The sequence below is a fragment of the Canis lupus genome, chromosome 23 (assembly GCF_011100685.1).
Source record: "Canis lupus familiaris isolate Mischka breed German Shepherd chromosome 23, alternate assembly UU_Cfam_GSD_1.0, whole genome shotgun sequence".
Classification (NCBI taxonomy): domain Eukaryota; kingdom Metazoa; phylum Chordata; class Mammalia; order Carnivora; family Canidae; genus Canis; species Canis lupus.
Window position 1 is genome coordinate 42,219,997 of NC_049244.1, and position 72,089 is coordinate 42,292,085.

A 72,089-nucleotide genomic window follows, 5' to 3' on the forward strand; every position below is an offset into this window, starting at 1 on the left:
TTACAGCAATATTAGAAATCATATGCTTATGCAGTTAATTAAAATTATTTGAATGCTGTTTTTTGGATGCCCGAAAGTATATTGGGCTGCAGTGCTCAATGAGCATAGGGAAAAGGGATAGGTTAGAAGTGAAGCGAGCATTAGACACTTAGGAGAAAGAAGAGGTAAGTTCTCATTTTTAGTTGTTTTGAACTGAGAGAGACATTTAGAGACACTTATTATGAAAAAATCAATGTATCCATTATATAGAGAAGGAATGGTAGGAAGGAAAGGCTGACATAAGGGACATAAGTAAGTAGGTTCAGATAAAAGATAGTGACAGTAGAAATGGAGATGAAAAGAAGTAAAAGGTAAAAAGAAGATAGAATTTGTAGCATTTCATGACTAATTAGCTTGTGACTGGTTGTTGTGAATACATACAAAGAAATAACTTCTTCCTTTTGCATGACCAGTAGACATAATTTTCATATAAAAATAATATGTAGAACTCCAGGCAACATGTCTCTCCAGAATTATTTTCTAACTGTATCAAAATTAGATTCTAAGTAATTAAAATCTGATCTACTGACTTTAATTGATATATTATATTTTCTGTAATCTAATATGAAGCTATGATATTTGGATTTACATGTAAAAAGTATGGAGGCAATTCATTCAAAAGCAGGAAGCCATCATCTAATTTTTCACTGTTCCTCATCTTTATTTTCTATAATTTCATAAAATAATATCTGGGGCTCAACTTTTTAACTCATATTACTCAAGCATTTATGGTTTGATTCTGGAAGAACTACCTCACTCTTATGAGAATAAGAAGTTTATCTACCTGTTTCTGGTGTATTATTTCTGGTGTATTATTCTATGGGCTTTGCTTATATTGTTACTTTCCATAATGCTTCTGTATCATAATAAAATATTCTCTGTCTCAAAGACCTGACATTGCCACCCTCTTCCAGATCCTCATGGTTGCTGATATTTGCTCTCTATGTTACTTCCAAGTTACTTTCGTTACATTAAAAAATAATGTTCATTCATTTTCTCTGCTTCCTTTATTTTCATTATGCCCAAATGCACTAAATTAGGATCCTTAACAGAATTCATTTAATACTACCTTCTCTAAGGCCTGATAATACTTGAAGAATTAGATATAAAGAAACTATCTAAACCATGTCTTTTGTTTTTGTAACTCACTGTAGCACTGAGCATGCTCATAGGAATATTTCTTCTCTTTGATTTTCTATAGCATCATCCTCTTTTGTTTTCCTCCTGGTCTCTAGGCAGTTCCACTCTGTCCACTGTGGTCTCTTCTTTTCTTTACAGTTTTAAAGTATTGTGTCCCAAGGCTTTCCTCTACTTTTAACACTCTTCTCTTTTCATGCAATATAGTTTCCATGGGTTAAGTCATGCACTCATGGCTTCAGTTCCCAAATTTATTTATTTATTTATTTATTTATTTATTTATTTATTTATTTATTTATTTAAGAGTTAAACGTTGGGGGTTTAATCTTAGACTGCACATATTATATAATGTTTCTATTTTATTTTAATTCCAGTATAGTTAACAGACAGTATTATATTAGTTTCAGGTGTACAATATAGTGATTGAATACTTCCCTGCAACACTCTGTGCTCATCAGAAGCACACTCCTTAATCCCCATATTAAGGAGGATTCACCCATCCCCTACCCTCTCCTCTGCCAACCACCAGTTTGTTCTCTGTCATTAAGAGTCTGCTTGTTTTTTTTCCCCTTTGCCTGTTTTGTTTCTTAATTCCACGTGAGTGAAATCATATGGTATTTGTCTTTCTCTGACTGACTTATTTTACTTAGCATAATACGCTAGCTTCATCCATGGCATTGCAAATGGCAAGATTTCATTCTTTTTAATGGCTGAATAATATTCCATTACATATACATACCGCCTTGTTTTATCCATTTTTCTATCAATGGATACTTGAACTGCTTCCATAATTTGGCTATTGTATTTTTTTTCTAAGTTTTGATTTAAATTGTGTCAACATATGGTATAATATTAGTTTTGGGTATAGAATTTAGCGATTTATCACTTACATACAATACCCAGTGCTCATCATATTAAGTGCTCTCCTTAATATCTATCACTCATTTTACCCACCCCCCTTCCCACCTCCCCTCTAGCAACCATCAGTGTGTTCTGTAAATCTACAAGTGTACTTCTTTGTTTGCCTCTTCCCCCACCCCATTCGTTTTGTTTCTTAAATTCCATATATAAGTGAAATCATATAGTAGTTGTCTTTCTGTGACTTATTTCACTTAGCATAATACTCTATAGCTTGCCTGTGTTGTTGCAAATGGCAAGACTTCATTCTTTTTATGGCTGAGTAATATATCTTCTGAAGCAAATATCTTCTCCCATTCTGTAGGTTCTCTTTTAATTTTATTGTTTCCATCACTATGCAGAAGCTTTTTATTTTGATATAGTCCCAATAGTTTATTTTTGCTTTTATTTCCCTTATTTCAGGAGACATATGTAGAATAATGTTGCTATAGCTGATGTCAGAGAGATTGCTTCCTGTTCTCTCTTCTAGGAATTTTATGCCTTCAGGTCTCACATTTAGGTCTGAAATCCATTTTGAGTTTATTTTTTGCATAGTATAAGAAAGTGGTCCATCTTTCTTTTGCACGTAGCTTGTCAGTTTTCCCAGCACCATTTGTTAAGGAGACTATCTTTTCCCATTTAATATTCTTTCCTGTTTTGTCAAAAATCAATTGGCCACATACTTGGGTTTATTTCTAGGTTTTCTATTCTGTTCCATTGATCTACGTGTCTAGTTTTGTGCCAGTACCATACTGTTTTGATCATTACAGCTTTGTAATATAAATTGAAGTCTGGAATTATGATACCTCCAGTTTTGCTTTTCTTTTACAAGATTACTTTGGCTATTTGGGGTCTTTTTTGGTTCCATGTAAATTATAGGATTTTTTTTTTTGTTCTAGCTCTGTGAAAAATGCTGTTAGTATTTTGATAGGTATTGCATTAAATGTGTAGATTGAATTGGGTAGTATTGACATTTTAATGATATTTGTTCTCCTAATCTATGATCATAGAATGTCTTTCCATTTCTTTCTGTTGTCTTCAATTTATTTCATTGGTGTTTTATAGCTTTCAGGGTACAGGTCTTTCACCTCTTTGGTTAGGTTTATTCCTAGGTATCTTATGGGTTTTGGTGCAGTTGTAAATGGGATTGATTCCTTAATTTCAGTTTCTACTGCTTCATTATTGGTGTACAGAAATGCAGCAGATTTTTGCAAGTTGATTTTATATACTATGACTTTATCAAGTTCATTCATCAGTTCCAGCAGTATTTTGGTGGAGTCTTTTGGGTTTTCTATATATGGTATCATGTCATCTGCAAATAGTGCCAGTATTACTTCTTCCTTACCAATTTGAATGCCTTTTATTTCTTTTTCTTATCTAATTGCTGTGGCTAGGACTTCCAGTATGATGTTGAATAAAAGTGGTAAGAATGAATATCCTTTTCTTATGCCTGACCTTACGGGGAAAGCTCTCAGTTTTTTCCCATGAGTATGATGTTCGCTGTGTTTTATTCATATATGGCCTTTATTAATTTGAGGTTTCTTCCCTCTAAATCTACTTTGATGAGAGCTTTTATCTTGAATGCTGTGATTCATCAAAAGCTTTATCTGTATCTAATGAAATGATTATATAGTTTCTATCTTTTTTCCTATTGATGTGATGTATCATGTTGATCAAGTTACATATATCGAACCATTCTTGCATCCCAGGAATATATCCCACCTGATCATGATGAATGATTTTTTAAGTGTATTGTTGGGTTCTGCTTGCTAGTGTTTTGCCAAAAATTTTTACACGTATGTTCATCAGAGATATTGGCCTGTACTTCTCTTTTTTTGTGATGTCTTTATTTGGTTTGGTATCAGGGTGATACTGATCTCATAGAATGAATTTGGAAGTTTTCCTTCTTCTATTTTTGGAATGGTTTGAGTAAACAGGTATGAATTTCGAAACGTTTGGTAGAATTTGCCTGTGAAGCTATCTGGTCCTGGACTTGTGTTTTTTGGTAGTTTTTTTTTTTTTATTACTGATACAAGCTTCTTGCCAGTCTTCAATCTGTTCACATTTTCTATTTCTTCAGTTTTGGAGTTTCTATGTCATTTATTTCTGTTCTAATCCTTATTGCTTCCTTCCTTATGGTGGTTTTAAGTTTTGTTATTCTTTCTCTAGCATATTTAGCTGCAAGATTGAGATTTTTCTTGCTTCTTAAAATATGTCTATATTGTTATAAACTTTCCTCTTTGAACCACTTTTGCTGCATCCAAAGGTTTTAATATATTGTGTTTTCATTTTGTTTGTTTCCATGTACTTTTTGATTTATTTTTTGATTTCTTGGTTGACCCATTAGTTTAACCTCCATGTATTAGTAATCTTTCCAGATTTTTTCTTGTGATTGATTTCTAGTTTCACAGTGTTGTGGTCAGAAAAGATGCATAGCATGACTTTGCCCTTTTTGAATTTGTTGAGGCTTGTTTTGTGGCTTAATATGTGATCTATTCTGCAAAATGTTTCCTGTGCACTTAAAATTAATGTGTATTCTGTTTTACGATGGAATATTCTGAATATATCTGTTAAATATATCTGTTCCAGTGTGTCATTCAAAGTCACTGTTTCCTTGATGATTTTGCTTGGATGATCTGTCCATCAATGTAAAGTCCCCTACTATTATTGCATTACTATCAATTAGTTCCTTTATGTTTATTATTAACTGTTTTATGTATTTTGGTGCTCCCACACACAATAGTTGTATCTTCTTGTTGGATTGCTCCCTTTCTTATTATACAGTGTTCTTCTTTGTCTCTTTTTGCAGATTTTGTTTTAAATTTCATTTTGTCCAGTATCAGTATTGCTACTCTGGCTTTCTTTTGACATACATTTGCATGATAAATGTTTCTCCAACCCTTCACTTTCACTGCATTTATGTTTACATATGAAATGAGTCTCTTTAAGGCAGCATACAAACAGATCTTTTCTTTTTCAAAAGATTTTATTTATTTATCTGAGACAGAGAGAGAGCAAGCATGAGCCTGAATGGGGGAAAGGGCAGAGGGAAGGGAGAGGAAGAATCAGATACCCTGCTGAGCGCAGAGCCTGATGTGGGGCTTAATCCCCAGGGCCCCAAGATCATGACCTGAGCCCAAGTCAGAGGCTTAACCTACTTAGCCACCCAGGTGCCCCAGGTCTTATTTTTTTAACCACTCTGTCACCCTGTGTCTTTTGATTGCATCATTTAGTCCATTTAAATTCAAAGTTATTATTGATGGGCATGTATTTATTGCCATTTTTTTTACTTGTTTTGTAGGTTTTCTCTGATCTTTTTTTTCTTTCATGGTTTGCTGATTTTCATTAGTGATATACTTGGATCCTTACTCTTTATCTTTTGCATATCTATTACTGGTTTTTTGATTTGTGGTTACCATTCAGTTTATATATAACATCTTATGAATATAGCACTCTATATTAAGTTAATGGTCACTTAATTTTGAACTCATTCTTTACTCCTCTCCCACCATGTTTCAGATATTTGGTTATCATATTTTCCATCCTTTTATTTTGTGCTCCTTTGACTGATTTTTATAGATATACTTAATTTTATTTTGCTTTTGTGCTTCCTGTTTTTCTTACTCTTATTTATGTTTTTTGTTTTCTACTCACAGAATCCCCCTAACATTTCTTATAGATCTGGACCTAGTGGTCATGAATTCTTTTAACATCTGCTTGCCTGGGGACTCTTATTCTCCTTCTATTCTGAATGATAGCCTTGCTGGATAGTATATTCTTGACTCCAGATTTTTCCCTTTCAGAACTTTGAATATACTGTGACACTTTATTCTGGCCTACAAAGTTTCTGCTGAAAAATCAGCTGATAGCCTTTTGGGGTTTCCTTTATGTATCTGTCTTCTCTTCTTCTGTAACCTTTAAAAAATTTTTTATCACTAGTTTTTGCCTTTCTTTCTTTCTTTCTTTCTTTCTTTCTTTCTTTCTTTCTTTCTTTCTTTCATTTCTTTCCTCCTTTCTCCTTCCTTCCTTCCTTCCTTCCTTCCTTCCTTCCTTCCTTCCTTCCTTCCTTCCTTCCTTCCTTCCCTTATCTTTGCTGTTTTAATTATGCGTCTTGGTGTGGACTTTGTTGGGTTGAATTTGTTGTATCTTATAAGTCTGGATTTCTGTTTCCCTCCCCAGATTCAAGAAGTTTTCCGCTCTTATTTTTTGAAATATATTTTCTGCCCTTCTTTCTCTCTTTTCTCTTTCTGGGATCCCTATAATGCAAATGTTATTATGCTTGATGGAATCGCTGAGTTCTCCATGTCTTTCTCCTTATACAGTATTTGTTTGTCTCTCATCCTTTAAGTTTGATTCTGTTACTCTATCCTTCAGGTCACTGATAGGTTCCTCTGCTACCTATAGCCTACAATTTATTCCATCTATTGTGTCTTTAATTTCATTTATCATGGTCTTCATCTCTGATACGTTAGTTTTTTTTATCTCTTTGTCAAGGGTCTCACTGGTGTCTTCCAACCTTTTCTGAACTCCAGTGAGTATCTTTATCATCATTACTTTAAATTCTCTATCAGGGATATTACTCATTTCTGTTTCACTTACATCTCCTGCTGTGAGTTTGTCTTGTTCTTTCATTTGGGACATATTTCTCTGTCTCATTTTTTCTAGCTCTCTGTGTCTATTTCTGTGTGTTAGGGAAACCAGTTACATCTTCTGCTTTTGAACATAATGGCTTCATGAAGAAGATGTTCTGAGGTGCCCTGCAGTGCAGTGTCGCCTGTTCTCAGAACCCAGCACTTTAGGGGAGTCCCCTATGTGCATTGTTTTCATTCAGCTATGATATCTGAGTCACTTTTCCTTTCGGTCTAGATACCTGCACAGATTCTCTGCCTGTTGTGGGCTATGCTCACTCTCTGTCATGTTAGTGAGACTCAGGCCAGCTGGCTCTGAGAGGGCACAGGATTGCAGGGGAGGTCATCAGCAGGATGATGGTGTTTGCAAAATTTGCACTGTGCCACTATTCCTAAGCTGGATCTCCTCAAGTGTGGTGGATGCAGGGTGTGTGTATATGTAGGGTTAATAATATGTGTGCTGAGCCCAGGGCCAGTGGGAGAACTCCTGGTTGGGTGTCGTGCACCGCTAGTAGGTCAGGAAGCAAGTGCTACCTGGCAAAAGTGCCCCTTTTGTTTTTGCTTGGGGTGTGGAGAGGAAATGGTGCCTGCCAGCTCCTTTGTTCCTGGAGAATTCCCCAGTGTGCTCTGAAGTCAGTGTAAACAGATATCCCTTCTGTTGTGCAAGCTGTAGCTTCTGTGCTGCCTCTTCTTGGGCTGCTGTCTCTTTAAGGGTGGGGACCCAGCTATCAACTGTCTTCCAGGCTCACCTAAGGCTGAGTCAGCTGATTTTTAAAGCCCCGAGGTTCCAAGTCCAGCATGTTATATGAACTCACAGAATTCAGCTACTCTGGTTTTCAAGGCCAGACATTATGGGGATTCATTTTTCCCATGCAGGGCTCCCTGATGCTTTCCCCTCTTGATGACTATAGTTCCTCCCCCATTTAGGCAGCTCCCACCCACCATTTCTCCTCCTCCTAAACTCTCTGAGGCAGCTTCTTCTCTACATTTAGTTGTGGAGTTTGTCCTGCCAGTCTTGGAATCACTCTTTAATTTGTTTACTCAGATATGAGTGATATCTAGCTATAAATGTAGGACAAGGTGAGCTCAGAGTCCTTCTACTTAGCCATCTTCACAAGCATCTTCTGGTCCCAGACAGAAACCTTTGAATTAGAGCTTTCTCCTGACAGATACCTGTCAATATTTTTCACTTTGATGTTCCATAATCACCTCCAAACTAATCCAGTAAGAGATGAACTTCCTGTTTTAACTTCTTACTGCATTCTTATGTGGATGGAAAATAAACTAGTAACAAAAAAGATATAGTGTATACTAATGATAAATTAGATACAAAGTTATTTCAGAGTGTAAGTTTTGTCCTATTTAATATTTTGACCCAAGGATATTTATTTTTTTTCCTATACTGAGTGCTCACATCATTAATGTCATCACAAGTCAGACTATTATTGAATTATGTGAAGGGGAATATTGATAGGCTGGAATTTAAATATGTTGGGTAGTGTCATAGATATCTGATATATATTTATAGGTTGGACATTATGACAAATAAATCATTGCAAAAACCAAATAGATATGCATAGAAGGTGGACTCATTTTGAACACAATTGAAAAGATTAGGAGTAGTCATAAAGGAAAAAAAAGCAAGACATTATTTCTCTTAATTTTAATCTTTAATTTTTTTGTTGCATAAATTCAAAAATGTCACTAATTTTCTTTTATGAGGCAAATCTGAATAATTTATTTTTTAATTTTGCATTCTTATTTATTTTTAAAGATTTTATATATTTATTCATGAGAGACACAGAGCAAGACAGAGAGAGGGAGAGAGGCAGAGACACACGCAGACGGAGAAGCAGGCTCCATGCAGGGAGCCTAGACGTGGGACTCGATCCCTGGTCTCCAGGATCACAACCTGGGCTGAAGGCGGCACTAAACCGCTGAGCCACCTGGACTGCCCTGAATAATTTCTTTTAAAGGGAGTTGCACTTTAACCATTGTGTGTATAGGGGGGTAAGTGTGTGTATGATGCATATAATGAGTTTTGTTCAAACATTTCAGAAGTATCTAAGGAAATAATTAATTCCCTCATTATGCCACTCCCAACTCTGAAATAATCACTATTAAAAATTAGTTCTTAAATAGACATAGTTCTATATGATAGAACTCCATTCTAGCTGTCATGCTTTTTAAACAAATGGCTAAAAACATTTTATATGACTTTTATGACTGCACACCTATGCTTCTGCTATAGCAAATAAACTAAACGTTTGCACTTCTCCCTCTTTTGTCTTTTCACACACACCCCACATATAATTATTTTTGATTTTACAAAAAATGATCATAATTCTGCATACTTTTGCAAAGTAACTTGCTTTTTGTCACCTACTATAATATAGAGATTTTCTATCCTATCTGTCCATTTATCTATATATTCTATCATTCATCAGACTTACAACTTAATTTTAAGAAAAGAGAATTCCATTTTATGTGCAAACCAGAATATATTAATTCATCACTGTTGAGCATTTTACATATTTATTAATAGTCAAGGTAAAATCTGGTATGATAAAAAGACTTGTGGACATGAAATGAAGAAAGTCATTTAATTTGTTTTACTTTTCATTTTCTATAATTTTGATATAGAGAAGTTGTACTGGTCATCTCTAAAGTTGTGCAAAACTAAAGCCCTCTGTTTTCCTGTGAGACTCAGTTCAGGTCATTTATATGGGTGGCATTGCTTTAAAATACTCTAAAGAATTTTACCAATATATAGGTAGTACTACTACTGTTACTGTGATTTCGCAATCACTCAGTGAATTGGAAACTTGAATTTAAGACAATAGACCAGGGATCTGTTCAGGCATCCCAGAGAAACACAGCTGTACTCTAAGGGACTCAGACTAGCAGTAGGTTCATATAATAAGTAAAGCACAGACAGATTACTGAAGATTTTGAATATCACATTTGGGATTTGGACATAAAAATAAAGCAAATACTATTTTGTTAGCTTTGAGTAGGAAGTTGTTTGCAACACTGGTTGCGTATTTGTACTACTGGGCAGATTTTTAATAAAGAGTACATTACCCAGAAGACACACCTAGGGATTTTGATCTAATTGGTCTGAAATGAGGCCTGGACATTGGTACTTAAATATTCTTATGGATTTTGTGCTCCTGTCATTTTATTTTCTGAAAAGCATATTTAAATGTGGTGGGACATCCCTGATCAGACCTACTCACCCTTGCTTGATGATCTGGAATCACCAAAGCTTGAAGAAATTTGACTCCATGTATGTGCCACCGCTTTGCCTATACATTTCCTGTGAGGATGATCAATACGCATCATAGAAGTGACCAAAGTGAAGAGTTTCCTGCATGATTCTAAATAATTTTAGATTATTATGTAATGATTGTTTAGCTTTTAAGCCAGAAATAACAAATAAGATTTGGGAATCTACTTTCAATTATATGCTTAATCTTAATAGTTACCTTTATTTAACCACTTAACAAGAGAATGTTATTCAGTTTCCTTGGAAATATAAGAATATATACATTCACTGAATTGATTGGAAATGTATTCAGTCTGTTCATGAAAAACAGTAACTAGGGGAGCCCTGGGGAGCCCCGGTGGCTTAGTGGTTTAGCGCCGCCTTCAGCCTAGGGTGTGATCCTCGAGACCTGGGATGGAGTCCCACGTGGGGCTCCTGCATGGAGCCTGCTTCTCCCTCTGCCTGTGTCTCTGCCTCTCTCTCTCTCTCTGTGTCTCTCATGAATAAATAAATAAATGAAAAATCTTTAAAAAAAAATTGAAAAACAGTAACTAAACTTTAGTGTTGCACAAAATGCATATATGAAAACAGTGTATTTCTTGTTTGATAAGAAAAATAACATCAAGTTTCACCCTTCCATATACAAAATCAGTGCATTTTTTCTAAGATTACAGAAAGAAGAAAGTGAGCACTCAATAGAAATTGGTCTTTCCATGCATCTGGTGATAGAGCTAAACAGAACTGATAATGTGAAGTGCTGCTGCCATCTGCAGCATGAAACACTTATTAAAGGCATGTTCCATATATGTGTGTCAACTTGCTTATATAAAAAAGTAAGAACTGTTTAATTTCTCTATTAGTCTTCCTATGTATTTTCTGCTAGCTTTAAACATATTTAAAAATGTAATATATTTTAAAACATTTGAAGGGTGTATGAACATGATATAGGTACCAAAATTAATTATATTTGATTGTTTGATTATTCTGAAATTAATTTTGAACAAGCAATTAAATGATAGATTAGTGGGATGCCTGGGGGGCTTAGCAGTTTAGCGCCTGCCTTTGGCCCAGAGCGTGATCCCAGGGTCCTGGAATCGAGTCCTACATCGGGCTCCCTGCATGGAGCCTGCTTCTTCCTCTGCCTGTGTCTCCGCCTCTCTCTCTCTGTGCCTCTCATGAATAAATAAATAAAATCTTTTAAAAATAAATGATAGATTAAAATAGTCTTTATGATTCATTGATACCAGGAAATATTTTCTAAATCTTTTATGTTTAGCAAAGTTTTATAGAAATCACTCCAATAAAATTTAAACTTTTTTTCAAATATTTTTTTTCTTTCAGGTTTACTCATTACTTTCTTATTTGTTATATATATATATTAGTAATACAGGTATCCACAAAGAGGATACCAAGATATATTGTCAGTGGATGAAAGATTTTGAGTTGTTGGGTATATGTTACTTTCCCAGTGATAGCACCAAGTGTTGATGAAAACATTACTTATTGAGGCCTTAGGGGGATGAGAATATTTCTCTCCTAGGTTTCTAAATTCTTTTTCTATGTATTTTAAAAATTTGTCCTTTTGCCATTTCTTATCCACTCATATTCTCATCTTAGAAGCTAGACAAAAGTTAACAGCACTGTGATACTTTCTTATAAGAATGTAAGTTATTTAACATTTCCGAACATTGATCTCCCCACCTGTGCCTTTGTGCTTATAATAATCATTTTGTTGTGTTGTTGCATTGCAGTTAACTGGAAATTGCATGTGAGAATCTAGCATAATATTTACAACATGCTCATTAATGTTAGCTTTTATATATTCATGAAACAAATAATTTCATCATGTTTAGTTTTGTTTGAGCAAAATACCAAATTTTCATATTTTAAATCTCTTATATTTATATTGTAATTGACCATTAAAAACTTGATATTTATAATTAAGTGGAAAATGCCCAGAAAATGTATTTTCAATTATTTTGATAATAGTATTTGGCAGATAGTCAAGAAATACTGACTCAGTCAACAAAAGCTAGATTATCCTTTTTTCCTTAACAAGATTATAGTTTATTTTTTCTCTTTAAAATGAATGATAGATTCCTTAAATTACATAACTTAAATTATTTAAACCTCAAACACCTGAACAGTTCACAATACATGTCATTAAGTACAGTGCTTACTTGTTTTTATGACAAAGAAAAGTCATAGCATAAGAAATTTTAAAAATCCATTTGCGTTCAGAGAATTTTTATCTAAAAAGCCTTTTAGGATAATGCACAGATTCTAAAACAAAATGTTAGAAGAAAGAAAAATTGCTAAACTTGAGAACTCAAAATATTATAAACGATAGGTTCTTTTCCCCCTAATTTTAACAATTAAAGAAACTACGACAAAATGTTAAGATAAGAGTATGTTGTGAAGTGTTACTATTTTATATTATTTCCTATGTTTTATCCTCATTTTGATAACAAACAAATGTATGTAAACCTCAATGAATTAGAATTTCAGTGAACTGCTATATATACTGCTGGGCTATACTCTGATTCTTCAGATGACCTAACAAAATCTCTCTTTTGTAGGGAAATATGGGTAACTTATTTAATGAGTTTAATTTCTTTCCTCCAGGATGTTATGAATAGGGAAGGATATTCATGGTTTTTGTTTCGTTTTATTTTTTTTGTTGTTGTTTATCTCTAGTACCTGTTGGTTCACTTGGACTCAGTTTTTTGTTCAATCTAGTTTCTAAACAATTTTCAAAGCCATTAGAGGATGCTTTGGTCAAGTACAAACAAAACACATCCAGGAGAAGCTATTCTTTGAATCATGATAGCAATACCAGTGAAGGACAGCTGCAAGCACAGCTGAGTGGGAAGGGTGGCCTCATTTCTCTGGAAGGGCCTCGATTCATTAGGTGAACGTCAACTTGTGGGACCTCTTCATTCTTTTTTTTCTTTTCAAGATTTTATTTATTTATTTGTTTGTTTATTTATTTATTCATTTATTTACTTTTAAAAGATTTTATTTATTTATTCATGAGAGACACACACAGAGAGAGAGAGAGGCAGAGACACAGGCAGAGGGAGAAGCAGGCTCCATGCTGATGTGGGACCCAATCCCGGTACTCCAGGATCACACCCTGAGCCAAAGGCAAAAGCTTAACCACTGAGCCACCCAGGCATCCCTTTATTTATTTATTTTAGAGCTAGGGAGTTTGAAAGAGTGGAGAGAGGAACAGAGGGAGAGGGACAAGGAGTGGAGCCCAGTGTGGGGCTCAATCCCATGAGCCTGAGACCATGGCCTGAGCCAAAATCAAGAGTCAGAGGCTTAACTGACTGAGCCACTCAGGTGCTCCAGGGTGTCCTCATTCTTGATGATAATTACAGTGTTTCTGACTTCTATGTCTTTGTGCTGTACTCTCGGCATAGCTTTTTTGTTTTAGAAGTAAACTCCATATACAACAGGGCTTCAAACTCACAACCCCAAGAACAAGAATCACATGCTCCTCTGACTGAGCCAGCCAGGCACTGTGCTTTTGGTTTGGGATGTTCTCCTAGGGGCACACTTCCTGGATTTGACCCCACCTGGCCAGGGGTGGGGAACACATTCATCTCATGCGTCATTACTCTCTAAGGGTTCTAATCTCTCACTCTAAATGTACTGAATGCTTCCCTTTTTTTGTGCCTTGATGTATGTTCTTTTGTCATGAAACCTGTAACACTGTATTGTACCAGTTATGGTGAATGGTATGGCCATTCCTTCAGCTTCCCACAACACAGACTGGGGCTTCATCCTTGAGTTATTAATATTCCTTACATCTCATATCCAATCATGTGCCAGGTTTGGTTAATTTTCTCTTCCATACTTTGCCTTGCAAGACTTTATATTATCAAGCCCCTGGCCACTGACACCTCAGTTGCACAGGCTACCTGTATTTCTCAAAGTTGCTCTGCAGGCTCTTGGCTCAGAGCCTTTGAACTCACTTTTCCATCTGCCTGGAACTCCATTTTTCCACACGTTCTAGTGAATTGCTGCCTTTTTCCCCTTCCTCTGCTCAAATGCAACAGTAGTTCCATTTTTTCTCTATTTCTTTATTCTGAATTATTTTTCTTCATGAAACAACTGATTGTTCATCATAGCAACGAGTCACAGTCAAAACCAGTATTAAACTTGTTTAATCAGTGATTGATTACAAAAGTACACACATGTATGAAAAAAAATTCAGTAACATTCCCTGCAGTCCAATTTTGTAAAATCAAGTAATCAGCCACAGCTTTAGTCCAGTGAACATTTCTGAGAGTCTGCCAGTCAGAAACAGTCTTACTCTGATAAACACATTTTTATAGTTAAAGTTAACACTCCAGCTTCTACACTTCACACTTTTCCAAAACCCTATGTAGACTTTCTTTTGCTTATAAACTGTCTTCCAAACTCAGCCCTCCCTTGCCTAAGCAAGCAATAAATTAAACATTGTTTTAGACATTGAGTGATAGACTCTTTATCAGGATTTATGATCACCTATGATTACATGATATTTTTGTTATCTGTTGGTTTATTGTCCATCTGTGTTAGAACATAAGCTCCAAGATGACAGGCACCTTGTTGCATTATTCCTTGCTGAAAATTCATGCTGACATAGATGCCCAGTACATAATAACAACGTCATAAATATTTGTTGAATGCATCCATCTTTAGAGTAGGAATATCTGCCACTTAGCATAATATCCCCACTGCCTAATATATTGCCTAGTATATAGAAACAATTCTGTAAAATATTAGTTATATAAGTAAATGAATACATTCGTTGACCATGCATATTCTAAAGTATTTTTTAGGGATATCCTTGAAGTAAACCCATGATTATTCAGAAATCTGTGCATCCATATACATAGGTCTTTTTTTAAAAAAATATTTTATTTGTTTATTCATGAGAGACACAGAAAGAGAGGCAGAGACACAGGCAGAGGAAGAAGCAGTCTCCTTGCAAGGAGCCCGATGCATGACTTGATCCTGGACCCCAGGATCATGCCCTGAGCCAAAGGCAGACTCTCAACTGCTGAGCCACCCAGGCGTCCTCACATACATAGGTCTTATATATTCATCTCTTTCTTCAGAAATACACTAGCTGAAAAGATGCCCACCTGCCTATTCAACATATCCTTTTGGAAAACTTAAAGGAATGACAAAATCACTGTTTAAAACTGAATCCAGGATCTTTATCCCCAAACCGGATCCTCTTCTAAATTTCTCTCTGTCAGTAAATGGCAAAAGCCAGAAATCCCCTTTCTTCCTCTAATCTTCAATTTCAACCCAGTATCAAGTAATGGTCATTTTACTCCCTAAATATATTTCTGCTCACTTCTCTCCCTTTACACGAGTGCCACATGTCCAAGCTACCAATAGCTGTCACCTAAACTATTTTTAGTAACCTACTAATTGGTCCATGAGCATCCTTTCCTGCACTCTTCCCAATCTAATCTTTAACCAATTAACTCTTAAGAATGTTCATCAGATACTGATGAGACAGAGTCTAGAATCTTTAACATGGCGTACTGGCCCTTTTCATCCTCCTCTTGTACCATATTCCCCTTCACTATCTAAACTTTAGTCACTGGCTTTCTTCAAGTCATATGAGATTGTCATGTCCTTCTCCTGCCCCATCACAGAACTTTTTCAAATGTTAACACCTCAGCCAAACACATTCTTCCTTCTGCTCCACTTATTCTTCACATGTTAATGGTACCATCACTCCCTCACAACCTGACCAAGCCAAATACCTCTGCTGTACTTAGTACCTTGTCTATCTCCTATAAATACTTACGTTTGACGTCTAACCTTTGTGTGTGCCATTATTGGATTAATGTCTTTTTGAACCATAAGCTCCACCAAAAGCAGGGGTACCATATTTTTGGCATATAGGAGGGAGTCAGCATATATTTATTAACTGAATGAATGAATGGGAGGTATTTGAAGCTGGTCACATCTTTCCCAGTACATCTCAGAATAAATGGGGTTGGAGCCTGTGTTCTGAGAGTGTAGTGGGGCCAAGGAGAGGTAGGTAGTAAAACAGAAAACTGTGATGTACAGAGGACCCTCATTCTAGAGCTGCATGCTTTTTCCTGAAAATTTTACTGAAGAGCCAAGTCTTATTAGTCTCTCATGGACTCTCATGTTTGTGGGAAAGGAAAAGGGAAAAAACAGAGCACAGAAGATATGGAAAGATCAGTTTTATCTTTAATGAGGGAGAGGAGACAAGATGGATCTTAATTTGTTGTAGTGTGCAATTCAGGAGCAAAGTGTTACGGTAGGTTTTTTTGTTTTTTGTTTTTTTTTAATATAGCCAACTTTGATATAAGTGCTATAACCTAAGAAGCCTTTTATCTTTAGGGAGTCTCTTTTTAGAAGTAGGGGTTTAAAACTTTTCACTAGTTTTAGGAATCATTTAAATATTTTTTAAAATCCAAACATTTGTCATGTTGAAATATAATATTTATAAGTAGCATTTTTCTCCCATTTTGCCGCACAGTAAGAGTGTCAAATGCTGTTGTTGTGACCTCAATTACAAAAATCTTTCACTTTAGAAATCAAAAGTACAAGAAGAATAGATAAAAGCAGATTCATCTTTAGGAAGAAAATTTGGGGGAAAAAACAGGGCGCCAGGCAGTCTTCCACATACTGTCTAATTTTCCTTTGTTTTTACTGCATTTTGTTACCCCACCAGGAATTCATATGAAGCATGGTGCCTGACGTGTAATAAGCCCTCAGAAAATGCCAGCTAATTTTCTCCATTTTATTAGTTAATAAACATCAGCCATAAAAATGCCACTTCCTTTAGCTGGTTATGAATAAGTCACACATACATTAGTTAAAATGATGAGAGGGGAAGAGAGGAAACACTGCAGTCCCCTCAACTGTCACCAAGCTCTGCAAAGTAACACATAGGAGACCTGAGAAGTTTGAGACTCTAGGACCGATCTCCTGATGCATGGCTAGCACACAGCAGGGCTAGGCTCAAGACAATGTCTGTCACACGCAGGACTGCCATTTGCTTCTGTGACTGCATTGTTCCAATACTCAGGTCATACTAGTGACACTGAAAGAATGGATGGGACCACCAGAAGAAAGATTGGGTGGGATTTTGAAGCATGGTTATTTTTTGGTGGTCAATGCTTGAACGATTCTGTTCCACCAGTTGATCTTTTATGGTTTGCTGAAGCATGCCAATGGAGGGGGCTCTCAGAAAACGTGCTTCTTTCCCCCTTTCCATCTTATACAACCTAAAGCCCTGACCCCAGAACCCCTGGACTAAATTGCTATTTGTGGGCTATCTTGGGAACTTAACTGACATATATAGAGTTATTTCTAGATGAGAGGTTCCCAATTCCAAATGATTAACTTAGGCTTGGAACACATTTCCATCACTAAGCAGGGGATTGCCTGGAGTTTCTCTGAACACCTTTATAAGTGGATAGAAATTTGGGTAGTATTTGTATCATTCTAAATTAGAGTCCAAATGGTTACATGGTGCTTTGTTTAAAACAAATCTGTTTCCTCATTTTGAAAAGGGAAGAACTATCATCATTCCTAACAAAGAATTCTGAAAATTTCTTCTTATGTGGGTGGGCTTTGGACATGAGTGGATAACTAGGTGTAGTTACCTAGGGGACTCTGAAAACGTTAAAGCATAAGGCATTAATTAATTGAATTGACCGTATGCCCTGACTTCTATATTTGCCTCATGTGTTAAGTTTTTATTTGTTTTTGTTTGCTTATTTTTAAGTCCTGGAATAAGTACACTTTTCAGAGCCCCAGATCCCTTTCTTAACTGAACTTTCACTATAAATAGATAAAGTTCCTGCTCTATACCACTGCTTTTACTAACTTAGAAGTCTATTTATATACTTACTTAAATCTCTGGTGTGCCTTTGTGTTTACAGCATACTTTGGTTTGTAAATATTAGCTTCTTTATGGAAATATTAGTTCCTTACCACTAGAACAAATTGATTTCATCTATCTTCCTCCTCATCTTTAAGTATATTATTTATCCAGGTTTTCTGATATAAAGTGAAAATCTCACTACAATAAGATTAATAAACAATGTCAAAAGATTAGTCATGAAATAATATTTTAGAAATCCAGTCCTTTTGATTAGTAACCAGCCTTAGTGCCAGAAAAACTTCAAAGTGCTCTCTAAACATTGAATTTTCATCAGTGATGCTGCAAGCCTTAGTTCTCATCTTTCATGCTTACCCATGCAATAACTTCAAAAGGATTAAAAAGAAAGAATGACAATCTCTCAAAGCAGCCCTGTACTCGGGCCAGTAATCTTGTCTTTAGCTATCACGCATTTACAACCAGATAATTGCTTCATTACATTATGCTTTAATAAATATAATAATTAAACTTGTTAGCAAAAAAGCAAATATTCAAGCCATTTAGAAATGAAATCCAGAGCCCAAGGGATTTCTAGAAGAAAATGAAAAAGAGTTAGACAGCGTCAAATATAGACATCTTCAAAGGGAAAGAGATCACTTAAAGTTTCCTTTACTTACTGAAATAGTTTCTTGCATACTTTATTGTTTTTGTCATCTTGCTTATTATAATCCAGCCAGTGAATGTTCAAAGAACATAAAATCCTACAAATAAATAAACTGAATATGAGTGAATTTACAAAAATGTGACAATTAAGATCAGGAGTCTCACAGGGAAGCTTTGATTGTATAAAGCAATCATGTTGCCCAGTGGTTGTTCCAACAACATGCAATTTATCAGTAGGAGGAAAATCAAAAAGGTTTAAGTTTGATGACACTTACACGTCTAGTTTTCAGAATACAAGTTACTTGAAAATCTTATCTGAATCAACAGAGTATCATCTGTCAAAACTTTGGGTGATCAAGACAGTGCACACTTCGATTGCAGGGCATTCTGTGTCAGTGCAGGACATTGTAATAAACACTGATTTTTGAACAAGTATTACATAGATCATCATGGACTCTGTAGTTAGTAACAAGGTAGTCATCTCAGGAAGTACTGAAAGCTATATCACAGGAGTCTGACAAGGGGTAGTTAGAGATGTAGGCTGTGGAATGGTAGGGTCAAACTAGAGGAAAACCAAAATTAGGTAGTGTTTGTGAATTTTGCTGTTTGGATCAGGGAGCAGCTTTCTGACGGTCTCTTTCTCAGTACAAGGTAACAAAATAGAGACAGCATTTAAAACATAAAAACATAATTCTTCCTATCAAATTATATTTAGAAGTAAGTGACTTATCTTGGTAATGCATGTTGAAATTGTTTTAAAAGCTATATTGGCCAAAAGAAAAAAAAAAGGAAAAAAAATAGATGGGAGCGTTAGATATTCTCAGTGAGTATATTTCTCCCTCAGACAATGGAGTTAAAAAGTTATCTATTCAGATGATTGGGGTATTATCTGGATCAGTGCTTCTCCAATTTATAGTACACAGTGAATTGTTTACAGTAAATTTTTACTGATTATAAGTGGGTAGGCTGGATTAAAGATGATCTGTTTTTTAATATAAACACTAAATGTGGAGCTTAATCAGAAAGGCTAAATTAAAATTTTGGGGAAAGGTTTGTGTGTGTGTGTGTGTGTGTGTGTGTGTGTGTGTCTATGTGTGTTTGTACATGTGCATGTTTGGAGGGATTGGTGTTGAAATGCTGAACGATCAAAAATGGGAAAGGCGAGCAGGAAGTGGGAAATTAAAAGCTTTATCAAGTGGATAGAGAATAATAAGCAATGGAAGAAATATTAGGTCATAGGCAAGATTGACCGGAATTGGTTAGATTTATAGATGCAAATGGGAATTAAAGGTGACTGCTTAGTAAGTGTAAAAACTTAGTGCTGTACATATATGAATTCTACCTCTTACCAATGATAGGGAACCAATAACTTAAATTCCTGGAAAAAAATATATTCTGTATTAGACCCTAAGTACCTATCAGTAATGTCACTAGGGAATTATTTTTAGTTCATCTACTTCCCAAGTGTCTTTAGAAAAAACCAAATACAGAGAGCAGCACACATTGATAGAACCGTAAGATTTAGGATCCTAAAACTCCGAAGGACAATAAAATATGAGAGGAAGAATGCAGGGTTATTTTATAATTCCATGAATTTTTGTGAAAGCACTGACAATGCTAAACAATGGGGTAGAGATTAGAGGAAAAATAAGGAACAGGAGACGGCCAAGCATTTGGCACAGGTGTTACTTGACTTCTGTTCTATCACCAATCTCCACACCAAGAAGAAAATATTTCTAATGAAATTATAAGTTGGGAAAAAAAGGACAAAGACTTAATATCTTTGTAATAATGGATACCTGTTAACTCATCCCTGTGAATCCATGTATCCATGTTCATACTGGAAGGGCAAGACTGTACTTTCCACATTCTGAATGTTACTTTAGTTCATTGTTAAATGATGAAACAATTCTAACTTTATCCAGGATAAAGTGACATTTACAGATTTTTTAATGAAAGAAAAAATAAGCCAAAAATCGAAATTGAAATTGAAAGGGAAGGGTAACTAAGGTTTCAAAGAAGTGATGAGTAGGATGTTGACAGGGCACCCATTCTTGAGGAAGAAGGTATGAGAGCCAGTGGAGAGCGTTGCCGGCTCCTAAATTCTGGCTTCTGAAGAGTTGGTGGTCCCAAAGTAGCCTTCTCTGCATAAACCTCCTTGGGGTAAATGCAGTGCTGTGTAGATGTAGTGAAATGCCGGGACACCTGCACCCCAATGTTCATAGCAGCAATGTCCACAATAGCCAAACTGTGGAAGGAGCCATGATGTCCTTCGACAGATGAATCGATAAAGAAGATGCGGTACATATATATAACGGAGTATTACTCAGCCATCAGAAGGATGGATACCTACCATTTGCCTCAACATGGATGGAACTGAGGGTATTATGCTGAGTGAAATAAGTCAGTTGGAGAAGGACAATCATCATATGGGTTCACTTGTACGTGGAGTATAAGAAATAGTGAAAGGGACTCTAAGGGAAGTAGGGGAAACTGAGTGGGGAAAATTAGAGAGGGAGACAAACCATGAGAGACTCCTAACTCTGGGAAACAAACAAAATGTTGCAGAAGGGGAGGTGGGCGGGGGAGTTGGGGTAACTGGGTGACTGGCACTGAGGAGGGCACCTGATGGGATGGCACTGGGTGTTAGACTATATGTTGGCAAAGCGAACCTCAATAAAAACAAATGAAGAAAAAAACAAAAAGAAAATGCAGTGCTGTGTAAAATGAGATTGGCACCACAGTAGTTAACAAGAAAAGGGAAACAAATCACTCATATTCTTTAAGACCAGACTTACAAAGAGAAAACAAGCACCAATCATCGCTGCTTTGACCGTCACATCTAGATCTGCGGGAACATGAATTCCAAAGTTGTCAGCATTGGTAAAGACATCATTTACAAATCCTGACCAGTACTTCGAAATCTTCCCAATTGTAAGCTTTTCGTTAATGGTCTTCACCTGTGAAAAGAAAATAAGCGATGTTAAATCTGAAGGTGAAACAAATGGTCTTATGTATCTTAGTATATTTGCTTCAAGAGAGACACAAATCATTTTATTCATCATCTGTGACAATTCCGTGTCATTCATTCCTTTATACATAAGCATAAGTTTGTAGATTTAACTTTAGAGTCCAGAAATGTTGCTTTGCTGACAGTTATCTAATCCATGTTAATTTTTTTTTGCTTTTGGTATGCAGATTGAGAATATAATAGCAATAAATAATTAGGGTCTGGCTACCACAAGATGGCAGCAGGTACATAGTCTCAATTACATGGTCTAACCTTGAAGGTAATTTCATTACCTGAGGTCCAGATTTTAAACCTTAATTCTTCAGTAGGAAAAAAAAAAGAAAGAAAGGAATAGAAAAATAAAATCTTTTTGATAAAGATTTTAGAAAATATTTTTGGAAGAAATTAATTTCTAGGTACATTGTAAGCTTTTTCATTGTTATTGCTAACATTTTATAATTACTAATATATTTAAATATTATCAGTCATTTCTTAATCTCATTTTTATATTATGCTTAAATATTTATTCGGTCATTCCCCTGTAACTAACCCTAAGTCCTATTTTTCAGTAAAAAAAAAAAAAAAAAAAAAAATCCTCTGGGCAAATGTGCCACCCAGGAAATTCAAACTAATTTGACATCAAAAATCTGTAGTCCTTCTCAGCTAGTAGGAGTCTACAAGTCAATGTTATCAACTATTTTGCTTGCCCTGTTTCTCATTCAAAGGCTGACAGTGATTCAATATAAACTTTCACTTTCTGTATGGCAGGAGAAGATAGAAAATGGAGAAAGTTACTTAGGACATTCATTCCCACAAATACTAAAACTTCTTTTTTCTAAAGATTTATTTATTCAAGAGAAAGAGGGTGACAGTGAGACAGAGCAGGAGCAGGGGGAGGGGCAGAGGAAGAGGAAGAGAGTGAAGCCGACTACTGAGCAGGGAGCCTGATGCAGGCCTGGATCCCAACATCCTGGGGTCAGGGCCTGAGCTGAAGGCAGACACTTACTCAACTAAGCCACCCAGACACCCCAATACTGAAACTTTTAAGTGTCAATCATAAGGCATATTTGTATCCTTTAGGTTCTTTTTTTCTTTCTTTCTTTCTTTCTTTCTTTCTTTCTTTCTTTCTTTCTTTCTTTCTTTCTTTCTTTCTTTTATTTGAGAGAGAGAGTGAGAGTGCACCCATGCACACATAAATAGGAGAAGGGGCAGAGGGAATGAGGGAGAGACAAGCAGACTCTCCACCCAGCAGGAACTTATCCTATAGTCTTAGGAAAGCCATGCTGAGTTATTTTGGAGTAGAGCAAAGTTAGAACAGCTTCCTTTGCAAAATTTACATTGTAGTCTGGGTGAATAGTCTTCCCTGAAGTCCCTCAAACCGAATGTCCTGGGTGGGATATACATGAATGTATAGAGAATGAAGGAATGAATAACAAATTTACACTTTAGATTGGATCTCCTTTGCCTAAAATATATTTCTAGGAAAGGCTGTTAAGATAATTTATATTCTTACAATTGAATTTGCAACTACATATTGCTTTTTAACATTGAATTTACACAAATATGTTCATGTAGGTATAGCTTATTTTACAAAATGAAATTAGCAAGTCTTCTGGCCATTGCTTCTAAATTAGTGATATTTTAATGGACTGTGCTTCTTAGATGAGCTCTGAACTGAGATATGTAACCACCAGAGCTATAGGAAAGAAGATATAATTTAGGGTGATTCTAAACTATATTTCCTTTGTACCATGGGTGCTGTAATTCCATATAAACCAAAAATTTTAGGGGCGCCTGGGTGGCTCAGTGGTTCAGTGTCTGCCTTCGCCTCAGGGTGTGATCCCAGGGTCCTGCGAATGGTCAATCTGATAGATGGAGTCCCACATCAGGCTCCTAGCAGGGAGCCTACTTCTCCCTCTGCCTCTCTCTCTCTCTGTGTCTCATGAATAAATAAATAAAATCTTAAAAAAAATTTCAGTATGTCTTTTAAAAAGAATTCTTGAACTTGATATCTCTGAAATTATGAGTTGTTATTGGCATGTACAATATGGGTTTATTACGTTATTTCATAAATATATTATCTTCTAAGTTTATTTCAGAGTTATTTCATGATTTGAATATTTTAAAACTGAAAAATCAGGACCTAAGTGAAAACCCTTCATTCTGTCATCCATACCTCAAAATCCACATCACCAAAACAGCCACATGTTGCACAAGGACCAACAATTTTCAAAATATCTTCTTTGTTTGCATTTTGGATCGTGAATTTAGGCAGAAAGGGGTGCCACTTCTGTGCAACATAACCAACTATTGTACCAGGAGGGGCTTGGATTTCTAACTGTAAGAAGAGATAATAATAAAATAAGATTTTTCTCAGGTCACTGGGTTTTCATTTTACAGCAATGTCAACTTGCTTCTAAACAGCAACTTTCATGAAATTCTTCTGTATTCTACAAAATATTCTAAATATCTGCTTCCAAGGAAACACAGCAGGGGCTTTTTTTTCTCATATTTTATACAAAGAAATTCACTATTTTGATATATATTTGGCATGACTCACTCAAAGTCCACGTCTTTAATCTTCTTTCCCTAAAGAGAACCTATCCTAGAATTGTTCTCTGAGCCTGGGACACTGGCTTCTTTGCCAGTTTGTTTTGTGTGGCAGTTGGTCGAGGACTGAAGCTGTTTCCCAGGAGGTACTTCAAATCTCCTCCCTCTTTTGTGTTGCCACAACACACATCTATTTTTATCCCTCCCTTACCAATGATTAGTTATTCAGGATTTTTTTCCCTTCAGGCTGTCAACTTCTAGCTTCTCTGTTCAATTAAAAACAAATGCTTCTTGTGCAGGTTCTGTTTTGCATACCAATTTCACTTCCTCCAAAGTATTATAGACTAGCAATTGCATTTTCAGGCTTCACTTTAGGATTTTACTCCATTCCCTTCATTCTCTCCATGTGTTTATTTCCCATCATATTGTATTTCAACATACTTATGCGGTCAAATCCCTTGTGAAATAAGCTAGAGGTGGGCAAGCATAATGAAAATTGTTTGCTTTTAAATCAAACCAACTCCTTATAATCGGTTGACCTTTTATCTTTTTTTAATTTATTATGTTCATAGTCTCATGTGTATCTCTCTAGCATTCTTGGGTCAACAAAGGTGGTTTCAACAAGAGTGCTTAGAATTATATAGATCTGACTTGTCAAATCACTAAGTTGTAGACCTGAAACTAATGTAAAATAGTGTGTCAATTATACTTAAATTAATTTTAAAAAACCCTAAATAGAAAGAATTATATAGATTTATTCTGGGATCACTTTTCAAATAATTGGTTTGATTTTGACAAAAATTGGTAATGGGTATCAGGATACATCTTACTTTTCACTGGGCTACTCTGAAATAAAACATCAATTATCAGAAACCTTCAAATGGATGTTTTATCTTATACTGACTACACCATCTTAGAGCATATTAAATCTCATATCCTCAGTAGGAGGATGAAGTTTCTGGGACTCCGTATATGAGTACTTTCACCATTTTATCACTTAGCTAGGAAATTGCTTACAGATGTTTGGAGAATTAGCTTTAGTATATAATGCTAGAAACTTCTTCAATTAACCCCATCCATATTAATATTTTTTCCCATTGTGCTAAGTAGAGTACTTACACGTATGTCCTCAATAAAGAAACTTTTTTTTCTTTTTAAAAAAATGGGGTTTGAATAAAGACAGAGGGTCAAGCCCCATTCATGATAGTTCATGGATGTTTAAGTTACCTCCAACCCCTAAGCCCCAGTTTCCTCAATTGCTAAATGTGGAGAGTAAAACCTATTCTTTCTAACTCATAGAGATGTTATGATATCAAAGACATTAAAGTAAGTAAATGTTCCATGTCGACTTAACTGCATTATGCCAATAGAAAGTTATTATTGTAGAGCTATTAGATAATGATGAAAATCTATCATACATTAAAACAATTAAATGACTCCCTTCAGAACAATAACATAGTCTTTGTCAAAGTTTGAAGTTCGTCATAAAAAGATGAATGGGTTGTGAAATTCTATACTAAAAATAATACCTCACCAACAGAACACCTCGGAAGAGTTTAGTATTAGCACTTTCTGATCTTTGCTACTATTAGAAAACACAAAGGGTAGATGTGCTTGATGGTGGAACTCATAGATATTACAATTATATGATTAATACAGAGATTCAGGGAGATGTGTCCTATTTACACAACCCTTTAGCTGTCTACCAATTCATGGAAGCCACTGTAGCTTTTGGTCAGAAAGGAAAACAACAACAACAACAACAACCGGTGAATTACCAAATCCTTAAGCTTTTCTGATTCTAAAGGAGCAATCTAATAATTCAAACAATTGAAAAGTGAATGGCCTTATGGCTTCAGATCAATGCCATTAATTAAACAAATTATTGCTAATCTTTTCAAACATAGAAAAATAAAAGTACACCCAATGACTAACCTCTTGCAGGTAGCAAGGGCACCAGCAGCTGTTACATCTCAAGGGTCTGTTTACCGTAATCACCTCCCGACCTGAGTTATCTGTGATCTTCAGAGTGCAGGATCGCAGCGTGGAACAGAAAGTACGATTGAAGCAGATGCTTTCCTCCACTGCAAAGTAAATTCTTTGTCCCAAGCTGTTTTTAATTTCATATTTGTTGGAGGTCTCTGTGCCAAGTATCACTAAGGGAAGAAAAAAATTCATCAAAACAATGCTCTTGCCTAGTATCAAATCTTTAAGAAGTAGTGTTATTAAAAGAAAATAGTCATTAATTATTAAGTATATGGCATGTTTTTCACCCAAATCTTCTTGCATGCTCTAAAATTTGAAGACTAAGCTATGGAAATCAAAGTCAACCAAGAACAAGGCTGTACAATGAGTACATTTTGATTCCAGATATATGACCTACTTGATAGATGTAGTTCCACTCTCCAAGTGAAGAAACAAGTCTGTAAAGAATCAAATCCTCAAATAATACTTCTATCATTGCTGTGGAATTTACTGGGACAACTCACAGCATAGTAATGATCTTTAAGATTTGTATAGCAGTATACCTACAGCTGCATGCTATCCTGCTATTACAATTTCAACTTATTTTAGATATAATATAGAATATTAAGGACAAAATACTCAAGCGAAATGAATTCAGTTAGTCATCATTGTAAATCTTTGTCAAATAACATACCATCTGATTATTCATTAGTGCAATGATAAAACATCACATTTTGTTCAATGGATTTTTGTTATTTATTTATTTATTTATTTATTTATTTATTTATTTATTTATTGTTTTTGTTTCAAGTTTTGTTTAAATTCCAGATAGTTAACATGAAGTGTAATATTAATTTCAGGAGTAGAATGAGTTTTTGTTATTTAGTTTCAACCTTGATTTCCATTTCTGAAATTATTAAGAAAATAAATTATTAACAACCATGGAAGTGATAAAATATCTTGTATTATTTTAAGAGAAAAATAATGTTAGATTCCTGATAACAAATTACCAAAGACTTGGAGAGTTTTATGCTCTCAGGTTTATCTACATCAGACTAACAATTTACTTTCAACGTTTATTTTAAACAGTAGACCTACTGATCTTTTAAATTTTATCCTCAACACTTAATTTTTTATGAGATATTTAAATATAACACAATTACTGAAGCCTAAAATATTTGTAACAGTTCTAGTTAAGTGTAGAATATAATATACTTACTTCCAAGTAGCTCCACCTGCTGGTGTATAATTATCAGGTCTAACTGTTAAAGAATGACAAAGGAAATAAAAAGTGTTATATCATGGTTTGAAAACCTTCGGAGATACTACTGTTAACCTGTTTGCCACATGAAATTTGGTGATTTCCATGTTCTCTACCAGGAAAATGGTTGAAAACAACTCACATTTTATTTTTTATTTTTTAAAATATTTTATTTATTTATTTGACAGAGAGAGAGAGAGAGAGCACAAGCAGGCCGAGTGTCAGGCAGGAGAGGGAAAAGTGGGCTCCCTGCGGAACAGGAAGCCCAACGTGGGGCTCGTTTCCAGGACCCTGGGATCATGACTGAAGCCTAAGGTAGACGCTTAACTGAATGAGCCACTGAGGCACCCATTTTCTCATGAAAAAGATATATTTTTTATTCAAGTAAATTTTTAAAAAAATTACAAGAACCCTGAAAATCCCAAGGCCGAATTGCCCAGAATAAGAATAGGAATTGTTGGTTAACTTTGTGTTCTTTCTGTGATAAAGGGAAAAATGAGGTACTCTTAGAAACAATACTTGGAGAAGATTTTTTAAAGTCTTTGAATAATAATGCCTAAAAAGTTTTAAAACTCACTTTTTAAAGCAATGATTTGAATGCCTGGCCTCTCCTTTCCAACCTTCCTAACTTCTCTTTCACTCTCAACTCAATCCTCACAGTGATAAAATGTCTTTGTTAAAGCTGAGAGAGGTTATTCTACAAATTGTTCTCTCACGGCTTCCTTTGGACTAGACAAAAAAAAAACCAGCCAGAAATCCTACTGATGCCAACAAAATACCATTTAAGCAGAATAAGTTTTGCCACTAACAGCTGACATGATAAAATTTGCTTTATGTCATTAGAAATGAAGTTAATTTATAAAGTACCCATAGATGAGAAATGACTATATTAAAAAAGTGTACAATGCAAATTTTTAAAGGAAATAGTAAAATACATTCTTAGAATGAATTTTTTTTCACTAAGGTAAATTCATGAACCTTGAAGACCACTGTCTTTTCCAACACTTCATTTTCTATTTTGCCTCTTAATTTCTTAACTGTAGTCCTCCTTCATTAATAAACTTACTGGTAACAAACTGAAATATTAGTAATATTAGGTATTGATTGGGCATCACAAACCTGGAAAATTTGAAGTTACATTATTTCCTACATTCTCCTTGCTTATCCTGAGATGCCAGTAAAACTAATGTCACGTCCTCTATTTAAATCTTATTATTGGTAAGAGAGTGCATGTGGCTTCTTTTTTTTTTAAGGTCACAGAAAGTATTTTCCATAAATAATTAGTGATTTAAGATATTCTAAAACCTATTCCAACAATAATGGAAATTTTTAAAATATTAAAATCAGTCTTTTGTCGTGTCCTATTGTTAGTTCTGTTCTCTTTTGAGGAAAATGGAGGATGAAGAGAAGCGAGAAGTCACAAAGGTTATCTGCCATTATCTAGCTGTGGTTCCCTTCGTGGTAACTAGGGGCAGAGAAGAACTATGAGGGCAAGACTGAGGTTGGAGTCTGGGAACTTCATGTTAGTGCTACAGATCAAGTTTTAGTCTTGACATTTAGAGACTGTCAATTGAAATCCACTCCATGTTGGAAAGGGAAGTTGTAACCCTCTGCTTTCTAACAATAGCAGGTGTTTATTAGTGGCTAACATGAGGTAGTCACTGGGGTAGATATTTTGACATAGTGTTTGATTTAATCCTCCCCAAAAACTCAGAGGGTAGACATCGTTACATTGTGAAGAAACAATCCCAGAGAGATAAAGTAGTTTGCCTGGGATTGCAGAGTTTGTCAATGGGCAGGCTGGGATTTTAAACCCAGATCGGACTACCTGCAACCAATTCTGACATGGGTTCTACTCTCTTGTATTGGCATCGCTAAACTAATCTTACGAACTGGGATAAACAATTCTTAAAGTGATACTGTGGAACTTCTGAGTAGCTTTTCTTCCTATTTTCTCTCCCCCTTATACACACCCCAACCTCTGTGATAATATTTGATTTGATCTATCTCTGTGGGCAATCCCCTTGGATTTGAGGGTCTTGTTTTGTTCTTGCAGTTTCCATTAAGTAGTCCTGGGCCACTTATAAACTATGGTTCAAAGGAGCCCCTTCCACCCTTTGCTATTAATTGAGGGGCTAGGAATTGTTGGAAACTTTAAACATACCAGATCATATAATCAGGTGTTAGGGCAAGTAAAGAACTCAAGTATGAAAACCATAGAATGGAAATCTAATGACAGCTTTGCATATATAGCTTAAGAATAAATTCTCATGTATAACTTATCAGGTTTACAGATATCAGTGATTCCATTTAATATATGTACTTCAAAATATATTTGATCTATGCATATATCTTTGTAGACTTGAACTCACTACTCTTACCTCTGGGTGACTAAATTATAATTATCCTTTGACACTAATAGGATAAAATGATATTGATTATAATGAACATGTTAATCCAGAGAGAAAAACCTAGTTTATTCTTAGGTTTAGCTCTACATGAACAACCTAAATGTGTACGCACACACATCCATATATGTATATTGCACAGGCAAATATATGCACATATCCACATATGTATACATATGCATATGTGCATTTACATGTTACATAACTGAACATTTTCAAATTGTTAATGGGAACAAGATTTTCATTAGTCATTGGATGGACTTCATTAAAGGAGAATAGATGAATTTTTAAATTTTTACTTTGACTTTTTTAATTTAGAAGGATTTTGTGTATTTTGTATATTTTCCTGTTTATTGAAGAATGTACTGTTTTCAGATGTTCATGATTTTATTTAATTCTTATGGTTTTTAGGAAAAAATTAACACCTAAAAATGCACTTTATGTGTATCTCCTACAGACTTGTGGTATAAGACATTTTAAAATGCTCGTTTATCCTGCTATAAGTACACTGCTTTAGAGCAAGCAAGTGTTCTTTTAGTCTATGGTGAATAAATTACCTTTCCCTTTGAAGTAAAAGAGTCACAAATTTGTGGCATATTTTTATTTTTCTGAAAGAGATTACCAAAGGTATATGTCTGGAAAATTGGCTTCATTTTAGAACTGAAGCCAGTCGGTTCATATCTCTATTTATGGAATGCAAAACAAAAAATGTATTCACGTCAAGCATCTGGCTCCGGGTGTGTCATCATTCATGGATGGAAGAAGAATATGTGATGACCATATGTGATCATCAAACCTCAGCCCTCTGGCACTGGTATATCACTTTTATACTTGGCAAAACCTTGTCTGACAACATTCCCAAACAGCTTGCAGCAGTTAATCAACTCTAGTCAGCTATTACAGCTGATCCTTTCTGCAGATGGAAGATGGTAGGTTAGCTTTTCCAGCTCTTTTACATATCTCCCTGAGCTCGCCAGTCTCTGAAGTATATTTGTCTGCCAGTGGGTTTCTGGAGAAGGCATCTGCCATTATAAACATTTTCCCAGGAACATATGCTGCATGCAGCTTAAACCCTATCAGGCATAACAGAAAATCTCTTGTACCTTAAGGGAATTAACACAGAGATTTGATTTTGATAAAGGAGATAGACTTTATAGTTTGAAAGAATGCCAAACAAGCTGCAAATTGCAGCAGATGTGCTGACATCTCAATATTAGTGTATTTCTAATCTTTTGCAGGATAAAATACAAAAGCAACAACTATGTTATATATATGTATTATACATATAATACATATATATGTATATATATTTGCTCTTTATGTGCCACATGGTTCAGATGATAATATTTCTTGATTGATTTGTTATAAGGCTTGAATCACTGCTCACCCTCCAATGACTATATCTAATACCAATATGATCTTTTAAGCAAATCAGCTTGGAGATGCAACAGTATCAAAGACAATGAGGTTGACTTGGTACCTTGCTTTCCCTTGGATTTATAGCTACCTTTTGAGATTCAGTTGAAGACGCTGAATTCTCAGATCATTACGGAAGTCTCTCCTGAGTACTTAGATCCTTAACAACCTCTCTCTCCTCTACGCACCTGCACACATTACAATTGTGTGTTTATCTGGCTTTGGTACATAGCCTTGCACTGTTTGTCAACATTTTTTGCATGCCAATTAAGTTGCAGAATGTTTGGGTTAGAGGGACTAGGTTTTATGCTTGTTATATGTCTTAATGATAGTGAGTACTCAATAAATATCCTTTAATTAAATAGCTGTAGGTGACTAGACATGTTAGACAATTCCTTGAGGATGCATTTGCTTATATCTTGAGCAATGAGCAGAAGGAGGATAAATGTGCTAAACAGCTCCATCAAAAATGTTTAGTGTCATACTCTGCCAAATAAATAAGGAAAATAGAAGTGGGAATAAAAGAGAACAAGTTTCTTTCCAAATAATAGAGACTTTTTTATCATAATTTCATGATTTACAGTGCTTTTCTCACTTCAATAAGTGGTTTGCTGAAGTCCTTCAACCTTGGTTGAAAAGCAAGAAACCAAATCTGTATTCATTTTAAGGGGCGAGCGTGTGTAGAAATAGAGAGATAAAAACACCTGACTTAAATATTCTAGACCAGGAGGGAGACTGCCTGGCAGAGGGAGAGCTGGCTGCCACACTTGGTTCCCTGGGTTGGGAAGTGAGATGTGAAAGCTGCGGTCAGGGTCTGGAGCTCCAGGAAGAAAGCCAGGCAAGTCTCTACTTCTTTGGTTCTGTGCATCTGAAAGAGAATGAAAATCTCAGCCCATATTTAAATTTAGGCCGTTTCATTGAGTTTTTCTCACGGTATTTGTTACGCCTGAATTCAGAGAGTCAATGATCTCCTGCATTTTCCCTATTGCCATCCCTTAACCCTAAGCCAGAGAATAAGGAAGGCAAAAGATGGCTACTAGTAGTTGTGAGAAGATGGATAATTGGGCAAGAAAAATGATTCCATAAATATATTTTCTGAAGGCAAGTTAAACTCCTGTTCAAGAGCTAAAAAATGATAAACTCCAAAAGGAAAAGAAATAGTAAAAGGAACTAGATATTCTCTACTCATAAAAGGATAAACTTAGACATCAGTTTTGAGTCATAATTATGCGTTTCAAGGCATATTCTCCCTTTCTCAAATATTATGAAGGTACCTTGTATTTGCTGAGGATATTTTGTCTCTTTTTATTTTTTTAATTTTTATTTATTTATGATAGTCACAGAGAGAGAGAGAGAGAGGCAGAGACACAGGCAGAGGGAGAAGCAGGCTCCATGCACCGGGAGCCTGACGTGGGATTCGATCCCGGGTCTCCAGAATCGCGCCCTGGGCCAAAGGCAGGCGCTAAACCACTGCGCCACCCAGGGATCCCTATTTTGTCTCTTTTTATCAGTCCTACTGCTATGACTAGTTTTAATTCAGTGGTCCTTACTCTTCAGGCCATACCAGAAGCACCTGGAGGGCTTGTTAAAACACAGATTCCTGGGTTTCTGCTTCAGGAGTTGGGGTAGGGGTGAGACTTGAGAATTTGCATATCCATTAAGTTCCCAGATGACCTAATGCTGCTGCTCTGACCATGTACTTTGGGAACTCATGGCTTAATTCTATATACTGTGAAAATATTCAAACTAATCTATGAGCATAAGGGCAGTATAATATCTAATGAAGCTTTGATTTCTCAGTATTTTGTATAAAAGCATCCAAACATTTTTGACAGCATGAATCCCTTTGTAGTTTACCCAATATTACAAAAGATAAAGTGATTACAGAAGTCTATAATGTCTAGCATTGATTTTTTTAAAGAGAATCACCTGTTTTCTATAGTATTGCCAGGTAAAAATGTTACTGTTTCAGTGATTGGTTAGGTTAAAATTTAGAGATTCGCTATTTATCCTGCATTAGTCTGGACCGTGTGTAGTATCATGCATAAGATGTAATTATGCATGAAAAAAATCTTCTTTTTAAAAAATATAAATTACTGCCTTTCTACTGTTATTTTTCCTTTTTCTTTTCACATGATTGCCATTTAGATTTCTCCCTCTCCCTTCCTTAGATACCATTTTTTTTCAAAGACTATCAGAGTTTTTATGCCTCATCCTTATTAATCCATAATTATTTGAGTCCTCACATTTGCATTCATTTAGTTTGAAAACACTATGCTGTCTTAGATTGAGCGTAGGTATGGATCAAGTTTCGTGATAGGTATTTTCAAATATTAGAGGGGGCATTATGAAAACATAATTCATACTATTCTGAAGACATATGAATGGGGAGGGCAAGGAAAACAGTTGCCAATAGGAAGTTTATAACAGATTGAAATCTGCACACAGATTTAAATAAGTATTCTCACTGTATATAAACTAAAGTTGGAGTGATATCCATATAATTCATAGTAGATTAGAATGGTCTCTTGGTCTCTCCTGAGTTCATGTAAGTTGTGTGTATGTGAGGGTGTATTTTTCAGAATCTTTTAAATCTCTAAAAAATAAATTTGAAGAAAGGTCTGAGTTTCCTTTGGAGATAGTAAATTCCCCACTATTAAGATAATTCAAGCAAAGCCTGAATGAGTTCTTGGAGAAGGATTAAAAAATAAAATAAAATAAAATAAACTGGTGAAGAATACATGGCTCCCAAGGATTGGTCCTTTGGACATTGACAAACTATTTGCAGTAATTCATTAAGTTTGTGTATACGTGTGGTGTTAATGAAAAACAGTTGCCAGGTGATTCATTTATTTACTTAACCTTCAGGTTGTAAGAATAGATGACAATAGGTGTTTAAGTTGGTACTGGTCTGTGACATTTAGAATTTGGACATGGTTGTGTTAGGACCATATGGAAACACACTTGTCATTTGATCTCATTAAAATAGAGCTCTATATATGAGCACCTGGGTCGCTCAGGTGGTTAAGCTGCTGACTCCTGATTTCAGCTTGGGTCATGATCTCAGGGTCCTGGGATCAAGCACCAAGCCTGGACTCTGCTCGGTGGGGAATCTGCTTGTCTCTCCCTTTGCCCTCCCCCGCCCCTCTTTTTAATAAAAGCAAGCAAATCTTTAGAAAATAAACAAATAAAATAGAGCTTCATACCAATAATATTATAGCAATTTGCTTCCACAGGCCCCATCCTGAACCTCTCAGATCAGGGCAGGCAAAAAGCACATAGGCTTAGGTACTCCTCTTGCTCTGGAGAAGGTGGCCTGAATGGAACCTCAGGCAGTAAACTGGGGAGAAAGACTGTGTAAGACCATGTCTGATTTGGGAGAGAAGGTAATGACCAATACGGCAACATCAACTAGAAATAATAACGCAGAACAATCCTTTCTTCAGTTTAGTGCCAAAAGCACTGCTGTCATGGACTTTCAGAGAAAGATAGGGGCAAAATTATGACCTAGGGAAAACTAGTTCGTAATGATAAAATGTTATGCTAGAAGTTCATCCTGGGTATGAAGGTGTGTCACTATTGACCAAAAAGGGAACTTTATGAGGGGCTGGAAATGTTCTATATCGTAATTTTATGGTAATTATACAAGTGCAACCTTATTTAAAAAATCATGAACTTAAGTTTGGTGTTCTTTATGCATTTTATACATGTTATCTTTCAATTAAAACACATATAAGGATCAATTTCTAATAAAAACCAGCAGAAGATTATTAGATTCTCTTGTCAATTTTATTATTAGAAACATTAGCAAATTACTCTAATTATCTTTTGTAAGCTATGTTTGCCATTACAAAGTGCAGATTATTGAGTGTCTTGTGAGTGGCTCTACATTCCAGACCCAGGTCTTTGGGTCCTTAGACCTCACAGCAGGTCCAGAAGCAGTGATGCATTTGGGACACAGGACAGATCATGTTGAAAGTTGGAATAGAGTCTCAGTTGGAAACTCTTGGTACCGTCATTGTGATATCACTTGATTTCTTTCTTTCTTTCTTTCTTTCTTTCTTTCTTTCTTTCTTTCTTTCTTTCTTTCTTTCTTTCTTTCTTTCTTTCTTCTTTCTTTCTTCTGATTTTATTTATTATTTTATTTTATTTATTTATTCATGAGAGACACAGAAGCAGAGACATAGGCAGAGGAGAAGCAGGATCCCCGCAGGGAGCCCATGTGGGATTCGATCCCAGGACCCCAGGATCACGATCTGAGCCAAAGGCAGACGCTCAACCACTGAGCCACCCAGGTGCCCCCCACTTGCTTTCTTTTCTGAGATTTCAGTATATTGGAGCAGATTTTAAAGATAGCTGCTGTTCAGTTTAGATCATCCTGGAAACTTCTGTCTTTCTTGAACTTAAAATTTGGGACCAACTTTTTTTTGTTTTTTTGACAAACTTGTTCTTAAATTATGTTTATTTATACTAAATCAGGAGAGCCCAGACCACACAAATATTTCTTCAGTTCTAATGGCATCCAGTATTCAGACTGTCCTTTGGTTTAGTGGTGCTGTGTGCCTAAACTGCCGACAAAATGTGTGAAATATCCAATTGTCCTGTATTCCTTGGGAAAATAATAATTATCAACATATTCATGGACCAGAGGACTTTCATGATGTTGTGAATAATGTCCTGCAACATATTTGAGGAAAACGGTGTACAAGAATATTTTAGGTAAATAATGATGATAATCTGACTTGCCTCTCAAATCAGACTTCTCATTCCAAAGGAAGCTTCATTTTCATTTCCTCTAAATAGAATAGAGTCTCTAACAGATGTTTTGCTCACTAAATAATTTGAGTAGGTTGCAGTAGTATTAATTTTCCACCTGAAGTTTTGCCTCTAAGTTTAGTAACTCTTTATCATTACTGAACATCACTGCCTTTTTGGTAGATTAATCATATTTTGATCTCACTATTGCTTTCCAGTCACAAGTTTCTTCAAAGACTCAGACCACCAGATAAAGAAGGAACTCCTTTGAATTTCTATCTGGCTTTGAATTTCTATCTACTCTTTTAAAAATGTATAACTAGCTTATAAATATTTCACATACTCGGCAACTCTTTACCTTACAGGCTACAGTTGTTGCTGTAACTCTTATAAAGTGTTGAAGTGTTTTGGATTAAGTGTTAGTGTCAGTCTTAAATGAAAGAAAAGACTTGTCAAGATTTTTTTGTTCGCCTTCAAATGTAAAAATGAGGCACACATATATTAAAATTCATGATTTTGTTGTTTCATGTATATATTTTACAATTGGTTTGAGCTTTGCCAGTGACACTCAGGGACTGGTGTACATTAAATGTTGAAGAAAAAAAATGAAGATTATCTCCTTTGTTCCATATTAAATCACATCCAAAAGTGTGTTTTGATAAAGAAAGCAAATAAGCCTACATGCTTCTTTGAATGTTTCATTAATTTAATTTAGGATATTTTAAATTGGTAGACTCTATTATCCTATTTGTAATTAGGTTAAAAGGTTTCCACCAATTATACTAATCATAATTCTGCATGCTAAAACTTTTTATTATAGGCTAGAGTTTAATGGTTTGGTCTGATAATGGAAAGAAACACATTATAATTTCATTTTTATATAATTTCACAAGTGTTTTTAGTGAGACTGAAACCCATTACTTTCAAAAACAACCATATCTCTGGTCTTTTTAGAAATTTTTTAAAGTAAGAGAGAAGAGAGTACTAATGATATTTATGCAGTTTCACAAATTTGAGGGATAAATTCCCAGTCCCCCTGCCACAAACTCCCTTATTAATCTGCTTATTTAAATTACTTATTTTCTGTTTGCTTTTTTATATATATAATTTACTATCAAAGAAGTTTTGGAAGTTTTTTGCTTCGTAATTCAACAATATTTACTTCTAGTCTATTAAGTTTATTAAAATTTATCAATAAAACATTGAATTCTTTATGATAAATGGATGTACACACATTTTAAACAAATTTAAAAGACTGAGCTATCCTTTAACACTATTTAACTTATGCGTGAAAAGTTTTCTTTAAATCCCTTTAAACTTGGAATATCAACCTGTCCTTGTGTTTGGCATTAAATATTGCCCTTCTAAATTCTGCTATGCAGCTTTTCTTATTAATTCACTATATTTATATTCATGATAACTAAAACATTGTTTATATCTTAACTTTTACATTCAATCAGATAGTTTTTTTTTTAATTTAATGGAACAGTCCCTTGAAGTTAAAAATTCCAGTGTTCAAAAAGTGATAAATGACAGGTTTTAAAATATCAATCTCACTGATTGTAACATCCCTACCACTGAATATTTTTAGTCATAAATAAGGACAAATTTATTAGCTGGCTATATTTACTCTTACCTTTAGAGGCCATGAAGATGTCTGAGTCACTTCTTCAAAGGCAGCCAGGTTAAAAGAACAGGCTTTTCTTGTTGCAGCAAGGAGAAAAAACACAGCATGCATAAAACTTCAGAAGGTGTCTGTCTACTTCATGTCAGCTTACAAATAACAGAGGAAGGGAGTGCCTTACTGTTTCCAGAGTGATGTATTTTATCACTTTGGACAACAGGGGGAGACGAAGCTATCACCAAAGGTAAACACTACTCAAAGCATCCTCTCTCTTGGTAGCTGAAGGAACAATTTAGAGATAATAAAAACAGGAAAGGAAAATATGCAACACTCATTTTAAGAGTCTTGTTTTCACTTATTGTTTTTTATTTCTTGGAATATATACCTTTGCATTTGCTATTACATCAGAAATGCTCAGATCTTCTGTGTCAGAGTCTATGATACATTATTCTGTCCTGTGTAAGTTTCTGACAGTTCTAAATACAATATTTTATATTTTGAAAATGTTCAAAATTTTAATTTTATTTATTTTATTTTATTTTTTGTATATATTTTTATTGGAGTTTGATTTGACAACATATAGCATAAAACCCAGCGCCCATGCAAAAATGTTCAAACTTCAATGTTATTCTTCTTTTGAGATTTCTTCGCATTCTCTCCCCCAAAAGCAAAGGAGCAAGAATTATTCCTTACTATTTATGTAACAAATAAATCTATAGTTTCGTTTTTAATTGAATTTGATGAATCACAGACATATGAAAATACAAACATTCAATAATCTTGCAAAGTTAATGAGAACATACAGGTGATATTTAACTGCATTGCATACTGAGGGGGAAGAGAAGGCACTGTCACCTTGACTAGATAGCTCATCTTTCTAAATGCAGGTGACCAGGTGACCATGGAGATTTCGCTCCCCAAGTCAATTGCCCTGGATGGCATGATTTGCAAAGGTTGAACTTGCAAGACATACTGCATTATAAGCAACATTGTCTGTCTTCTAAAAATAGTTAAGTGGCCTAATAAGCCATAGAGCATAATGAAAAATTATTATAAAGTCAGCCTCACAGGTTGTTGTTGATAGTCAAAAGTTTATGTTCTTATTTGGCAAAGAGATATTTCTTTTCTTTTTTTTTTTTTTTGAGATATTTCTTTTTATTGTTGCTTTTGTTTTGAAGTATTTGGGGTTGAAGAACTACCATTAGCTGATGTCATTTGCAGAAAAGGTGAATAATATGACTAGCATTTTAAAAAAATATTTACTTATTTAGAGAGAGAGAGAGAATGCGAGAGCAATTGAACGTGTGTGTGTTCAAGGGGGCGGAAGGGCAGAGACAGAGGGAGAAGGAGAGAGGGAAAATTCTCAAGCAGATTCCCTGCTGAGCACAGAGCTGACAAGGGGATCGATCTCAAGACCCTGAGGACCTGAGCCAAAATCAAGAGTTGGAGGCTTAACTGACTGAGCCATCCAGGCCCCCAATATGATTAACATTTTAACTAAATTATGTTTCCTGGATTTCTTAGCATTTGTCTTGGGCATTTGAAAAAAACTTTATTCTGAAGGAGCTAAATTGTTATTAATACTATCAAACCTGATATTTCATTTTTTAAATATTTTATTTATTTATTCATGAGAGACACAGAGAGAGGCAGAGACATAGGCAGAGGGAGAAGCTGGCTCCATGCATGGAGCCCAATATGGGACTCATCCCAGGACCCTGGGATCACGACCTGAGCCAAAGGCAGACAACCGCTGAACCACCCAGGTGTTCCAAACCTGATATTTTAAATTATGGTCATAATGGACCTGTTGATTTTGACTTTCCACAGAGCACCAATTTTGAGTTAATTGTGTATTTGGGGGGATACCTGGGTGGCTCAGTGGTTGAGTAACTGCCTTTGGCTCAGGTCGTGATCCCAGGGTCTTGGGATCGAATCCCACATCAGGCTCCCCTCAGGGAGGCTGCTTCTCCCTCTGCCTATGTCTCTGCCTCTCTCTCTGTGTCTCTCATGAATAAATAAAATCTTTAAAAAAAAACATGTATTTTGGCAGGCCAATCATCCGTCTATGTGGATATGGCCATATGACTGACTAATGGATTCTTTCAATATTTAACCTGTAAGGGAGAACTTCCAGGCCATTTAACTTGGTGTAGTGTAGGAACTGCCCATTTCTTTCTTTAAACTTTCTCCCTCTGTCCTCCCAAAGACAGTGCTAATATTGCTTTTTCTTTTCAAAGGCTCAGCAGATACCAACCTGAGGTTTCCCCTTCCCTCCATCCCTTTCCGTTTCCCAGCCTTTCTCAAAGAGAGGCTCACAAACTGTCCTGATGGACCCGTGGGAGATTCAAGTGTCCTATTGCTGAGTGCTCCTACAGCCAAGTGGTGTTGCTCCAAGAGCTGGCTTCGCCTCCTCTCCTGCTGACGTTGCTGCTGTCAGTCATTTCAACTCCAGCTGCAAGTTGCCCTCAATCCCCCTCCCCCCTTTCCTTGCACCTGCTGCCTCAGTGAAAGCACCTGGACCTCCTTTCAGCCCTCAGAACTCTCATGTCCACCTCTCTGTTTGTGTGCTATGAAATTCTGGGCTGTTTCAAGCAGCATCAATATCAGTTTCCTTTTGCCATCAGGCTACACCTTTCCGGTCCACTGGCGTGATGCCGTGAAATATAGCTGGCACAAGGTGGGTGTGTCCAGCAGGCAAAACCCAGGGCTTGAAAACACAGTGGGATCAGTACAGAAAAAGAGACTTAAAAATAAATATTAGAAAACAGTCAACGGGCCTCCCCCTGCACAGGGTACAACCCTCTCCTGAGCCTCTGCTCTGCAGCTCTGTTGCTTGGGCATGCTTATTTTCTCAGGATGTTAGGTCTTGACTGTCCTTGTCCCTTCTAAAAGAAGGGCCTCTTTACCCCCAACTTCAGATCCAGCCAAAAGAAAATGGGAAAAAAAAACCCTGCATCATAATTTCACTACAATTACCCTCTACCCATGGCCTTTCTGCAGGAGGACATATCACAGCTCTTCCCGAAGATCTGTTTATTCAATATCCACATCCTTGTTTAGAACATTTCCCTGAAGAGGTTTATTCAATATTACATCCTCGTTTAAAACTTTCCCTTGGAATCAAATTAAATATTTAATAGTTAGATACTGGACTCAAATTCTTATGTCTGAAGAGGCTCATCAAAATAGGGTCTCTCAGTAACAAAAGGAGAGACTGCAAATTATTTAAATCTGTCTAGTGGCAGATAAGCTCCCTGTTATGATCAAAACAGCATTATGTTTCAGACAGCATCTGCTGGGGAAAGGGTGGAAAATGGAATAAGGTATAAGCCAATGTGTCTAGGGCAGGACCAAGGACCAAGCATTGAGAATAACTAGCTTCAGGAATATTTCATGGTTATTTTGGTTTTACTATAAAATTATGTGTTCCTAAAAATTAAATATATACACATATAAACATATACATATCTGTATACATATATAATCATATATATACATTTATATGGAATGAGAGGGAATTATTTGTTTTTATTGATTTATATTAATATTTTTGAAGTGTAATTCCAAAACACATTTTATTCACTTGAAATTGTGTTTTCTAAAATTCATTATAATTCATAATGTTACATTTGCTTTTAGCGGCTCCCTATTATTATATTTTATGGATATAATGCATATACATTTTATTATATTTTATTTTATTACACTTTTGCCCATTGTCCTTCTAATGAGTATTTAAATTGTTTCCATTATATAAGGCAATGTTATTATGCACATGTATTGTGGTCTTTTGAAGGTAAATATCCAGAAATGAAAATGCTGGCTTATGGAGTATGAAGATTCTCATTTTTATTAAGCATCATTGCAGAATTTATCAAGTACTAAGCAAATACTAAAAAATTGCTATCACTGAAGATCATTGGAGAATTGAACTCTAGTGTGCTTGTAACAATTTACATACCCAACAGTAATGGGTAAGTGTTCCCATTTCTGTATACCCCTTCCAACACTGGTCTGGTCAATAGAGTGGGGAATTAACTAGGGACCCCCAAATATTGATTTATAAGAAGGCAGCATCCATGGGGGTGACTGGGTGGCTCAGTGGGTTAAGTGTCTGTCTTGGGCTCAGGTCATGATCCCAGGCTCCTGGGATCAAGCACTCCACTGGGCTTCCTGCTCAGTGGGGAGTCTGCTTCTCCCTCTCCCTCTGCCCCTCCCACCTCCCACTTATGCTGTCTCTCACTCTACACTCTCTCTCTTTCAAATAAATAAAATCTTAAAAAAAAAGAAGGCAGCATTCAGAAGTTTTAACTATAGCATGGCTAAGTAATGTGAACACTTTTGTATATATTTATGTTTTCAGCTATTCCTATCATTCTGTATAATGTAAGAATAATAGCAAATTTTATGAATAACTGATCATAAACTAGCTACTATAGGTGGAGAAGGGTTTTTAAATGATTATAATTTATTGATAAAATAGCTCCTTTCATTAAATGAGCCTTATGGCATAGTCAGCGAAAATGTGAATCCACTTTTGGCAACCATGTAGCACATAAGGCATGCATTTCTATGCATGAATCTTATCCCTGGATTTATAATTTCCCATACTAAAAGTTGTTGTGTAATAAGATAAGGTGTATATAAATAAATTAAGAAAGGAAATAAAACAAATATAGGGAGAAATGTCATTATTATAAATGTTTTTTTCCAGAGTTATTTGATTTATAACTATACTATTAAATATCCATTCCCTTAATGTAAACTTGAGGATGTTCCTTTCCTAGGAATGTGTGCCTCCTACGTCAGTAGCCATTTATCTACACTTTGCAAACCTTCTATCACAGTGCATAGTGCATTTCTTTCTTTCTTTTTTTTTTTTTTGCATTTCTTTCTTTTTTAAAAAAGTTTTTTTTTATTTATTCATGAGAGACAGAGAGAGAGGCAGAATGTAGACAGAGGGAGAAGCAGATTCCCTGAGTGGTGCTGGATGCAAAACTCAATCCCAGGACCCCGGGATCAACACCTGAGCCAAAGGCAGATGCTCAACACTGAGCCACCCAGGCATCCCTTAAAGTGCATTTCTTTACTAACTTATTCAAATCTGTCCTTTTGGTGCAATGCTTTATGCATTCATTCAATAAACATGTTTTAAATTTTTACTATGTGCATAGCATTATAGAGTATATTCAGATGTAATGATATGGCCCCCATTTTCGGGGGATGTGTACTCCACTGAAGTATCATAATACAGGATTGAAATATTCTTTTTATTTTCTAAGCTAAGAGTAAGTTACAACCTCCTGAAAATAAAATGATGTAATTCATCCTCTCTCTGAAAAGTGAAACTAATTGGAATCAATAATGCATCATTCATTGTTTCATACACGTCTAATTTTTCCTTTCCTCTGTTCCTTTAAAAAAGGGAAATAATAACTATAATAAATAATAACTATAACTATAATAACTATTAAGATATTTTTTCTTAAATAATAAAAGGATAGTAAACTGGATCATGCCTCCTAGCTGTTAGTAAAAGATGGATTTCTTACCCCCTCTCACTCTGCACATTTAAAAAGATACTGATGCAAAGGATTAGGAAAAAAGGCAAGAATTCTGGATACAGAGAAGAATCTGTGAAAGTAGGAGAAAGCTGGTTCTGGAACAAATCTAGAAGGATCCCCATTTACCAAGATGACATGGAAAGGACTCATTTAGAATCCTGTGGACAGACTCCATGGGACAAATGGTGTCCCATAATCAGTAGATTGTAAAGCCCAAGGCAGAAGCAGAAGCTTAGTTTGTATAAATTTTAGCCTTATACATTTTCTTTAGGTAGGACTAAGTTAAGCTGAATGGAGTCCTTTGAAGTATTCTGTGTTTATTGTGCTTTATCTTCAGGTATTTTCCTGATCTGTTATGCCATAATGTAAACTTTTAATAGTTCCTAATGGTATTTTGCTTTAAAGAGTCTAAAAATAGGGGGTGATATTCTGAGAGGTTCTTGGCTCATTCCAGGGATATTACTAGAGAAATAGATGGAAATTACAAGCAGAAAACTTGTACAAACATATGACATATCAACAACTATTTATTTAGGTGTCTTTCAGAGGTATGTTTATGCGTGTATCTGAGAGAGAAGTGGGGGGAAGATAGAGAGGCAGAGATGAGAGATAGAGATAGATGATAGATGGATAGACAGATAGAAATAGAAGCTGCTAAGTCAAAAAAAATTAAAAAAAAGAAGCTGCTAAGTCGATTAAGGAGAATTAAAAATGTGAAAAATCTTCAGAGACCTCAATCCTCCCCACCAAGAACTACTTTGCCATTTTGAAAATCTCTTTATTTCTACCATTATTTTACATATACTTACCTTGTGCCTTGCTTCTTGCACCTTGCTCCTTGTGGTCACTTTGTCCTCCCAGCATCTGCCTGCATCCCTGACATCACCAAAATCCTGCACGAAACCCTTGGGTCGCTGCAGCCGCCAGCCCAGCAGTGCGCTGCATACAACTGCTTTCACTGACAGCAGCCATATCCCGCACAGCCAGGGCAGCTGCAGTTCAGTGCCAGCCAGAGGACACCAATTGTTTTCTGCAGCACATCTTCTTTGCATTCCCAGCATTGAAAATAAGCTTCTGCAAGCTCAGATCCCCCCAAGAGCATAGTTCCAAGAAACTGAGATAATTATCATAACAAATATACATTAAACATATAGGCAAAGTACACGAGAGTTAATTTATGCTCAATAGTGCATGTTTAGTGTTTTCTTCTGCTGCTGTTTATAGGCTAGCTCATTCAGAAAATGTGACCACATTTAAATGCATGCTCTGCTAAGCAGTGGCTAAAAGAGTGGGATGTGTCCTGTGTGACATGGAGAATGTTGCTTCACTACATGGGATGGGAGTGGAAAAAGAAGGCCTGTTTTTGTTATTTGTGTACATTCTTTTTGTTGGTGATGGTGGTGCCCAATGCAGGTCCTGACTGGTCGTGGGCATTCATGGAACGTTAACTACAAAAATGATGGAATAGAGGTCACCAACAACATGATTTCTTGTTTGGACCTTCTCCTTTCATTATTTTGTCTACAAGCAGATGCATGGACTGTGAAGAATGGATGAGAATTATGATTATGCTCTTGACTTCAAATTATCGTCAGTTGTGATTTGAATAAGATTTATACAGCATACTCTTGTGTTCTGGGCATATCTAGAAATAACTCTGTGTTTGCCTAAAGTATATTTATGTTTTGTGTAGTTTTGTTTTTTCTTTTGAAATCTCCTTGGTCGTGTTTTTTCTCCAGTCGCTAGGTAGATTCTAGTGCAATAGAAATATATTTTGAGCCACATAGGTAATGTAATTCAAACTTTTCTAGAAGTTACATTAAAACTTTTCTAGAAGAAACAGGGGAAGTTAACTTAAATAATATATTTTACTTAACCAGATATTTCAAACATATAATTTCAACATGTGGCACTGTCCAATTTTCAAGGGCTCGGTATCCACATGTGTACTGGACATGAGAAGTCCTATTCTACATTTCAAGTGAAAGACTTGGCTGGTGACACATGAAAGATTGTTTATTCATTTTATGTGTTTGTTTAAATAGTATGTGCTTTAAAATAATTTTGAACTTCAGTTTTTGATTTATATATTTTTATTTTTATTTTTTTATTTTTATTTTTTTCTCAAAAGCTTTCCTATTTTATTTGTTTTTTTAATTTATAAATTTATTTTTTATTGGTGTTCAATTTGCAACATAAAGAATAACACCCAGTGCTCATCTCATCAAGTGCCCCCCTCAGTGCCCGCCACCCAGTCACCCTCCCCCCCCCCCCCACCTCCCCTTTCACCACACCTAGTTCGTTTCCCAGAGTTAGGAGTCTCTCATGTTCTGTATATTTTTAAATAAAAGTAGCACATGGTATGGAAAACTTTGAAATGATACTGAAAATTATAAAGTAAAAGGTTATATTCTTTCCCATATCAGTTTTTTCCCCAAAATAATTGGTGTGAACTCTTGTGTATGTATTTTCAGGTCAAAAATATGCTTATAATATGGGTCTACTTTTATATTTAGAATATAGCAATATGTTTAGAATTTCTACCATATGAAATCATGCAAATAGACCTGTACTGTGCTTAACTTCAGCAGTAAACAGAAAAACTACATGTGATATCATTACTCACTTCTTAGAATGACAAAAACTAAAAGGACTGACAATACCAAGTGTTGCCAGACACAGCAATGGTAGCTCTTATATGCTTGCTAGTGAGTGTGTATTTTGCTACAATATGTAGAAAAGTTTGGGATTATTCAGCATGTTTGAAGAGACACATATTCAATGCCCTAGCAATTCCATTTCTAGGTATATATCACAAAGGAACACTTGCACATCTACGTCATGAGAAATATGTAAGAATACTCATAGAAGCATCCATCATTATAACCCCAGATTGGAAACAACCATGGGTTGGGAAACTGGTCCCCTACCACAGAGGTCAAGGAGAGACCAAATAGGCAGACCACCTCTGATTGGTAAGTGGTGGTTTGAATAAGCAATGGATTTACTTACAAGGCTCGTCTTGGGCTACTCTAGGATTTTGCACCTTTCTGCCAGGTTCTTAAGTTTATATAGAGGCCTTGACTGGGTTTGGTCATAAATATTGTCCAGATGATTTCAACACCACCTTCCTCTCTCAAGACTGTGTCCTTGGGGCAGCTTCTTGTGGGGCGGGCAGGCAGGATGCACATTCCAAGGACGGATGAGGGATGAGTCCCTATAATCTCTCAGGAACTAGCCAGAGATTACATCTTCTTGATGACCTCCTTTACACAACAAAAATGTTCATTCACACACAAAAAATTGGTAAATAGTTGCATACTTACATAATGAAATATTACACATAAACCAAAGTGAGTAAACTACAGCTGTCTGGATGCAATATGAGTATTTCTTTCAATCATGCCATTGAATGAAAGAAGCAAGCCACAGAAAGATGCTTGTCTAGGGTGATTCCATTTCTATAAAGTTTGAAATAGGCCTACGTAGATACTAAAACTATACTTTTAAAAAAGTTACAGCAAATATGAGATCTGTAGTTACCTTTAGGGAGAAAAGAAAAATATGTGAATAGGCATAGACCTATGAGAGATCCTGGCAACATTTTAATTTTTAACTGATGTGGTGTTAGACTGGCGCTGCCACACTGGAGAGTAATCTGGTGATATTTGATATATACTAAGGTGTGTACTTCAGTGAAATTCTTCCCCAAATCCATAATGGGATACTCATGACAGTGAAGAGTTGAAGGCAACCCAGATGTCCATAACTGGGGCAATGGATAAGCAAAATGTGATAGATTCCCACGGTGGAATAGCATACAGCTCTTAGAAATGATTTACCAGATGTACACGCAGTAATCTGCGTGGGTAGTGGCAAAAATGTTTATTAAAGAAAAAAAACAAGACAAAGTTTATTCAGTTGTTGGTATCTACTGATACTGCTTTTGTCTTCTCAATGATTTTAGATTCTCTGTCACCTTTTTCAATACTACTTTTATATTAACACTTGAAAAATAAAATATACACATAAATGACAATGCCATGCCCTTTTGCCTTCCCCCAGTAATCTTGTTTCCTATTCTACCTTAAAGATATAACTTTTATACGTATATCTTAGATACTTCTGTAACTGGTAATGCAGTCCTTCCATTATATCAAATTCATGTATCCTATCCTCTATTTCCGGCTCATTCTCTCTGGTATTTCTGCTGAAACAGACCTTTGATGCACCAGCGCCTCCAATCCTACCCCTCATTGGTTTCCCTTTCATGTCCTCATTCTCTTGTTCACCCAGCCTAAATTCCATGGGGGAATTGTTTTAATTACACCCCTGAGTATACACATTTCCTACTTCATAGTACTCCTTTAGTAAAAAAAATAAAAAATAAAAATAAAAATAAATAAATAAATAAATACATAAATAAATAAATAAATAAATACTGGTTGAATTCAACTCTTCTACTCTAGGCCTGTACCTAAACGTATATAAAGCACACAAAACAATGCTTATTAGTTTCACTTTTTTATTTATGATCTCAAAATCAACTGGTCCTCAATGTTGCCAGATTATCATTTCATTGACTCTCTTGGATGACTCTTTCACACCTTCTCTCAAACAAGCATCAATACCTTCTATCCTATTCTCAGCTGATGATTTTGCATCCTACTTCACTGGGAAAATGGGAGGAATCAGAAGATGACTTTCAAAAATTCCCACTGCCACAGGTAGCTGCCTGCCAACAGCACGCATGCACATAGCTGTCTTCCTCCATGTAGCCGAACATGATTTATCCGGGCTGCTCCCTGCAAGCATGCACTGCATCTCAGCCTCTCTGGTAAATTCAAGAACTCTTAACTACTAATCTCCTTTCTATCTCTCTTTTTAAAAGATTTTATTTATTTATTAATGAGGGACACACAGAGAGAAGCAGAGACACAGACAGAGGGAGAAGCAGGCTCCCTGTGGGGAGCCCGATGTGGGACTCAATCCCAGGACCCTGGGATGGTGCCCTGAGCCTAAGACAGATGCTCAGCCGCTGAGCCACCCACGTGCCCCTCCTTTCTCACTCTTATATCAAGTTTTCATTCGTCACATCATGTACAAACTCATGATGACTTCCATATTAAACTTTTTTTTGACCCACTTCTCTACCAGCCATAGATCATTTTGTTCCTCCTCTTTGTAGCAAGATTCCTCAAAGAAGATTTCCGTATTTTTAGCCTCTGATTTCTTGCTTTCTACGTTCTCCCAACCCACTCCACTCAGGCTTTTGCCTTAGTGATTCCACGAATAACTAACTTTGTTAAAGCTTAAGATAGTTTCTGTGCTCTTAAACCCAGCGGTTAATTTTGGATCTCCTTTTCTGGTTTTGCTGGACCTACTGGCAACGTTTGACACAGTTGATCAGACCTTCCTCAAGAGGCTTTTAGTGTTATCTTTTTTTTTTTCTCTTCTGCTGATCACAACTCTGTCTGTTTTGCTAGTGATACCTCTTGTTTCAAATGTCTATTTTGGAGGACTCCAAATCTGAATCCTTAATCATTTTTTCCCCATACATTCACTTCCTTGGTAATCTTGTCTAATCTCCTGGCTTTAAATCTTTTATTTTTTTTTCTTTTTGAGATTTTATTTTATTTGAGAGAGAGCATGCATGAGCAGGGGATAAGGGCAGAGGGAGAAGTGGACTCCGCTGAGTAGGGCACCTGATATGGGGCTGGATCCTTGGACCCTGAGATCATGACCTGAGCCAAATGTAGATACTTAACTGACTGAGGCACCCCTTTAAATCTTTTATATATTTCCAAAATATATTTCTAGCTCAGGCTATGTCTATCTCTATTGTCACACCTGATTCTATTCCCTTATTCACTCTATTTTAGTCACACTGGCTTTCTTGCTATTCCTAGACCATACCTGGGAATCTATCATTTTAGTTTAGCTCGAAACATTCTAACTAGAATATTCTTCTGCAAGGTGTTTGCAGGTTAAGGCCCTCATCTCATTTAAATTTTTGTCTACATATCACTTTTTAAATGAAGTCTCTACTAATCACAGTATTTAATGTTCCTACACCCCACCCCCCAGCAGTCCAGCAGTTTCTTTTCTCTTTTTGACTTGAAAATTATAGGTTCTATTTCTATTCTTTAAAGACTAACTTTACATATTGAGCATGTCCATATAATGAAGTGTAAAGTTATTTTCTATAACTGCATCTTAATAACATTTGGTTTTCATTCTATATATAAAATTTTCAATGCTTAGTCCTTTACCATAGCTTCCCTATATCATGGGTGGCTACATGTGTCATCATGTTGTGTTTTCAAAAAAGGCTCATGGGATTGTGTTTTCTGAATTCATGCATAATTGAAAATTTCTTTCTGTTGTCTTTACACTTGCTTGACAGATTGGCTGGGTATAACATTCATGAGTTATGCTTCATTTCCCCTTAGATCTTTGTAGACTCTGCTTCTATTGTTTTTTTAATATTTATGTGGTTGTCTGAAAACAATAGGCATTTCCTGCTTCCTAAATGCCTTGGTTTCCAAGCCTAGATGACTGAAGAATTCTTTCTTTATCCTCACAGTTCAAGAAGGTGACTATCACACGTTAAATGGTTGTTTGTTTTGTAACACTTTTTTGGGAAGCATGTAGTCTTTTGATCCTTACATTCATATATTCTTTTATGTAAGGAAAACTTGTTTTAAAATGTATATTTTTTTCTGTTCCATTAGTTGTGGTCTCCACTTCAGATGCAAGAATTATCCTAGGTTTCTTTGTTATCACTTGTTCTGTATCTATTACCTTCTTTCTAAGTGTTTTAAGTACTTTGTTTTCTCTGCATTCACATTAATATTTCAAGAATCTGTTTTCTTTCCTATTATTCATTTTGCTGTTACTTTTAATCTAATTACCTGAGTTAGTTTCAAGTTATTTCTTAGTTCTGTAATGCTACTTTCCCTCCTTCAATTTGGTCCTTGGCTCTGCATTTTCATTTCATTACGGTATCTTACCATTGTGAATTTAGTATATTGATGACTTAGATCTGTGTTTTCTTTGGATTCTTTGGGAATATGCAGTTAGAGATTTTTCCTTATTTTCTTAGATAACTTTTCCTTAAAAGTTGATTTTTTAATTTCATTTCACATATGCTACCATTTCTTCTTTCTCTTTCCATCCATGTCTTCTTTCCTTTTCCTTTCTCCCTTTCTTTCATCTCTCTCTCTCTCTGCCTTTATTCCTTTTTTTTTTTTTTTTTTTTTTGGCCTTTTCAATAGCCTTTTGCAGTGCTAACATGCTTCTTTCTTTTATCCATCTCAGTCAAGGCCTTCTGATTCCTTTGATGTAGTGGGGATAAATCCTCCATGATTTTCCTTTCCAACCTGATATGAAATTCACAGAGCTTCAGTTCAACATCTTTAGTATTTTGTAATCTATTACTTTTATGTAGCATATGACCATGAAAGTCAAGAGGATATCTTATTTAAAGGATTTGATCTCTGGGTTCTTTTTTCCATTTTTGTGAAATACTTTGTATCAAAATCTCAGTGTTCTCTGTTGCTGTGTATTCTGCTTCTGTCCTGTGGGTGGATCCCCCTCCACCCCAAGTAAAGTGGGATCCTACAGCTCTCCTTTGCTTCCAAGATGATTAGGCAGGTTATTTCTCTTGTCACTTCCTCCAACAGCCATTGCCACTTGCTCTAAGCACTGGGACAGAAACACAGTTGGAAACTTGCTTTTGCCCATAAAATTTCCAGAATGACTAGTGTACTGCCTGTAGAGTTTGAGGGATTGCAGCACTGCATGGTAAAGGCAATTCAGAGACTGCAGATAAGGTGTTTAGACCCATGGCCTTTGGCACATGCATTTCACTAGGCTTCATTCGCCTCTCCCAGACAATCTGCCTTGCTTTTTAATTCTTTGTCTTTGACTGCTTTGCCTCCTGACTGGACACAACTCTGGGAAATATAATTCATTTTTTCCCTTTAAACATCTTCCTGCCGGGGAAATCTAAATGAAGAGTCTCAGACATTTTTCCTGTCTCTTAAGAGACTCCAGTGTGGTAGGGAGGGGCTACGTATCTAGACCTTTTTTCCTTCTCTGCCTAAACGTCTCTTCAATTTGCCCTTCAAGTTGGGAGAAAATATTTTAAAATCTTGGGCTTCGAGACACAGAAAGAGATCTTAAAATCATGGTTTCCTAACCAGAAACTTAAGTAGTTTTCAATATTTGTGTTATTTTTGATGGTAAGGACTGATAGTTACTTGGCAAGTTGAAAATAAAATGATGTGACTAAGTACATACAACTAGAGAGATATTCTCTGACTCTAGATTTATTAATGCTCTTATAATTGTATTTCTATTATACTTTTTTTCTTGTTAAACTACACAACACAATGGAGAGGTGTTAAAATATTTATTTTAGTCATTTGGGTCATTGACAATATAAGTCAACTAGTAATTTTTATGCTAATTCTTGAAAGTTCATTATAAACAATGTAACATATTTTGGCCAGTTAATCAGGAGCAGCGATTTTGATTTACAGTTTCATGCTGTTATAAATTGAGATATTCTGTCCAATTTTTTTTTATAAAGGAGCAAAGGGATGTTTCATTAAATTTCAAAGCCTGTCTTGTGTCTGACCATCGATGTGCTATTATTACACTTAATGTCTTGTTCCTCATGAGGGAAATCTTTTTCTTTTTTAATCCCCTGTCACTTTCCAAATCATCATTTTTAAGAATCTACCAATCAAAGGAAATTGTGATTCTTTGAGCCTCTCAGCTGTACTCTTTGTAACCATGGAAACCAAGCCAAACTGTTGCCATGGTAACCTTCCTGAAGCAATGATTTCTCTCATTATCAGTTTTTCCTAAGATTAATAAATTCATTGGAAGTTTAACATAAATAATGCTATATTTGTGTATAATTTATGGCTTATTTTTAAATCTCTCTCATTTTAAATTATATACAACTGAATGTATGGTTCATGATGGAGGAACAAGCACATTCAAGTGGCAATATTTTAAGCAATTGATTGAGTGCCTGAAGAGAATTAATTTGACCTTGATGCTGAGCATATTTTGTCTTTAGTGGCACATATTTAGTAGCTTAAGGTGCATTCCCTCCCTGCCCCCCTACATACAACTTGATTTTGCTATATTATATGCCTTGATATTATAAATGCTATTTTTGGCCTTCAATTTATATAATCAACATATTGATAAAATACAAAGGACATGGTTATGGATAAATAACAGAAGATAAATTATAGATATCTTGGGAACATAAAAGCAATTGTATCTTTATAATGTGTGGTGAAAGTGTGATTTTATAAAGAGCTAATTTGATATTGTTGGAAATCAATTACTACTGTTTAAATTGGTAATCCAGGAAATGGTAGCATAAACATATTTCAGAATAATTTTATAAATATTTCCAGATATTTATAATATTTAGGTATTTGAATATTTTAAAACATTTTAAGAATATCCTCTGATGTGCATCCAAAAGGGGGAAAAAGTAAATTGTTAAAAAGAAAAGGGGACCAGAATTGGAGGTTTGGATGTAAGACTCATTATTTTAAACTTTTATATGGTTTGATGTTTATTTTTTTTATTTTTATTTTTTATAAATTTTTATTTATTTATGATAGTCACACAGAGAGAGAGAGAGAGAGAGAGGCAGAGACATAGGCAGAGGGAGAAGCAGGCTCCATGCACCGGGAGCCCGACGTGGGATTCGATCCCGGGTCTTCAGGATCGCGCCCTGGGCCAAAGGCAGGCGCCAAACCGCTGCGCCACCCAGGGATCCCTGATGTTTGTGTTTAATACACCAGCAATATAAATAAACATCGAATCAAGATTTTGTTATTCTGTAGTTTAGAGTGGTGTTTTTCACAGTAAAAAGGAATGTCTAAGAATTTTTATTTCTCTCTAAACTGAATACAAACATAAGCATATGTGCTAGATTTTTCTAGGAGAGTCCTATTCTTCATAAATCTCAAAAATACTTCATTCCAATTGTCCCTTTGTCCCCTTTTTTTTCTATTATAGAGAAACTATGGACTCATGTAATCGGTGAAACCAAGGCTCTGAATTTGGAGCATGAACACATGGAAGGGCTAGCATGTGCACTGTCTCTATGTGATTGAGGATGGGGCCTCTGGGAGTCTGGGAACCCTGGGAGTCTAGGCACCTTCAAAATAGAACAAGATCAGAAATATTATTTATGAAGACATTATTTTTAAATTTGTGGGTGTGGAGACCCAAGATGAATACCCCTCAGTTTATTAGTCAGCCAAGTCTGTAAGTCACTAGTGTGTGACTTGTGTGGGGTTGGTTGCCAGGAAAGGGGAGACAGCTATTCTGACCTCACCCATCTTTGACTTTCTTATCTCCTGGCTCTTTACTGGCTAGACTCCAGCAAGAAGCCAGAAGACATGAAAGTTCTGTTTTGTGGAACAAATAAGTCAGTTTCTCTGGGCAGAAGACAGAATAGGGATAAGTGGAGATAGGCAGAGAATGGATTTTTAGGGGCAAAAGGAAGACATCTGTCATGTAACTCCCGTCTTCAGACCTTTTGTGATTTTGCTAGAACTGGGATTTATTCTCATCTGTCAGAAAAAATTGCTGTAATCAATATACAAATCTGCCATCTCTACAATATGAACGGCCTCCTCTTAGATATGGCAACGTTGAGCATGCAGCACCTATAATGTGATGGGTTACTGCGTTACATTTGAGTAAAAATGGAGAATGAGGAACCTGACTGGATTCCATGAATGGTGTCTTTTATTTACAGTGTCACAATTATCAATAAAAAGGAGCTACCATGAGTTCAAATTTCATGGCATCACCAGGGTGACATAGACGGAATCCAGAGAGTGGAGCTGTCTCATCAACATGCTGTAGGTCCCCAAGTTCCACTGTCTGAGAATTCTTTCAAATATCATTTTCTACATAAAATTTATACGTCTGATGGGAAACACAACAAAATGATTCTAACTGTAGAAACAATGACCATAAAGATTTCTTCTTAAAAAACAAAAAATTGAGGGCATCACTAGAGTCCTGTTTCACTTGAAAAAGGGAATACTTGAAGGAAGAAAAAGACCAGGAAGGAAATTCACATGCCTTTAACATCTTTTGCATCAGGTGCTCTGGGAGGGAATCAAATACATATATATGACTTAATTTAGGTAATCATGGCAAATTGATAAGGCAAGTAATTTTTCCTTTATTTTAAAACTACTGTGTATGTTTTCCACTAAATTTGGTTCCAATCATGTTCTGTGGTTGCTGTTCAGTTGAAGGCAATTATGAGGTATAACATAGCCAAAGCTAGAAGAAAGGAATGTGAGAAGGTAATAGACTAACTAGATCAGTGCATTTCAAAACAAGTCTTGGGAAATCCTCATGTTCCAAGAATAAGCCTCTGGGATTTCTGAGGTGTGAGGGGCAGGGCAGGATTTGGGGGCCCAAGTGATGCTGGATGGGTAGATTTCAGACTGTTTCTTTTCTTTCAAACAGAGAAATGTGATGTGATATGCTTTCAAAATTGTCTTTCAAAAGAAAACTAGTCTAGAAAATTCTAAAAATTGTATAATCGGCTTCTTAATATTCACTCAAAATCCCCTCTAATATGTTAGTGGCATAATCCTTTCAGACTATATTACAGTTAAGTAGAAATGAAGCAATAATCAGCTTGCTATTCACATAAAAAGCAGTATTGCTTATTTTGCTCCACAAAGGTTCATTAACTCATTTTAAGCTAGACACTTCATTAAACAAACATGTGATCAGCTACAAGCAGTTCTTTCAGAAAGTGAAAGTGAGAAACCCCGCAGTAGAATGTGACCTCCCAGGGTAAAATTCTTTTCACGTTCTTTCTTAGGATACGGCGTTTGTCTTTTCTTTTGGGGCTCTCTTTTTCGATTGCTGCCTTCAACTTACCAAGAGAACAGTTTCGAGGAATTTGTCAAATTAATAAGCAATTACAATCTGTCCATTTGTTGTATGAGTTCTGCATTTTGATGGCAATACTGAGTTTAGAAGGGATGTGCAATTTTGCCCAGGCACGTGGAGGTGTGAATCCTGCCTATCAGGTACACAGACAACCTTAAGTGACCTTGCCACCGAGACACCTTGAAAGACTGAGGGAAAAGGAATTTGAAACAGATTTCTTTTCTCATGTGATCATCTTTGTTACGTGTGTTTTTTTAATTCAAATGTCATTGACATATGACCTTGTGTAAGCTCAAAATGTACAAAGTGTTAATTTAGTACATGTATAGATTGTAGTATTTAAGGTAACATCTCTATCACGTCATATAATTATTTCTTCTTTGTGTTGGGGACCATTAAGATATAATCTCTTAGCAGTTTGGAAGGTGATACTATGGTATTGTTGACTGTAACACACCATTGTGCATTAATCCTCCAGGATTTACATACCTACCAGTTCCAATTCTCTCACCCCCTTACCTTTGGTAACCACCATCCTACTGTTTTTATGAGTTTGACTTTAAAAAATTTTTCATATCAGTGAAGCCATACAGTATTTGTTTTCCTCTGACTTATTTCACTTACCATAATGGCCCCAAGGTCCATCCAGTTTGTCCCAAGGGGCAGAATTTTCAGTTTTTATTTTTGCTCATAAGTAAAATGGGTTTACCAAAGTAAGAGGCCCTAGGGGCTCTCACAGAAGGAACTCTCCTTACGTTAGTGTGCCAAAGGGAAAGAGAGTAGATAGTCTACTAGTTTAAACAAAGCAGAAAAAAAAAAGCTACATTTGAGAGTTTTCTGTTTTAAAAAGTGTTATGTTTAGCAAAAAAAAAAAAAAAAAAAAGAGGGTGAGGAGAATTACACAAGTTTTCACCTAATTTATTCTTTGGCTGATTTAATCCATGTATATTTGCATATATTAGCATACAAGAGAACTCACCGAATGAAACCAATTATTTAAGTTGAAGCTAACAAATAATGGCAAGAAAAGAATGAGGGAAATTGTAAGTATTTGACTGCAAGTATTTACAGATAAGGAAATTGAAGTAAGGACTTATATGTTATCTGTGTTTAATTTCTCCCCTCATATTTTATATTCTTTATAACCGGGAAGAGTCTGAGAACTGTTACACTGGCCTTTTTTAAAGTTGCTTTTCAGAGGGCTAATTGAATTAAAAAAAAAAAAAAAAAAAAAAAGGAACTCTAATGCTCAGAGCTGTAAGGGGTCTCCAGGGTTTCTGTGCTTCATCTCCATACCCTCAGGCACATTTTGCAAGTAATTTGGACAGATAAACCTACAGGAAAGGTGATTTCACAAACCATTGCTAGTAATTCATTGTAATGTTTAACTGACCTTCCCTTATTGGCAGGAAGTTCTTAAATCTGTGTGAAACGCTTGGTACAGGAACTTAAATATCACATGAGAGAAAATCTGATGCAGCATTTGTCCCGTTTATGTCTGGGTCAGTTACAACCAGGGCCTTTGTCTCCTTCATTTGAATAGAAGCTTCCTGAAATATGTCAATATTTGCCTTCTCCACTTCCTCCCCTACCCACTATCACCATTCTCTACTTAGACAAGGACAATCTGGCTTCTGTTTCCTAATTCAAAGACCTATCGCTTCTCTGAAGTAACTGTTTCCAAGGTAACACAATGCCCTCTGGTTTCCAAACCTAAAAATGCTTTGAAGTTTACTCATTTAACCTCTGTTGGCACTTGACTGGGTCGACAACTCCCTTGTTTCAAAACATTTTCCTTCCTGATTTATTGGACGTTATGTTCTCTTGGTTTTGCTTTTACATTTCTGAGGATTTTCTGTATTTACCTAACTTTTAAATTTAGTGTTACCTATGCCCCTCCTGTCCTTGATCTCTTTTTTTCCTCACCCTATACTGTCTCCCTGAACAATCTTATCCACAGACTGGTTTTAGTCTCTGTCAACTCCAAATCCGTATTAGTTCATACCTCTCTTCTGGTTTTCAGATTTGTATAACATTTTATAAGAGTGTATTGATTAGTTAAAAATCTCTGATGTTCCATTAATTGTACACACATACCATCACCAATACCTCACTGAAAAATCGAATTTTCAATACAAAAATCTCTAATATGTGCCATTCTCTTGTCCTTTCTTCGTGCTAGACATAAGACTTAAAATCAAGTAAAATACATACATGGTCCTCCAGGAGCTTAGGTCCAGAGACCCTGAGCTGTCTCTTGGGTTTACCCCTTAAGGGCTGTAGTGCCATCTTGTCCTTCCCCGTCATGGCTTATAACACACTGTGCTATATCTGCCTGTTTCCTCATGTACATCTCTCACACATAGTGTCAAAAGGACAGGAACTCCTTCTGTCCTGTGTATATATCTTTCTAACTTAATATAGATCTGTTGACTTGAATGGCTTTTCCCCAGTGCCGTATACCCACCTAAGCATATAAATTTGATGTAAAAAGAAAATTATTATTTGCTTTCCAGAGTTTCATTTTTTGTACTTATGGAATTATTTTTCTAGCAGGTCAAGAACATTCTATTTATTTTTTAATAAAATAAAATCGTCAGTTATTTTACTAGCAAGAGGAGTTTACATAGGAACAGCAGAGGAATTGCAATTCAGACAGACAAGCTATGAGAAACCATAGTCAAGTCCAAAGAGACAAAGAGAAGGACAGTTTTTATTAGATTTTAGGAGGAAATGGGGAGGATTATTTTGAACAAAAGTTCACTGGAGAAAGAACAAGAGTTTGAAGTTGTGGAGGTTTCTCATTGTCTGTAAGTGGTAGTTAATGCATTGCTGCCTGGGCTGAGAGAGATCTTTTTCTTAAAAGCAGGAGATAAAATTATTGTGTGGAATGTGTCCTTCCTTGTCAAGCTAAGAATTGTCTTCTTTCTTGCTACTGGTTATACAGGCTGCAACTAGTGTTCCGTGCATGAGAGCTCCCCCTTCAGGGCTTCTTCACTCCATTTTAAATAAGATTTCCTTTACTCATTTTCAAAATATGTATTTGATATTTATAAACAAAATGGACTCATGTAAAGTTGCAAGTGACTTTTAGTGAATGTATGGCCTCTGGGACCAAAGAAATATATTTGGAGAAATTTAACCTCAGATGTTAAAGGATTACCAACTTAAGAAAGCATCTAGAATTTATTTTTTTGTACTATTCCAGGGAGGTTAAGGAGGATGTCACAATTTTACTGAATCTTTAAAAAATTCTTAATATGTATTTTTATCGGACCTGCTTTTGTAGTGGAAAAACACATTTTTTATTGATATTAGCCTATGCATTACGGTGAAAAATCTTGATCATTTTTTCTAAGATCTTTTACTTGTGTCAGGGCAATGATATTCTGTAAAGTCTTTGACATTGTATACACATGTTGGAATATGTACATAACTTAATTATATGGAGTAGGCTCTGTAGCTTTTGTTAGATTCTCAGAGGGGTCTGTTTTTCCCAAAATGTTAAGAACCACAAAGCCATACTCTTTGTTCTATACCAGATCTGGAAATTATTAGTAAGAAAGAAGAATTTTTCAGGGAAAATATCAAATGAATACCTTAAGCCAAAAAAAAAGTCTTTTTGTTTTTGAAATTTACACTACACAGAAATGCAAGCTCTCTTGATGCTGACCCTACAAGGGCATTTCTATTTGTATCTGAATAGATTCATTTCCAAAATTGGAGAGTAGCCCATGTTCCATTACCATGTAGCCCACAACATGCTTGAGATTGCTAATTAGGGTGCAAATCGTGGTGGTATTCCTGGTGACCTGGACATGTGTTCAATAGAAATAGAAATGAGCCCCTCAACTCATTCCACATAGGCCAGAAAACATCTGCCAGATGGTTATAGCTTTCAGTAACTATTAAACTGGATCACATTTGAACAAATGACTTAGATATATAGTGTTTGAAAGCTTATTCTGAATTTTCTAACATATCCATGGAGATTAGTCTTAATGAAAAACTACATTAATCTATCTCATGTATTGTGATTAGCCTAAAACCGATAATTCTCTCTCACTTTTGCCAAAATCAGCCCCAAAATGGCTTTATCCACTTTCAGATAATGTTAACAAAACATCTGGGAGATTTATTGAGATAAGGATATCTAGTAGGACATCAAAATTAATTTCAATTCCCTGAGGTATCTTATTTTAATTAACAAAGCCATGATCTTGTTCTATTAATTAGCATGCTGAAGGAATAAGTTTGAGATGAATTTAATTCTAGAAAAGCATTTATCTTCCAAAATAATAAAAAGAGCATTAACTATCTCAATCTAATTTGTTTTATACTTTTAATAACAGTCTTGAAATTCCATCCAGAAGAGTAATATAACTAATATTCATTATTTTTAATTTAAAGCTTCATTTTGGGTGTGCATATTTCTTACAAGCCTCATTATTAGTAGTACCATAGTTCTAACATTGTATCTTTTAAAGATTATTAATGTGAGCACAAGTTCATTTATTATGTGATATTATTAAACTTTCTGTTGGGTGCGAGCCTCATATTTATTTCACTCCAAGTGTTTTTCCTCACTAACTTATGGAAGTATCTGAGTATGCCAGAGTACAACTAGGAACAAGGCACATGGAATTTGTAATAACTCCCTGTTCTGCCCAAACATATAATTTCTGTCTAATCATATATTTCACTCTAGATTGCTTTTATTGATATATCCTTATATTTTAAATATAGCTAAAACATTTTAGGCAAAATTAAATTAACAGATTAGATTAATAGTATGTCTGATACAATATTAAGATTACTGTAATGGAGCATGCTGAACAATTTCAAATAACTTCATCTTACATCAAGCCACAAATGATGGCTTCAGGTGGTATAATTAGAGGGACTGGATTGTAAGAGCTTAAATGGCATCCTACTGGAAATCCTCCTTAGAACTTTTTCACTTTCATATCTGTTTTGTTGTAAACAGGCTTGCATTTGAAGGCATCATAGAATAGTTCTCAAATAAAACACTGGAAAATGGAGTGTATGCATTTACTACCCGAATGCAAGAAAAAAAAATCAGTATTTTGTATATGGTTGCTGTTTTTCAATCTTTCATACTTATAACCTAAACCATGGTCAGATAATGTTTTAGGCTTGTGGGCCAAGAGGCAAAATTGAGAATATTATGGAAGTCAGTATACGGCAAGTGAGAAAACAGAATTACACAAATCTTATTGATGGCATTCAAAATGTAATAATTGAGGACAATTTTTGATAATACAAATCTACTAATGAGAAGAATGGAATTCTTCTTTATAAATAATATTTCACTTAATTGGCATTCAGATTAGTGTTTCCTATCATCAAAATTAACTGCAAGTGTTTAGCTGCCAATGCTGATCCATAAGGAGATATTATGTATTTCATCTTTGAAAATATCTTTTCACAGAGGTAGGTCTGCCAAATATTGATATTAACCCATGAGCATATGGAAGACACAGAATCCTGTTAGATTCTTCTCTAGATATTTGCCTTTTAGCATGTCATTGCATTTCAGATTATTCATTTCCAGTTGAAGGTTGTGGGGAAGTTCCTCACTTTGAGGAAGTTAAATGAACTTTGAGGTGTGGAAATTTCCTTTGAACTTGGAACTACTAGAACTTAGTTTAAGCTTAAAATGTGTATCTCCTGCAAAACTGTGGTAATGAAGGCATTTCTTTTTATCTTAACTTCTGCCAATCTATGAGGCATATATAAGGCAGCTTGACATTACTTATGATTCAAACAATATTAGTTGTCATCAAAATGACTTTCCTGCAGTATAAGTTCTGCATTTAAGTACTGTTATTAATACTCATAATTTTGCCTTTTAATTCTAGGTCAAATTAATGAAAAAATATTATAGTCTATAGCAAAAGTTATTTCCAACTCTGTTCAGCATTCAAAGGTAGTGGTTGAGGGTGGTTCTTTTTTTAATATTTTATTTATGTATTTGAGAGGGAGAGTGTATGTGAGTGAGCAGAGGGAGGATCAGTTGGGGAGGGAGAGGGACAAGTAAACTGTGTGTTGAATGGAGTCTTGCAGGGCTTGATTTCATGACCCTGAGATCATGATCTGTGCTGAAATCAAGAGTCAGACACTTAACCGACTGAGCCACCCAGGCACCCTGAGGGTGGTTCTTGATCACAAAAGTTTTAACCTTGCCTCAGCTCAAGAAAATCACAATAGAATATCCCTGCCAAGTTATATAATTGCCCTGTGGTAGAGCAAGTCAGGGTAGTCAATGTCTATTTTTGACACACATTCACAGAATTGATGATGATCAAATCCATGAAAGCCAATGAAGATCACTGTTGACAACTATGGTAGTGACTTATCTAATAGAAAGTCTTTTATTCTTTATGTACTTATTCACAATGTCACTGGGTTAGTTGGGGTCCTCTAAAAGGCAGAGACACCAACGTGGGTTTAGATGTGCAAGAAACGTACGGGGGAAAACATCGGAGAGGCACAAATAGGAAGGAGCTAGAGAAGGTGGGGCGGGCATTCAAGCTCTAATGCAGTTCTGACTCCTGTCAGGGAGGAAAAGAATGAAAGGGGGGTTTACAAGCAGTTTGAGGAAGGTTTCAGCGAGCCAATTGGAGTACTTGAGCCAAAGTCACCCATCAGAGGAGTCCCTTCTGTGTTCCATCTTTGGCTGGAAGCATCCTGCCACAGTCCAGCACAGGTTCCATATAAGTTTACTTCTTCATATTTACTTGGGGAGAATTTCCTCCATAGTTCCTCTGGGTCTGCCTTCCTGAGGGGAAACTTTTAGAGTGAAATTTGTTTAATAAACTATAGTCCCAAACACTGCAGTTGATCTTAGACTGCCACTGGTCCTCATTCACCCATTTCCTCCCATACAATTCATTCTAAATCTCCGTGCCCTCCCCTATCACCTTAGCATATGTTGGTTGCTTATATGGTGGTATGATCCAAACATTCATTCCTGAGGGTTTGAGTGCTCAGTGATCATACTTTCCTCAGAATCTCAGATTTTTCACAGTTCTTGACATATATCTAGTTTCTGCATATATCTAGTCAAGGGGGTAAGGGAGTACCAGGAAATGCCCAACTGGAAAACTTGGGTTCTGTATGAATTCCTCCCTGCCCCACTGCCTTCTCATGCCATGCAGAATCACTTACCTTGTTGGTGCGGTGACTTCCATATTACCTGTTGGTATCTCAACACAAGGGGTTCTAGTGGACAAGGTGTCTTGGTGGCAGCTTTAGCTTATAATGTAGTGGTATTCTTGCCAATTCCATTGGTAAGAGTATATTAGTTTTGGGGTTTCAGGACCTCCGCTCCTGCATAGTCTAGTTGTAGGGATGGAAAGCACAAAATTCCTATTGGATTACTGGAAGTAATAGTACATAATGTCATTCTTGCTTTTACCTGTTGGTATGTGAATCTATTTTTATTATTGGAAACAAAATGCCATGTTGAAACCTCTGATTGAATGCATTTAATACGTATAAAAGGATGGTATTCCATTTCCTCAGAGAATTGCCTCTGAGCTGGTGCTGTAGTTAAACATTTAAAACTGTTCCATCATTTTGTGAGGTTGGCTGTTTCTAGATGGTTTGGTATGTAATATGATTATTGGATTCCATTGTAATGGGCTTACTCCCATACCTCTTTCACTGCAAAGTAGGTCCCCTGGTCTGATGTCATGCTATATGAAATCCATAAACCCCAAGATGTTGGCGCTTACTGAAACCACGCAGGTTAGGATGGCAAAGCTATACCCAGAACAGGAATCTGTCTTTCTAAGAGGGATGGACTGCTGGCCTTTCCAGTATGTGAGAGCCAACATAGTCAACATGGTTCCAAGTGGTCCATTGGTCTTTTCGTGTAGGAGAGTTGTGTTTGTTGTCAGGAACTGTGAAGAATCTGAGATTTTACTGTATTTGCAAGCTAAGTTAGCCTGCCATAGTTTCATAGATTTTGGCAGAAGATGTGAGACTCTTGGATCAAGGGCAATGGACAATTTAATATGTACAGCCATAGCAGTAGTTTAAGTGTCATTATTTTTGTGTTGGCTTCCTCAGGCTTAATTCCAAAAGGGGTTTGAAAGAGGAATACATATACAGTGAGTTGAACTACAGAACAGAAACCGAATTTAGGAAGCTCAGACATTTTATTTTATTTATTTTTAAAGATTTTATTTATTTATTCATGAGACACACACACACACACACACAGAGGCAGAGACATAGGTAGAGGGAGAAGCAGGCACCATGCAGGGAGCCTGATGTGGGACTCGATCCCAGGTCTCCAGGATCAGGCCCCGGGCTGAAGGCAGCACTAAACCGCTGAGCCACCTGGGCTGCCCGAGCTCAGACATTTTATAATGAGAAGCAAATGATAGATATATAACAGAGTTATTTTAAGGACAAAATATGATCATTAAAAGCTTTTTGTACAGTGATTTAACAGCATCTAGCATATGGTCAGGATTAGAAATAGATACTTTTATTATTAGGTAGTATAAAGGTTTACTTCATAGACCAGGGATCTCAGTAAGATTTATTATTTGTAGCTAGAATATTAAAATGCAACTGTTACCTTTTGGGGGGGAATGAGAATTTACATGTTTTCACAAGGCAAAAGAAGGCAAATACAAAAACCAACCAAAAAGGAAACAAAACATCCTCCGTAGATTATTCCTTATTAATCTAGATTATTCAAGATTAGGCCACCTGAATAAAAAGAAAGAAAATAACCTGAGTTTTTGCCTGGAAACACTACCAATTTTCTTTTGAAATGTGTTTGAGCTTTCATGAAGTTCAGTATTTGGTAATTGATGGTAAATCTGGCATTTACTATGACAGAGAACCTATATTTATTGATAATTTTACTTTGGATGCTACAATATAAACCCATACAACTGCACAATGAAGATGACTATGTAAGTCTAAAAGGAACTTCTGAGGGAAAAAGCAATATCACTGTTTACTTCTGTAAGTTTTAATTACATTATTAGTTCTAACGTGTAGTATCATAGGAGAGCAAATGATATGGTTTCAAAAATTTACAGATTCTGAAAAAGTTAAATGACCATCAGAACTCTCATTGACCACAAAACTCTTTCAGATTTCAGCCTTTGTTTACATATAGAAGTTACTCTGCATTTTTCTTAAATAATTTATAATCTATATGGGATTTTTACATATACTCTATATCTGTTAAATAAATAGAAACACTGGGACCAGGTAATATGATATCAAAATTTTATTCTTGGAAACCTATTTTGAAATATCTTGCAAAATTTAGTTTGCTACATCAATCTGCTCTCCGAGGAAATTATCTCAAATTGTAGGCTTCAGGGTAAGCAAAGGCCATACTTCATACTTCATAAATAGAAATGATTTTCCTAACAGCGCATTGCTTTTGCAATTCGTACAATAGTCATCTTAAGGGGCTTCTCTTCTTCTGTTCATGTGGTCTTAGATAAAACAAAGTGCATTTTATGCCATCCTCTTCTTGAAACTTTTCATTGGCATATGGGCACCCTTAAAATAATCTTCAAAATTCTTACAAGGGCCTTCAAAACGTTACAAGTTCTGTTTCTTGCCAAAGTATCCTCTAAAAATCAGCCACTGTTTTTGATGGAAAAAAAAATGACTGGAAATAACCAAATACCTATCAATCAGAAATTGATGTATTCACATAATGGAGTGCTATGAAGCTGTAGAATCTCTATCCCTCTCTCTCTGCAGATGTACGTGTGTGTTATTTATATATAGATCATGTATATCACATAAATGTATGCATACGTCTATGGATATATTCATCTATCTATTTATTGAATCAGGATGTAGCGGAGCAGAAGGGATAGGATGGCAACGAGACTTCACTGAATATACTTTGTTCTATAGATTCGACTTTTCTACCACTTATATATTTCAATAATTATAAAGCTACCTTAAATTTGAAAAAATCCCTAAAAAGTCAAATTCAAAATGCAGTAAATGAATCTGTGTCTTTGTTGGTAGCATAACCACAGGCATAGTAGAAAGGTCATTCTTTCCTGATGATTTAGACTCTCCTTTAGCTTCTATATCCTGGTAGTTCAAAGGTGTCTACTGAATCCTTTTGAAATCAATTCACCCCATTACCTGGGGATCTCCCTGGGTCACTGTGGCCTACAGGAACACATGTGTGTTGGCTCTCACTCAAAATTCATATGTTCAGATGACTCCTGCTTGGTTTCTGACTTTCACTGATCTCCATTTGAGAGCTAGATGCTGGCTCCAGTGCTATGTGTACTCCATCCAGCTCGAGTTCTCCAGATGATTGGGTTAAATTTCTCCCACTTATTTTGTGGGTAGGAAACATATTTTTTCCCTCCTCTCAGGGCTGGGAGATTGCATGGCCCTCTGGCCATTCTCTCCAAAAATCTATACTCTCTCAGTGACTCCTGAATGTTCCTCTCACCTCTTATATACTTCGCATGGGTGATGGGCTAAGGTGTCTGACTATTTGAGGGATGTTGCTTAGCAAGTTCAGCATAGTTTCTCTGATCCCTATTTTAAACACAGGCGGAATTATCCTCTTTTATTGACAGCTTTGGAGCTTCAACTGATAGTAAAATTTTAGGTAAAATAGGCATAATGGTTGAATGGCACTGGATGAATTTCTATAATAGTCACTGAGCCTAGACCACAGAACTTTGACAAACCAGCAGACTACCAGCTTTGGGCTACTCAGCTACCTTTAAGAATAAATACCTAATAGAGTACTTAATGTTGCTTTGTGATAAAGACATATGTTCTTTTTGTGAAGTATCAGCAAAAGGCAAATATAAATTTTATTAGAAGGACCTGAAGAATTTACATATTGCTTGTGAAATTCCCAAACACCCTAGAGTCAAGAATATAGGAAGAGATGAAAAATGCCTGATCCTGAATTTAACCATTATGGGAAGTATATAGATAATGTCTATAATGTTAACAAAAAGTTAATAAATAGATATAAACACATGCAAATTAAAGATACAAATAAATTACTGAAAAGAAAGAAAAAGGAGGTAAGAAATTGGAATTGATTCTCCCTGGGGATCAGTAATTAGGGTCAAAATTTGGTCCTTTAATATGAAATAGCTGACAGAGAACAATTAGCTAATATTGTTTACTTGTTTCTTCCTTTCTGCTTTTTCATATAGTACATTGAAAAGAACTATAAATATTCATAATTTAAAAACTAAGGTGGAACTTTCATAATAGAGCCACCTAGTGGTGAGAAACCTGTGTTATGGAGGCAAAAATTACAGATTTCGAGATTTCACAGTGATTTTATGAAGTAACATTTAAGATGCAAGGGAGGATTTTATTTTTATAAGATAAAAATAATATAAAATATAAATTATAATCTGTATAATTAAAATTATTTGGAACTACACATATAGTAGGTAAATAATGAGAATACCAATATTTATACGTGTGTGCTTCTCACTCTCAAACGAACAAATCTCCCTGTACAAATTTTTATGATTCTTTCCCTATTTTTTCTCTACCACAGATCACCATACAAAAACTAAACCTTATCTTCTGTACATATTATTTATCCTGCGTGTAGATTGGGGCTATTGATATTTCCATGGATCCCTGATCTATGGAGCAATGCTAGCCAAGCATCCTAAGATTCCTGGTTGCCTAATGAATTAAAAGGAAATCACAAATAATACAAATTTTCTTCATGAAATAAATTTCTTTTTTTTTCTGTTTCTTTGTAACATCAGTCGTGACTAGAAAATATGCTAATATTTCACGAGTATAAATAGTGGTCCTCTATTATGTTTGAATCATTGTACCATATTTGTTCCATCAGTTTTTCTGGGAGTACAGATTTTGGGATCATGAGTAGAAGTAGGCTCAGAACAGAAAAAAAATTTTGTAAATAATTCAGCATGTCTTCTTTTATCTTTGCTCTATAATTTCAATTACATATTTGTGTGTCTATATTACAAATATTTATATATGTATATTTCACTGTGATATTCACAGTAGCCTAAATTACTTGTTATGTGGCAAATCATGACTGTTTCATGTCTAATGATTTCCTGGAGATGCATTACTACCCGCTTTAGCCATTATTAACCTGTGATACAAATTGTAATTTAATTATACTTAATTTTTACCTTCATTGTTTCTGCTTCATGTTTGAGTGATAAAACATACATATTTTTAAAGTCAAAATATTGCTATTTGTCAGTTTTGGGAATGTGAGGGTTGGCTTGCTCTTCTCATAGAAATGTTAATTTTGTAAAAGACATTGCTATTTTTTTGCCTTTATTTAATGACTCAGGGTACCCATCTGTGGGAGTATTGTGTCTCTACTCTCCGACCACAGAATACAAGAATGTTGGTTAATTTCTAAGAATATTGTATCTTTGATTAAGTTTATATGTTAATGAACAGGGAAGTTACCACCCATTATCACCTCATAGATCAGTGTAGGAACAACTAGTACATATATCAGGGCATTTCAGAACATGGGTTGTTTAGCTTCCACTGCATATGAAGTTCAATATGGGACTTGAAGATGTCTCCTGAATAGAAAAGTATATCACTTACTTTAAGCTTTACCACAGTATTTAATCAGATATAACCTCTTGATTCTTTTAAATGTTGTGGACCTAATTGTTTAGTTGTCAATAATATTATAGACAATTGAAGATTCTCTTGGAAACCAGTTTGGGCCCAGCTGTCAGGAGAACTGGAATGTCTTATTTCCCCGCTCTAGGTGTTTCCACTAAAGCATAATCAGATTCCCTCCAACCCCAGGGCTATTTGCAGTTTGGATGCCAGGAACAGCTGTGGAGTCCAGAAGGCTTCTGTAGGATTCTCTCACCAGGGAGGGCTTTCAGGGAATAGCTGAGCAAGGATATAGATTTGGAATAGATTAGGGAGACAGTGCTGCTTTAAAATAGTCTTCCATAATACATAACAGTTTCAAGGGGAAAAAATCAACAAATCCTTCACACATTGAAATTTAAATTTAATAGAATATTTTAAAAGGTTGAAATAAAGTATGCCTTGCATGTAAACCAGATTCTATGTGGGAATTGACCTGTTCAGCCACAAAATAAAATTACTATCTCCATACTGAAATGGAGATAGTGAGTAGGATTTTAGATAATATTTCCTTTTCTATGGAGAAAATAAAGTAGTACTATAAAAGTAATAAAGTGCTATAGAGGAAGTGGGCCTTTATTTACTCCTTATTTTAAGCAGTTCCTTTAAATCAGGGGGATTTCCACTGTCAAATTCTGGCTTATTTGCATTTATATGGTGAAATGTTGCCATCATGTGGCCAGTCCATCTATCACATCTTTCTCTTTCCACAGGGTTAACCTGAATTTTTAGCTATTTTTATATATGATGCTTGAGTATTTGGAGGCAGGTATGGGGTCTGTTAGGTTCATTAATATAAAGAGATGACAAATACTTAAGCATATTAATTAAAAATAGACATTGAAATAAATTTACTGTTATTCCCACACAATGGGATTTTAATCTGTGTCTTCTGGAGTTCTTAGAATTCCCCTTTTCATGGGCAGATTATTCAAGTTATGAATCTTAAATTGTTTGGAAGTGCTCTCTTAAGAGTCCAGATGACTTTTCTTCCCCATGTTTGTAGTTGTTTTGAATGTCAGCACAAGTTACCAAAATGTCCATTTATTTGTGTATATTGGGAGCTATTTCCAATGCATACCCCATTTTAAACAATAGGGGGCATTATGATGTCATGTTTCTGGTTTTCTCTATGATGGCAAGTATTTTATTTCATAGTAAAAATCCTGGATTTTCTTCTTGATAAGAATACTTCTCTAAATCCAAAAACATATTTATTTTGACAGTACTGGCAATGAACATGAGCTTCATCCTCGGGGGACCTAATTTCTTAAGAGAAAATACTACACCAATTTATCACTATTTCAATAATTGCATGCATTTCTAAATTGATATAAAAATCCAAACCAATTTATATTTAATCCAGATATAATAGTTTTAAAACATAGGTTTATGTACTTCCTTATTAAATTGAGAAATGTTGGCATTTTCAAGTATTCGTAAGTCAATCTTTTTCATCATGTATTATCATAAATGCAAACTTTTCTTAAGTTAAATTTTAAGTATAAAAATCATGAAACTATGGGGATGCCTGGGTGGCTCAGTCAGTTATGCATCTGCCTTGGGCTCAGGTTGTGATCTCAGGGTCCTGGGATTGAGCCCCTCATTGAGCTCCCTGCTCAGCAGGGGTCTGTTTCTCCTTCCCCCTCGCTGGTGTCCCTCCCTCTTTTCCCCTCCCTTTCTCTCCCCTCTCCTCCCCCTTCCCTCCCTTCCCTACCCCAATGCTCATGGTCTTTCTCAAATAAATAAAATGTTTTTAAAAATCATGAAACTATGTTCTTAGCATTACAAAAATTTGAAATCTTTAGACAACTAGGGTAAAAATTGCTAAAACACAAACATTTTCAAAATTATTGATTTTATGAAGTTAATTAAGGAAGTTCTTTAAATGTATAGCATTTGGGTGTTTTATTTTTTCAAGCTTTACATGGATTTAAGTTTCAGACAGGATACAGAGTAAACCAGGATTTAGTAGATTAAATATTAAAGTTTAAAACTGAAAGTTTTAGATGGAAGAAAATATATTTCTCAATGGGAAGCATCTCTTTCATGTTTCATGAAGCAGAGAGAAGGAAACTGAGTATGAGGCAACTTCAAAGATCATTTCTGTCTCCATCCAAAATTATATAACAGTTATCAATGCTTTTTTAGAAGTTTTACTGAAATTATATATATGCACATATGTATACATGCAAGTATTGCACTACTATGTTCTCTTTATTTCTTTATTAAAACTTAAAACATTAAATAACATCAACTTTTAATTTGCTTTTCCAATCTCAGTCCCCTATATTGGATAATCATAATCATCATTGTGAATTTGTTGGATATCCTGAATTTTTAATTATTCTGGTGAAAGTCACTATGATGCACATATTTTTGCATATTTCAAGGCATTAGAACCCATATTCAACAAAATATTTGTAACTTTTTTTTTAATTGCATGCTCATAGCTTGAATTTAGCCATTGTGGGAGTATTTACACCACGGAAATCAGCAAATTCAACAAATTCCTGCCCCACAAAGACCTTGTCATCAGTACACCAGTGAGTGTTTCTTACTTGGGACCATTATCGGTATTTTGATTAAAATAGTCTTCTTCTGCAGGGTTTTTCAACCCATTGCAGAATGTTTAGCATCCTTGGCTCCTGCCTATTAAACATCAGGATAGAAAACCCTACTCACTGAAACCACTAAAAATGCCCCCATGTTTCCACATGTTCCCTAAACCATTTAAACCCTTGCAAATGACACCCACCCCTGCAGAGATAACTCAGAAATATGTGGCAGTAGGTAATGAAAACTCTCAGGCTGGGGGAATTTAGATGCAGAAAAAGGTAACAAGTTAGTTTAGAAAAAATAAATTGGGCCGACCTATAAACAGATTTAAATTATAGTCTACATTGTTTCGCTTCTTCGTCATTTTGTTGGTCTGCTTATTGGTAGTACCAGAATGTGGAGAGACCAAAAACAAGAAACTGGGTTAAGGAAGCTATAGTATATATCCTGTTTTGTCAATTGGTAGCATTCATTTTTCTTTCAATAACATTGTACCTCAAGTGCCCTCTGGACTTCAGAGGTGTGGTGCTTGATCCATATCGTTTCATTCTTCGTGATCAATAGCCTCATATGGCGTTGAACACTCAAAATAAGATTAGTGCAATGGAGGAAATGAATTTTTAATTGATTTATGTTGCAAGTGTAAAATATGCACTGAATTTTGAAAATGTACTCTAAATTTAATGAAAGAATGGAAATAATTTTAATAATTTTAAAATTTTGATAAGATGGTGAAATAATGTTTTGAATATATTGGATTAAAGAATGTTATATCTTATAATTATATATTAACCTCATCTATTCCTTTTTACTTTTTAAAATGTGGCTACTAGAAGATATACAATTATATACATAGTTTACAATATATTCCTATTAGATAATGTGGCTCCAGAAAGAATCATTTCTTTTTTTATTGTGGGTCCATGCAATTCTGATATTTTTTTTAAAGTTTACTTATTTTTAGTAATCTCTACACTCAAGTCGGGCTCAAACTCACCACCCCAGAGTTCAAGAGTTGCATGATCTTCCAACTGAGCCAGCCAAGCACCATAGTTCTGACATATTTGATTCCTTTGCAGCTTTGGAGGTAGGCAATGAGTCAGTCCTGACCAATCAGAAGACACTGTGTCTTACTATTTGAGGATGGTTACATGATGTAATTTCAACCAAAGAGAGTGATTTTACAGGATTTTAGCTCAAACTTCTGGAAAAGAATAGTTCTCTTTTTATGAACTTGGGACTGTTGGTTCCAAGCCTAGAACCGGTAGAGACCATAGTACCACCTTGAAAAAACTGCCAGGTTGGACACAAAGCTGATGTTGGAGTGCAGAGCCAAGAGGTAGTGAGAGATGGACTCCTAAAACCAGATCTGTGTCAGGACTTTTTAGTTACCTTGGGCAGTAGAAACCTTTTGGGCTCAAGCCTGTTTGGATTTTCTGCTACTTAAAAAAAAAAAAAAAAAATTATTTATTTAAGAGAGAGAGAGCATGTGTGCATGACTGTGTGTGAGTGGGGGGTGGGGCAGAAGGAGAGAGAGAGAGAGAGAGAGAGAGAGAGAGAGAATCTCAAGCAGATTCCACTCTGGGTGAGAGCCCAACACAAGGTTCAATCTCACGATCCTGAGATCATGACCTGAGCGGAAACCAAGAGCTGAACGCTTAACCAGCTAAGACACCCAAGAGCTCCAGGTTTTTCTGCTACTTTAAAAACAAAAATTCCTTCTTGATACAGAGATAGAAGATTTTTAAGGGCTAGTGCTCATGCAGTAGCTGCAGGAATGAAGAACATCAAATCTATGACACATGGCAGTAAACGTGG

The 72,089-nt window shown here is 35.7% G+C and overlaps 1 protein-coding gene across 3 annotated transcripts; it reads right to left on the reverse strand.

Annotated features, from left to right (window-relative positions):
• Positions 1–14,125: 14,125 nt before the first annotated feature.
• PLSCR5 (phospholipid scramblase family member 5) lies at positions 14,126–44,268 on the reverse strand. 3 transcript variants are annotated; one of them, XM_038571149.1, is made up of 9 exons: positions 43,871–44,268; positions 37,507–37,573; positions 31,820–31,983; positions 27,250–27,292; positions 26,001–26,221; positions 23,692–23,853; positions 21,304–21,465; positions 18,520–18,603; positions 14,126–18,433 (listed from the first exon to the last, which is right to left on the reverse strand). In XM_038571149.1, exons 2-8 carry the CDS (start codon positions 37,517–37,519, stop codon positions 18,565–18,567), a joined length of 804 nt encoding a protein of 267 aa, XP_038427077.1. In that variant the 5' UTR covers positions 37,520–37,573; positions 43,871–44,268; the 3' UTR covers positions 14,126–18,433; positions 18,520–18,564. The 3 variants fall into 3 exon arrangements, with proteins under 3 accessions (XP_038427077.1, XP_038427076.1, XP_038427078.1); XM_038571148.1 differs by lacking the exon at positions 43,871–44,268 and having other exon boundaries at positions 37,507–37,651; XM_038571150.1 differs by lacking the exons at positions 31,820–31,983; positions 43,871–44,268 and having other exon boundaries at positions 37,507–37,688.
• Between the last annotated feature and the right edge of the window lie 27,821 nt (positions 44,269–72,089).

Bases quoted from the DNA above. Each gene is read 5' to 3' on its own strand.
- PLSCR5 (XM_038571149.1), bottom strand. The intron at 26,222-27,249 runs GTAAGTATATTA...TTCTTCCCTTAG, and splicing joins GCAGGTGGAGCTACTTGGAA to TGATACTTGGCACAGAGACC. The intron at 21,466-23,691 runs GTATGGATGACA...TTCTTTTCACAG, and splicing joins TTGGTGATGTGGATTTTGAG to GTGAAGACCATTAACGAAAA.